Source organism: Heterocephalus glaber, unplaced genomic scaffold (assembly GCF_053883595.1).
Source record: "Heterocephalus glaber isolate CG9 unplaced genomic scaffold, H.glaber_assembly_v1.0 deba00001442, whole genome shotgun sequence".
NCBI lineage: Eukaryota > Metazoa > Chordata > Mammalia > Rodentia > Bathyergidae > Heterocephalus > Heterocephalus glaber.
In genome coordinates this window covers 21,539,901-21,611,734 of record NW_028258296.1, presented here as the reverse complement: position 1 = coordinate 21,611,734, position 71,834 = coordinate 21,539,901, and the positions used below count along the sequence as shown (strand labels likewise).

Sequence of the window (71,834 nt, the reverse complement as noted above, 5' to 3'; positions counted from 1 at the left end):
TGTCCCTCCTGGTATATCAAGACTGAGATTGCATAGGGTCTTAAAAGAAAAACCTATAGGCCAGTGCCAGAGAACTGATGGCTGGGCCAAGTAGGCAGAAACTTCTCATTCTCAGTAAATTGAAGAGGTAAGATCTTGCAACAGTCTCAAAACCCAAAAGCTAGCTACAACTGCAAGACACTTCTAAGAAGTAGTCATTTCCTAAGGGTTCTGAAGACTGGTAATAAATCTACTCACCATAAGCAATTTATAAGCATCAACCCAGGAATCAAACTTAAAAGAAATACAAAATGAGAAGACACTTAAATAAGATGCAACCCTCCCAGACTTTCAGCTCACCAAACCCAAACCCCAGGGGCAATGAGGTGGAACAATCTGAAAGCCATCCACCTAGACTCTCTGAAGTGGTAACAGCAGAAGTAACAAAGCAGATGAACAAGGCTCTAAAAAAATCAAAACAGAAATAATTTCCCAGATAACTACAAGATGGTGACCAGAATAAAGGACATGCTTAGTGATTCTAGAGCTGATACACATAAGAAATAGAGGAACTCAGGAAGATGATGGAAACCATGAATGCCCAGCATAGGAAAGAAATAGAAACCATGAACACCCAGCATAGGAAAGAAATGGAATTCATGAAACAGATTCAAATAGAAATCTAAGACCGGGCCGGGGATTTAGCTCAGTGGTTTCGTCACCTGCTGCGCAAGCGTAAGTATCTGAGTTCGATCCCCGGCACCACAAAAATAAATAAATAAATAGAAATCTAAGACTTTCAAAACTCCATTGAAAATACGTGCAGCAGAATGAGCCAGTGTGAGGACAGAATGTCAAATACAGAAAACAGCATTATGGTTAGTGATCATGAAAAGAGAGAATTCTTAAAAATAGCAAGGGATCATGAGAAATCAGTCCAGCAGCTGCTAGATAATGGAAAAAAGAATAACATAAGATTGATCAGAGTCAATGAAAAAGCAGGAGATACTACAAATGGCATTAAAAACAAACCTGTTCTCAGAAGTAAAGGCAGAAAACTTGCCAAACAGGGAAAAAGAATTTGACATAAAGATAAGTGAGGCATACAGGACTCCAATTAGCCATGATAAAACAAAAATCTTCCCTAAGGCATATAATACTCAACAGTCCAGAAATTCAATACAAGGACAGAATATTAAAAGCTGTTAGAGAAAAGAAATAAATCACCTGTAAAGGAAAGCCCATCAGAATCACAGCAGAGTTCTCAATACAAACTCTCACATCAAGGAGAGCTTGGGGTGACATATTTCAAGCCCTAAAGGAAAACAACCTCCAACCCAGATTGATGTACCCTGCAAAACTATTCTTCAAAATTGATGGAGAAATAAGATACCTCCAATGACCAAGAACACCAAAGAAATTCATGACTACCAAAGCAGCACTTCAAAGTATTCTGAAAGATATTCTAGAAAGAGACAACAAGTATTACAATTCCATGAATCCCAACAGAATGAATCCACCAGGCAAGGCAAGCAATTAAACAGAAAAGGAAAGAAAAAAGCCAACAGCAGGAAAATAACATGATAGAGATAAGACAATACATATCATTTATAACCATCAATGTTAATGGTCTCAATTCATCAATCAAAAGAAACAGATAGACAGAATGGATCAAGAAGCAAGATCCAACAATATGCTGTATACAAGAAACACATTTATTTCAAAAACAAATTCATAGACTAAAAGGCAAGGGATGGAAAACAATATTGCATGTGACAGGAATCTGGAGAAAAGCAGGGGCAGCTATTCTATTTGCAGACAAAGTGGATTTCAAGGCAAGACTGATTAAGAAAGACAAAGGAGGTCACTACATCCTTGTAAAGGGAACAATCCAAGAGGAAGAGATAACAATCATAAATATATATGCACCAAATAGCAGTGAACCCAACTATATAAAACAAATACTGACAGATATGAAAAATCATATAAGCACTAATATAGTTGTAATGGGAGACCTCAATACTCCACTGTCACAAATTGACAGATCAACTAGACAAAAAAGTCAACAATAAAATATTAGAACTGAACTAAGCTTTTGAACACATGGACCTAGTAGATGTCTACAGAATGTTCCACCCCACATCATAATACACATTATTTTCTGCTACATATGGGACATTCTCCAAAATAGACCATATACTAGCTCATAGAACATGATTAAGTAAATGCAAAGGAATTGAAATTATCCAATGCATATTATCAGACCATAGTGCAATGAAATTGGAAATCAATAGCAAAAGAGGCACATGGAAATTAAATAACACCCTCCCCTCCTGAACAACCAATGGGTCACAGATGAAATTAAAAAAGAAATGTTTCTGCAATTAAATGATAATGAAAATACAACATACCAGAACTTGTGGGACTCAATGAAAGCAGTCCTATGAGGGAAATTTATAGCAGTGAATACCCATATCAGGAAAACAGAATGGGCTCAAATAAACAACCTAATGTTGAACCTCAAGATTGTAGAAAAAGAAGAGCAAGTCAAGTCCAGAGCTTGTACAAGGGAGGAAATTATAAAAATAAGAGCAAAAATGAATGCAATGGAGATTTAAAAAAATACAAAGAATCAAAGAATCCAAGAGTGGGTTCTTTGAAAGATTAAATAAAATTGACAAACCCTTAGCCAATCTTATGAAAAAAGGAAAAGACTCAAATCCATGCCATTAGGAATGAAAAGGGTGAAATCACAACAGACCCTGCAGAAATACAAAAGATCATCAATACCTACTTTGAGAACCTGTATTCTAATAGGATGGAAAATACAGAAGAAATAAACAAATTTCTAGATTCATATGAATTACCAAAACCGAGTCAAGAAGATACAGAAATTCTTTTTTTTTTTTTTTGGTACTGGGGATCGAACTCTGGTCCTTGTGCTTTGGCGGCAGGCGGTGGAACCACTGAGCTAAATCCCAGGCCCCCCGCCTTTTTTTTGGTACTGGGGATCGAACTCGGGTCCTTGAAGATATAGAAATTCTAAATAAACCAATATCAGTCAATGAAATTGAATATGTAATTAAAAACCTACCAACAAAGAAAAGTCCTGGCCCTGATGGATTTACTACTCAATTATACAAGAAATTTAGAGAAAACCTAATGGGGCTACTTCTCAAACTCTTTAATGAAATTGAAAGGGAAGCAATACTCTCAAATTCATTTCTGGAAGCAAGCATTACCCTGTTTCCAAAATCAAGGATCCATCCAAGAAGGAGAATTACAGGCCAATCTCCTTAATGAACATAGATGCAAAAATCCTCAATAAAATACTGGCAAAGAGAATGCAGGAAATAATCAAGAAGGTTATACACCATGATCAAGTTGGATTCATCCCAGGGATGCAGAAATGGTTCAACATAGACAAATCAATAAATATAATACACTATATTAACAGAGCCAAGGACAAAAACTATATGATCCTCTCAATAGATGCAGAAAAAGCTTTTGACAAGGTCCCATACCCATTTGTGATTAAAAACTCTACAGAAAATTGGTATAGATGGTCTTTATCTCAATCTGATAAAAGCCATCTACTATAAACCAATAGCCAATATCATACTAAATGGAAAAAAACTGAAAAGCATTCACTCTAAAATCAGGAACAAGATAAGGATGTCCACTGACACCACTCTTTATTCAATACAGTTCTGGAAACACTAGCCAGAGCAATTAGACAAGAGAAAGAAATAAAAGGAATAAGGATAGGAAAGGAAGAAGTTAGAGTATCATTATTTGCAGATGACATGATACTCTACATAGAAGACCCCAAAAACTCCACCAGAAGACTTCAAGATTTGATAACAAATTCAGTGGCATAGCTGATACAAAGTCAACACTAAAAAATCAATTGTCTTCCTGTACACGAATAACAAACTCATGGAGAGAGAAATTAGAGAAACAATCCATTTCACAATAGCATCCCCCCAAAAATGAAATACTTAGGAATCAATCTAACTAAGGAAGTAAAAGATCTCTACATTGAAAACGATAGTACTCTAAAAAAGGAGATCAAAGAGGATATCAGAAAATTGAATGATATTCCTTGTTCTTGGATAGGAATAGCCAACATAGTGAAAATGGGCATATTTCTAAAATTGTTATCAAGATTTAATGCAATCCCAATCAAAATTCCAACAGCATATCTGACAGAATTGGAAAAAACCCTAAAACTTATTTGGAACCAGACGAGACCTAGAATATAGCAAAGGCAATTCTGAGCAACAAAGGCAAAGCAGGGGATACCAAAATCCCTGACTTTAAATTATACTTAACTGTGATAAAAAAAAAAACAGCATGATACTGGCAAAAGAACAGACATGAGGACCAACTGAACAAACTAGAAGATGCAAAAACAACTCCAGACACACTCAGCCACCTCATCTTTGACAAAGGAGCCAAACAACTTCACTGGAAGAAAGATAGCATCTTTAATAAATGGTGATTGAAAAACTGGCTTCCACATGTCAAACATTGAAACTAGACCCATATCTTTCTCCATGCACTAACCTAAAATTGAAATGGATCAAATATCTAAGAATTAAAACAGAAACACTAAATCTGCTGGAAGAGAATAGGTAGAATGCTTGAGGACATAGGAGTAGGCAATGACTTCATGAACAAAACCCAGACCTCACAGGAAATACTACAAAGAATCAACAACTGGGACCTCATCTTATTAAAAACTTTTGCACAGCAAGAGAAACCACCAACAGAATACAGAGACAAAAATTCTTTTTTTTTTTACCAGCTATTCATCAAATAAAGGACTATTATCTAGAATATAAAAATAACTCAAAAAATTAGACCCCCCCCAATTTAAAAATCCAATCCAAAAATGGGCATCAGAAAAGACACTTTTCAGATGAAGAATTAGAAACAGCAAATAAATATATGAAAAAATGTTCAACATCACTGGTCATTCATGAAATGCAAATTAAAACAATGCTGAAGTTCTATCTCACTCCAGAAAGAATAGCTGCTATCAAGAAATCAATAACAAACGTTGGAGGGGTTGTGGGGAAAAAAGAATCCTTCTCCACTGTTAGTAGGAGTGTAGACTGATGCAACCACTGTGGAAATCAGTGTGGACATTTCTCAAAAAACTAATACTGGAAGTTCCATTTGACCCAGATATTCCTCTACTTGGTATCTTCCCAAAAGAAAAGCACCATATTACAGCAATATATGGACAACTATGTTTATAGCGGCACAGTTTGTAATTGCTAAATCTTGGAAACCACCAAAATGCCTGTCAATCAATGAGTGGATAAAGATGTGGGTTTTTTATACAATGGTGTACTACTCTGCTATAAAGAAGGATGAACTTCAGACATTTATAGCTAAATGAATAGACCTTGAGACCATACTCTTAAGTGAAATAAATTGGACACACATGTTTAAATACCGCATTGTTTCTCTGGTATGAGAAACCAAAAGTGGAAATAAGGACTGAAATGTATAATAGATATAGGGGTATAGGAAATGTTCAAATGGGAAGGGGAACAGGGAGAAGGGAGGGGAAAAGGAAGGAAGGGAAAAGAAAAAAAAAAGTGAAAATAGAGGGAAAAAAATGGAACCAAAGCTTTTGTACATAGGGAGGGGAGAGGGCATAAGGGGAGGCAGAAAATGGGATAAAGTAAAATTTATTAAAATAAAAAAGACACTTCAGAAAATAGCACTGACATTTCAAAAAGTGCCAATGTTTGGAAACATGTACGTAACATGCTTTAATGTGTAAATTATACAATAATTTGAATAACAGATTCATATTACTGTATTGCAGCCCCTAGGCAAAATTTTGACCAAGTGGTTACCTCCTCCATACTAAAGAATCATGTTTAGCTTAATAAGCAAGGACAGGCAGAGTCCTATTCAAAGACATCTATCCAAAATAGCCAAGTCTATATTTAAAAAAGGAACAAGCAAAAAGAATCCTGTATGTTTTGAAAGCTTTTCTTAAAATGTATACAAGACCATAACTGTCCTATGATGGTTTCATATTTGTATCACTCAGTTCTTAAGGTTCTGTTTCCAAAGAACTACATTCTATCTTAACCTGAATATTTTTTCTTTGTATTTGACACCTGAGAGTCCATCATTTTCTAAGCGTTTTTTAAATAGGTCATTAAATCTTGAATTAGTTACTAATTATGTTATTGGATTTTCAAACAATTCAAGAATAATAAAATAGTGTCTATTCTCTTTACAGTCACATGACATAGAGATAATGTAAGACTAAACATACATTCTTACAGACTGTAATAGCTAAATGTGAGACAAATAAAAATATATTTTAAAGAGGAAATTTTATACTCATGCATCACTTTCCCTGGATAAGCCAATGAAATGCTAATGTCCCAGAGGATACAATATTGAGTTGAAATTTAAGGACAAGTGTTATTTTCTTCTTGGCACTAAAATAAACATAGAATTATGTAGTATATGAAATATTCCATACATGAGCTAATTTCCTTGACTGTAGACACTGAACAGATGCTACAATGTGGGCTAAATTTGACATTGTTTATTTAACTGGCAAAACATCCTTGATTTTTTCAGGTTCAGGAAAAGTAGATTAACATATGCTATTATGCATTTCTTTCTTTCTTTTTTTTTTTTTGGTACAGGGGAATTGAACTCAGGACCTTGCACTTGCAAGGCAAGCACAGTGCCACTGAGCTGAATCCTCATCCCTATTCATTTCTTTATAAAAGGTCATTCTGAAGACACTGACTCTAGAAAATGTCTGAATTAAAAGAGATAATTGTTCTTCTAGAATTGAACCAAGTTATTGAATAAATGAACTTAATAGATGTTTACAGAGTGTTCCACCCCACAAAATCAGAATACACATTCTTTTCAGTTGCACATGGGTAATTCTCTAAAATAGACCACATGCTAGCTCATAGGACATATGTAAGTAAATGTAAAAGAACTGAAGTTACTTTCTGTATATTATCAGATCATAGTGCAATAAAATTGGAGATCAATGACATAAGAAACTGAAAAACTCTCACAGACACATGGAAATTAAATAATACCCTCCTGAACAACTAATGGGTCACAGAGGAAATTAAAGAAGAAATTAGTCTCTACAACTAAATGATAATGCCAGTACAATGTACAGGAATCTATGGGACACAATGTAAGCAGTTCTATGCGAGAAATTCATAGCAGTCAATGCTCATATTAGGAAAACAGAGAGAACTCAAAATAAATAACCTAATGCAGAACCTCAAGCTCCTAGAAAAAGAAGAGCATAACAAACCCAAACCTCATATAAGAGAGGAAATTATAAAGATCAGAACAGAAATCAATGCAGTAGAGACTAAGAGAACGATACAAAAAATTAATGAATCAAAGAGTTGGTTTTTCGAAAGAATAAATAAAATCAATAAGCCCTTAGCCAACCTTATCAAAAAAGGAAAGAAAAGGCTCAAATCCATGCAATCAAGAATGAAAAAGGTGAAGTCACAACAGATCCAGGAGAAATCCAAAGCATCATCAATACCTACTTTGAGAACCTGTACTCTAATAAAATGGAAAACACAGAAGAAATGGACAGATTCCTAGATACATATGAATTACCAAAGTTAAATGAAGACGATATAGAAATTCTAAACACCCCAATTACAATAAGTGAAATTGAAAATGTAATAAAAATTTACCAACAAAGAAAAGCCCAGAAAAAAATGAGATAATTATTCTTGATTTTGTATCATTTACTTTGCACCTTAAAACAATCATTGTTTACTAATATCTTCCACTTGCTTACAGGACATTTAAGATGTCCAAAGATAAGACTCTGTTCTACAAAAATGACTTCAAATACCACAACAATCCTACTAGACACCTAAAATTATTCTTTAATTTTTTTTTAAAAAGAAACAAACCTCAATGAAATAATTTGCCTAAGACTTACTGCTAGAAAACGTGAGTGCAGGTTGATCTGATTTCAAAGCCTTTGCTGCTCACCAATGTTATGACAGCAACTCTTTTCAGTCCTAACCACACCCACACCCGGGGCAGGACCTCTGTTCAATAACTGGTAGAATGTGGCTCAATGCTATGGAGTGCATGTTTTAAAAGTTTGTATTTTGAACTTCTAACTCCAAGGGGTCGGAATTTGGAGATTGGATAATTAGGTCATGAGAGTGGAGCCCTAATGATTGGATTAGTGTCCTCGTAATAAGAGGCACTAGAGAGGTTTTTTTTTTTCTCTCTCTGCCATGTGAGGACACAATGAAGAAGACATCCACCTGCAAACATCAGGATAGGGTCCTCAGCAGGAACCAAACTGGCTGGCTCTTAACTTTGCCCCTTCCAGCCTCCATTCTGTAAGAGCACCATGCGCTCAGTGCCAGCCTGGGCTACATACTGGTTCAAGACCAACCCAAACTACATAGCAAGAGCCTCTCCCTCCAACAAACAAACAAATGAAAAACAACAAAAAGAAAAATAAGTAAAGATAAGTAATACAAAAATGAGCAAAAGATCTGAATAACATTTCATAAAAGATACACAAATGACCAATAATTATTAATAGGTGCTCAACGAAATTCCACCTCACAATCCTAGAACAGTGAAAATAAAAATGGTACTTCAATAAATGTTGTCAAAATGGTGAAGTGATTGGAACTCTCATACAATGCTGGCATAGCTCTTTGAAGACAGGTACCATATTTTCTTTAAAGTTAAAAATATGTATAGCTCATGACCAGTAATTCCATACTTAGGAAAGAAAAATAAAACCATATGTTTATAAAAGGCCTTTTATAAGAATGTCATGAGCAGCAGCCTTAATTGACAATAATTAAAGGCTGCAAGAAACCTAATTGTCTATCAACAAGAAATGACAATAAATTGTGTTATATTCATACAATGGAATACTATTCAGCAATAAAAAGGAACACACTACTAAAATATGCAATCTTATGCATCCTTAGTAGATCTTCAACTTCTTTTTCTGCATCTTGGGACATTCATTCTTGGTATGAAGTTGCCATGAGAAGCAGCTTATACTGGCCATGTGGATAGGATGAGTGAGGCCTTCAGCTACTGACTGAGCTCAAGAAGTTACAAGACATAGCCTCATGTGAAATTTTACTGCAATTTGATACCTTCCTAGCTATTACTATGAGAAGTTAAAAAAAATCTGGCCTATTTGTCATTCTTACATATTTATTGCTATGAGGGAGGCAATCACATTTTCCATCCAACAGGTTGTAGTGATGTATGTTTTATTCAAATGTATAACTAATGAGTTCATTGTTTACTAAGTACTTGATATTTGACATGCTTATAACAGGGATCTGTGCACAACATTCTGTGGGTCAAATCTAGCACGTTATGTATTTTCATGTAAAGTCTTACTGGAACACAGCCAAGAGCGTATGCTTATGTATTCTTCATGGCTTCTTTTGTGTAGGTGTTGTTAAATAGAATGGTCCCTGCCATACTATTTCAGCCTTACGAGTAACCATGCTGCTCCAAATTTTCATTATGTGGAAATCTTGAGTTTTTTAATAGGTAGTTAAGAGTCTTAAATAATTTAGGGTAGACACATGCCGAATCAGCCCGCTGCAGACAGGCAGGTCTGCAGACACCCTACTGAGGTCCCGAGTCTTGTGGAACATGTGGAATCACTGTTGCCCAGGCAACAATCCACTGCCCCCCCCCGACCCCCACCCCCCCCACCCCCGCTCTTCTGTACAGCCACCTGATTCCACACTACAAAGAGGCAGAGGACATCAGACCACCAGACCATGATACTGAGTCTCGCTGCTCCCGGCCCAGAGGTAGGGGCTTCTAGGCTGCCATCCCACTGCTCCTGGTCCAGAGGAAGAGGCTTCCTGGGCACCATCCCTCCCGCTGCTCCCAGCCCAGAGGAAAGGGCTTTTGGGCCACCTTCTGTCACGCCGCTCCTGGCCCAGAGGAAGGGGCTTCCGGGCCACCATCCCTCCCACTGCTCCCGGCCCAGAGGTAGGGGTTTCTGAGCCGCCATCCCACAGCTCCTGGACCAGAGGAAGGGGCTTTCCAGCCACCATCCCTCCTGCTGCTCCCAGCCCACAGGAAAGGGCTTTTGGGCCACCATCCCTACTGCTGCTCTTGGCCCCTGTCCCACCTCTCCCAGCTCAGAGGAAGTAATCCATGCAGGTGCCAACAGCTCCTCCCCCCAGTCAAAATGAGAAAACATGTAAATAAGTCTCAAAACCAGACTTCCAGATCACCTACAGCAACCCCAAAGGGAAATGAGATGGAACCCTCTGATACTCAACCACCTGGACCACTGAACTGGCAACAAAAGGGGATCTGGAAAAAATGAAATCAGAAATAATTTCTCATATAACAGGAGAAATTGTGCCCCTAGTGCAAGACATGATTAATAAATCTAGAGAGGAGCTGAGGAACATGATGGAATCCCAACATAGGAAACAAATGGAATCCATAAAACAGATGCAAATAGATTTCCTGGACATGAAAAACTCCACTGAAAGTCTACACAGCAGAATGAGCCAATGTGAGGACAGAATTTCAGATATAGAAGATAAGATTATAATTAGTGACCAGGAAAAGAAAAATTGCTTTAAAATTATAAGGGAACATGAGAAATCAATCCAGCAGCTGCTAGATGATGCAAAGAATAATAACATAAGACTGATTGAAGTCAATGAAGAAACAGGAGAGAGTGGAGATGACATAAAAAAATCTCTTCACAGAAATAATGGCAGAAAACTTCCCAAGAAGGGAACAAGAGCTTGACATACAGATAAGTGAGGCATATAGGACTCCAAATAGCCTTGATCAAAAAAAAATCTACACTCAGGCATATAATTGTTAAGATTCCAGAAACTCAACAGAAGAACAAAATTCTACAAGCAGTGAGAGAAAAGAAACAAATCACATACAAAGGAAAGCCCATCAGACTCACCGCAGACTTCTCAACACAAACCATCAAGGCAAGAAGAGCTTGGAGTGACATATTCCATGCCCTAAAAGAAAACAGCCTCCAACCCAGATTGATGTACCCTGCAAAACTATCTTTCAAAATGGATGGAGAAATAAGATACTTTCGTGACAAAGAGCACCTTAAGAACTTCGTGAATACCAAACCAGCACTTCAAAGAATTTTACACAATATCCTAGGAACAGACATTGAGGATCACAACCCCAGGAAGCAAAGCAGAATGAACCCATCTGGCATGACAAGAAATTAAATGTGAAGGGGGAGATCCCAACAAAAAGAAAAAGTCATGGCAATGAGAAGTCAATAGGTTTCAGGCATAACCATCAACATTAATGGTCTCAGTTCACCAATCAAAAGAAATAGACTGGCAGAATGGGTCAAGAAGCAAAAATCCAACAATATGCTGCATACAAGAAACACACTTAATTCAAAAGGAAACTCATAGACTGAAAGTTAAAGGGTGGAAAACAATACTCCATGAGACGGGAACCCAAAAAAAAGGCAGGAGTAGGTATCCTCTTTGCAGATCAAGTAGATTTCAAACCAACACTGATTAAGAGAGACAAAGAAGGACACTACATCCTTGTAAAGGGAAGAATCCAAGAGGAAGAGATGACAATCATAAATATCTATGCACCAAACACTAGTGCACCCAACTGTATAAAACAAATACTAACGGACATGAAAAGTCATATATGCACTAATACAATTGTAGTGGGGGACCTCAATGCCCCACTGTCACAAATAGATAGATCAACTAGACAAAAAATAGGTAATGAAATACTAGAACTCAATTGAACTCTTGAACAAATGAACTTAACAGATGTTTACAGAGTCTTCCACCCCACAAAATCAGAATTCACATTCTTCTCAGCTGCACATGGGTCATTCTCAAAAATAGACCTCATACTCACACATAGAACATGTTTAAGTAAGTGCAAAGGAATTGAAGTTATCCCCTGTATATTATCAGACCATAGTGCAATGAAATTGGAGATTCATAGCAAAAGAAACTCAAAAAATTTCATAAGCACATGGAAATTGAACAACACACTTCTGAATAACCAATGGGTCACAGAGGAAATTAAAGAAGAAATCAGACAGTTCCTTCAATTAAATGACAATGACAATACAACATATCAGAATCTATGGGACACAATGAAAGCAGTCTTACGAGGGAAATTCATAGCAGTGAATATGCATATTAGGAAAACAGAACAAGCCCAATTAAACAACCCGATGCTGAACCTCAAGCTTCTAGAAAAAGAAGAACAGGACAACCCCAGAGCTCATACAAGGGAGAAAATTATAAAGATCAGAGGAGAAATCAATGCAATGGAGACTAAGAGAACGATACAAAAAATCAAGGAAGCCAAGAGTTGGTTCTTCAAAAGAATCAACAGAATTGACAAACCCTTAGCCAACCTTGTCAGAAAAAGGAAACATAAGGCCCAAATCCATGCAATTAAGAATGAAAAGGGTGAAATTACAACAGACCCAGCAGAAATCCAGAGGATCATCAATACCTACTTCCAGAACCTATACGCCAATAAGATGGACAACATAGAATTAATGGACAGATTCCTAGATACATATGAATTACCAAAGTTGAATGAAGAAGACCTAAAAATTCTAAACAACCCAATATCAACCAATGAAATTGAAAATGTAATTAAAAACTTATCAACTAGGAAAAGCCTGGGCCCTGATGGCTTCACTGCTGAATTCTACAAGATATTTAGAGAGGAACCACTGCCACTACTGTTTAAACTCTTCAATGAAATTGAAAGGGAAGCAATACTCCCAAATTCATTCCTGGAAGCAAGCATCACCTTGATCCGCAAAGCAGAGAAAGACCCAATTGAAAAGGAGAACTATAGGCCAATCTCACTAATGAACATAGATGCAAAAATCCTTAATAAGATACTGGCAAATAGAATGCAGAAGATCATCAAGAAGATCATACACCCTGATCAAGTGGGATTCATTCCAGGGATGCAGGGATGGTTCAATATACGCAAATCAAACAATGTAATACACTATATCAATAGAGCCAAGGAAAAAAACCATATGATTATCTCCATAGATGCAGAAAAAGCATTTGACAAAATCCAACATGCATTTATGATAAAAACCCTACAAAAAATTGGAATAGATTGTCTCTACCTCAAACTGATAGACGCCATCTATGAAAAACCAACAGCCAATATCATACTAAATAGTCAAAAACTGAAATATTTCACACTAAAATCAGGAACAAGACTAGGATGTCCACTATCACCACTCTTGTTCAATATAGTTCTGGAAACATTAGCCATGGCAATTAGACAAGAGAATGGAATAAAGATAGGAAATGGAGAAGTCAAATTGTCATTATTTGCAGATGACATGATACTGTATATAGAAGACCCCAAGAACTCCACCAAAAGTCTTCTAGACTTAATAACCAAATTCAGTCAAGTAGCTGATTACAAAATCAACACACAAAAATCAATAGCTTTCTTCTACATAAATGACAGACTCATTGATAGAGAGAAATAGGGCAAACAACTCCTTTCACAATAGCATCCAAAAAACTGAAATACCTGGGAATCAACCTAACAAAAGAAATCAAAGACCTCTTCTCTGAAAACTATGGCACTCTGAAAAGAGAGATTGAAGATGATATCAGAAGATGGACAGACCTCCCCTGCTCCTGGGTAGGAAGGATTAATATAGTGAAAATGGCCATACTTCCAAAACTGCTATAGAGATTTAATGCAATTCCAATTGAGATCCCAGCAGCATACTTCATAGACCTTGAGAAAACAATCCAAAAATTCATTTGGAACAACAAGAGACCCAGAATAGCAAAAACAATTCTAGGTAACAGAGACATGGCAGGGGGTATCCCAATCCCCAACCTGCAACTCTACTACAAAGCTACTGTGATAAAAACAGCATGGTACTGGCAAAGAAACAGACCTGAGGACCAGTGGAACAGATTAGAAGATGCAGAAACTATGCCAGACATGCTAAGCCATCTCATTTTTGATAAAGGAGCCAAACACCCTCACTGGAGGAAAGATAGCCTCTTTAATAAATGGTGCTGGAAAAATTGGGCTTCAACTTGCCAAAGATTAAAACTAGACCTATATCTCTCACCATGCACTAAACTAAAATCAAAATAGATTAAAGATCTAAATATTAAAATAGAAACTCTGAACCAGTTGGAACAGAGGTTAGGTAGAACTCTTGAAGACATCGGTGTAGGAAAAGATTTTATGGACAAAACCTCAGTTGCCCATGAACTAGCACAAACAATCAACAAGTGAGATCTCTTGTTATTAAAAAGCTTCTGCACGGCAAGGGAAACCACCAGCAGTGTGAAGACACAACCCACAATGTGGGGAAAAATCTTCACCTGCTTTTCCTCAGACAAAGGTCTACTATCTCGAATCTATACAGAACTTAAAAAGATCAGACCTCTCAAATTTAAAGACCCAATCCAAAAACGGGCATCTGAAATGAACAGACATTTCTCACACAAAGAAGTAGAAATAGCAAATAAATACATGAAAAAATGTTCAACATCATTGGTCATTCGAGAGATGCAAATGAAAACAATGCTGAGATTCCACTTCACTCCAGAAAGAATGGCTGCTATCATGAAATCAACCAATAACAAATGCTGGTGGGGCTGTGGGGAAAGAGGAACCCTGCTCCACTGCTGGTGGGAGTGTAGACTGGTGCAAGCACTGTGGAAATCAGTATAGAGATGCCTCAAAGAACTAGGAGTGGAAGTCCCATTTGACCTTGCTATTCCACTGCTGAGGATCTTCCCCAAAGAATTAAAAGAATCATACCACAGAGATATATGTGCGCCCATGTTCATAGCAGCACAGTTTGATAGCTAAAACTTGGAAACAGCCCAAATGCCCATCACCTGGAGACTGGATAAAGAAAATGTGTTTTTTTTTTTTTTTTTAATAAAATGGAGTACTACTGAGCCATAAAAGAAACCGAGAAACTAGAGACATTTATAGCTAAGTGGATGCACACTGAGGTGATACTCTTAAGTGAAATAAATAGGACACACATGTGTAAATACCGAATAGTTTCTCTGATGTGAGAAACTAAAAGTGTAAATAAGGACTAAATGTATAATAGGTAATGTAAAATAGGAAGAAAAGGGGCAAAGGGGAAGGAAGTGAGAGGGCTAGGGGAAAGGATAGAAGGGAATGGGATTAATATGAGAAAATGGAAAAATGCGAACAAAATCTTTGTAAATGGGGAGGACTGGAGGGGTTGAAGGGAGGGCTGGGCAAGGGTGAAAAATAAGAACCAAGAGAGACTATGTAAAGGTGCAAATTTCCAATGATGAATGTCATTATATTGTATACCTAAAATGTCCCAATGATTAGAATGAATAATCGATAATGTAAAATAGGAAGAAAAGGTCCAAAGGGGTAGGGATAGTGGGAGGGGCAGGAGAAAGGAAAGAAGGGAAAGGAAAAATGATGAGAAATCGAAAAAATGGAAATAAAGTCTTTGTAAATAGGGAAGGGTGGAGGGGGTGGAGGGCTAGGAATGGGGAATAAATAAGAACCAAGATGCATTATATAAAGGTACAATTCCCAATGAGAAATGTAATTGTGTTGTATACCTACAATGCACCAATAAAAGAATTTAATAAAGTGCATAAAAAAATAAAAAAATAAAAATTTAGAGTAAAATTACAGTTATGGGATACTCTAGAATGAACTCTTTTCCAATTTGAATAATAATAGAGCAAGGAATATTTCCATCTGAAAATTCACAGATTTCCTAAACAGATTTTCTGAACAGATTAGATCTAGATGACTTTACTTGGACAATCCAGTTAATGGAGTCAATTTGAGACACTTACTCATTTACAAGTCTGACTATAGATTTTGTGAATGTTTTTCTTTGCATGTAATAGTTGGTTATATCTAATGCCAGTGCAATTAAAACATTTTAAAAAATGGAGTCTAACCACTTTTAAGTTATTTTCTTTTACTTAGGACAAGTTAGCTAGAATCCTAGTTAGCACTGACTAGGCTAGCATTGTTCATGTTCTCTACCCAAACTCTGCTGGCCCCCTCTCCTCTTTTTTTTTTCCTGAGAAAATTGTCCAGATAAGTTAGTTTTCACTTGCCAAAGGTCATACATAGTCCATAGGTGATAGTTAAATCACAATCCCCAGCACCTTTTACCATTTGCATAAAAGGAACAATTATGTGTTATGAATTTTTTTGTTTTTAAATCTCATGAATTTTCTACTGGACCATCACAGTGCTGGGGAAAAAGAAGGCATTGCTGGAGTCACTGATAGAAAATAACAGTAAAAATAATAGGTAAAATCAGGCATTGTTAAAATGCTCAGTTGACTGTTTCTCTATATATGAACTAAATACTGTATATTATTAGCCTAAGAGGGACAAGAGGTAGAGGCATCGAATGACTTTTCCAAATAAAATCTTGTTTTACTTCTTCAAAAGTTTATACATTTTATAGCTGGCCATAGCGCAGATACAAAGAATGTGAGGTTTTAGACAGCACCAACCGGCTCCTTCATTTAATAGAAAAAACTCTAGGGCCCTAAGGAGATCTCAGATAAAACAAAACAAAACAAAACCCATACATTTAAAACGAGGTTCCTTTCCATTGCAGTTACCTTGGCTTTTTCAAATCTCCGCTTAGAAAAACCAAAAGCAGGGCTCTTCCAGACTTAGCCTAAGAAAATTCGAAATTGGTCTTATTTCCCTTTTCAGTTAAGCACAGTTAAGATTTTTCAATAGCTATGCACAAGTGCTGCCCTTTTCATAAAACAAAAGCTTTAAGAAAGTTCACCAAGGAGACGGAGGCGGGGCGGAAACAAGGCGCCCCTTCTGCACCGCCCCTTCTGCACCGCCCCTTCACTCCGGCCAATAGCAGTAGAGGAGGCGCTTGCTCGCCAGAACTCGGGCCAATCGGCTGCGCCAGCTGCCGACAGCGGAAGGGGCGGACGGCCGTTGCCACAGAAGCCACTTGCAGGTTACCAGCTCCTCTTTTGTGCCAATGCACCTTGGTGGGCACTCTTCCATCGCTAGCTGTTCAAGGCATTCGCCTGCTTCTCACCTGGCGTCCCTTGCCTCTCTCTCTAGCCTTCCTCCCAACTCTACAAACCCCGGCGTTCTGCTCCTTCCTAGCCGACCCAGGGCCGAAGAGCACAGGTACGCTGGCTGAGCCGCCCATTACTACAGCCGAGCGCCGGCCGTGGACCCTCAGGTACACTGAGCATCGAGGCGGCGGGCTGACGCCACGATGACGCGCTGACATCACGGCGACGCGCTGACGCAGCTGGGGAGGCGGAGGTGCGACTTTGGGCCCAGGAGCTCTAAGAGGGGAAGCTTGTCTGCTGCGGGGCTGTTCTGAGTGCGGCTCTTGAAAAGTATAGGGCGGGGCGGATCCCGGAACTGCAGATCCTGGCTTCCACCCTGGCTGGTCCCAGCTCCTTTCTGCTCCTCCCTCCTCTTTCCCCAGGGGCAGAACTTTCACTCCTAAGTAGTGTGGTCCTTGAGAATTTAAGGCAAATCTTATCGCTAGATGGGCCTGTCCAGAACAGGTGTCTAGGTATTCGCTGTTTTTTTCGGAAATTTTGCTTTAACTGTTCTGGTTTTTAAACGCTCACCAAACTGCTCGATTGCTCTGTGAGGTGTATTCTGGGTAGCCTCTGGCTTCTTCAGCATTCTCCTTAGGGGTGGCGAACCTCTGGCACGCGTGCCGCAGCAGGCACGGGGTCCTCTAGGCTCAGCCACGTCGCCCCAGCATCTCTCCAGCAGCCCAGCATCGCGTAACCGCGCCTACGTTGGCACTTTGCCGTAAATAAGCGGATTTTAGGTTGGACTTTGGGCACACGGTCTCTAGAAGATTAGCCATCCCTGCTCCAGGTGCTTTTTACCAGCGTTTGGCACAGTATCTTGGAAAGCCCTACAGGCTGGCTTGCTTTCACTTCCAGCTCTGTCACTGAACTGTTGGTGTGATATTAGGTCACTTAACCTTCCTGGTTTTGGTTTCCTTTTCTATAAAATGGGGACACTAATGATCACATAAAAGAGATTAAACGCAGCATCACAGAGGTGACACTGAATTTGTACAAGGTGGTTAGTGTGTGGTGCTTGTTATTTATTGAGAATAACCATGACCAGATTGGCTGTGTTCATAAAGTCTAATTTCAAAGACTGTTCCATGTCATCTGTTGCCTTGTAATGTTTCAAGTGTTGTGTGAGGGTCTTGGAGTAGTTTTTTTGTTAGTTATGGTTAAAGAAACAACTACAGAAAGCTCCCTCCCCCTTGGTTCTGGGGATTGAGTTCAGCCCACCATTCCTTTCCTCCCTCCCTCCTTTCCTCCTCCTTCCTTCTTTCTTCCTACCTTCTCTCCCTCTCTCTCTCTCTCTCCCCCTCCTTTCTCCCCCCCCCCCCATGTTGAGACAAGGTAAATTGCCCCAGCTGGTCTCCATCCTCCTACCTGGGGATCCCAGAGTGCCACCACACCCAACCTGTCTGCTTATACATAAAATTAGTTTGATACTGTTCTGCTTGCAGTAAGAATATGATTATGTTTATAATTTTTAACAGTTATCAATATTTTGCTTGTCTTTTTCTTCTATTTCCACAGTTGATGTGTACTTATAGTTGAGGTTTTGTATCTCAAACATCCCAAGAGATGAGAAAATAGCTTTGTTTATATTATTTATTATGCTTGCCAATAAGAATGAATGAGAATCAAAATGATAAGCATAGTAATATGGTTGAAATAACATCTACTGGGCGGGATTCTGTTGGAAATCAATGATTGTTTTCTCCTTGGCTCTGTGTTAATAGTTCTCAATTTATGGTCACCTTAATAGTGATTTGCAAAAATTCTGCAAATAATTAGGTCCTGAACAGTTCATAGCATGTAAAAGCATGATAAAAGCAGTAAATAAAGGAAAGAACATAGGCTCAAAACCCTTAATAGATACGATGAATATACTGTGTTATTTTTTACCTATTCATCCCTTGATTCATCTTGGGGATTATTAAAAGAAAAATGATTTCTATTTTAGAATAAAAGCAAGGCTGGTATGTGCTGAGGATTTGACTGTAGATCAAACATTCTTTCTTGAGATTCCAGTCTACAGAGACATATGTATTTAAACAAATGAATGGATGAAAGGTAAATACTGTACCAGGACCTGTCTCAGGGGCAGTAGCTGTTGCAACTGAACAAATCCATGACGATGGCTTTCTTGATTTCTGTGACTTACCCAGAGCATATTTTTCTACCCTTTAAGTTTGGCTTTTTATTTGATTTTGTGTATCTGCTTATTTTTAATTCTTCTAGACTATAAATAGCTGAAAATACTGGTATGCCCTAGTAGTAGATATTTTCAGCATTCAAAAGGATCATCTTAGGTTCTATTTAGCTGTTCATTTTGGATTTCAGTTGCTGATATTTAAAAAGCATGAGCAAATATTCATTGGCCTGTGCATTAAATACTTGTCTCTGCGAGGTATCGGACCATCAGACAAAAATAAATGCATTTTTACAGATAGTTTGGATCTGAATTGCTAATTAAATATTGTGAATAATTTTCAACCTATAATTTCACATGTAACTAATACTGAAAACTCTTAAACCTTTGCATTTTTAATACAGAAATACAAAATAAATCATAACTGTATAAAAATATAAAACACTTTAAACACAACCTTTGATTTTGTATAAACATAAAATGAAGTCGAGACACATTTCCATAAATTATTAGAATTGTGGAAACACAGCCTTAATAGTTACTAAAGGTCTAACTTATCATTTATTGCAGAACAATTTTAAAGAAATTCATAAACATTTGTATTTTAAGAGTATCATCTCCAAGTTTGAATGAAAACAATTAGGTCAGTAAAGTTTAGAGGTACTGTCATCTGTCTATTCCTTACCACCACAGATTATCCTACATCCATGGTTTATATGTCTGTTTTCTAGTCCTAGCTTTATTGTTTGTTTGTTTTTGGTACCAGGGATCAAACTCAGGACCTTGTGCTTGCAAGTTGCAAGGCAAGCACCAGAACCACTGAGCTAAATCCCTGGCCCTTGACAATTTTATTGTAATACTCTAAGAAATAGACTAATAAAGAGTTTTACCTACTTATAATTATGTAGAAAATAGCGGGCCTTTTGGAAACTTTAGAAATTGGCCATCAGTGAGTGATTTTACTATGCAATTTTGATACTGTTTTGAGTTAGTGTAACAATGAGAATTTGTAATTTTGATTTTGTCTTTGAAATATTTTTTATATGTCATTAGGATCTTTATCTTATAAAGTAAGGACAGGAAACAAGAATCTCCTGAAATAAGTTTAATAACTGAAATGTTTCTTAGGTTTCAGCTTATGTGGAGTTGTTGCAGCCACCTATAAACCTATTTACTGAATTTATGGAGAAGCCTGCAAATCATGGCAGTCAGTCAGAGGAACTCTTTGCCCATCTTAAAACTACATCAGAGAAAGAACATTTACCACGAAGTGCCAGTGAAAACCATCTCAGCTGGTATTCTCATCATTATCCGGGAAAATCTAATCATCTGATTTGGGGGATTTATATTTCATCCATAATGTACATTATGAATAAAATGTAATATTCTTTCAAGACTATCTTTTCAAATTTAGAATTCATTAAAATATTTGCTCTGATACAAAAACTGTACTAAGCAGACTTTCCCTAGGTTTTTCAATCTTAACGAAACCAATTAAAAATACTGACTTTCTGCCTGTGGTTTTTAATGAGGGACAGATATCATTCATCTCCATAATCTTCTTTGGCCCTTTAAGCCAGTGATACTTACTAACAAAAGTTTTGTTATGTACTTTTTGACGTAGCTTGTAAGATGCCAGTATATTATGTTCTGTATGGAAAGAGAAAAGCTGCCAATTAAAGAAAGCTACAATGCTTTCACGTCACTTGAAATTTTATTCATATTGGGAAAGTTCCTTTAAATATACTTATGCACTACACAGATTTTTAATTCAAATAACTTGCAATTTGAATAAAAGCAAAATGTAAGTGAAACAAAGTATTTTCAAAACTGGACTCAAAAGTCAAACTCTTTTGAGCCCTCCCCTATTTATTTTTTTCAGTGCTGGAGGTTGAACCTTAATGTTGCCAAACATTCCTGCTTCATTAACTCCCCTGACTTTTCTCTACAATCATTTGTTCCCAGGAGTTAAAAGTGTAGTTGTACCCCTATCTCTCTGAGCTACTCTTCAAAGTTTTGAACACCCCATTCTATAAATTCTGGGTGTGTACAGATAGGTCAAGGTGCCTTGTGGCTGAGGGCTCTCGGAGACTCACCCTGAATCAGTACACCCCTCCGCCAAGTGGGGGAGAGGCCAGGTAAGCATAACCAAGAGTACTGATATTAGCAGTTTTGTTTTGAGTTGCAAGGCATGTATTCCAAAGCCACTTGTGAAGGATTTTGAGACATCTGGAAAGCTTTAGTTTTTGTGTTCCATTTGTTTAGCTCATTCATTCTTTTGGAGGAAGTTTTTGTGAAGGACAGTAGGTTTCATGCAAAGCTTTGAGAATAAGATCTACAAAGACATATTTTGTTGAATTTGGAGTAAGGGAAAAACAGGAGAAGAAAAAAAAATTTCAAATACTTAGTCCTATAAACTAGAGAGTAGACATTGAATAATTACCAAACAGCATAGTTAAGCATTGCTAATTGCAGCTTTTGTGTTTTACATATCTTTACATTTAAAAAAATTATCTTTCCATGTATAGAAAGTGTAGAAAAATTATGGAAGTATAGGAAAAAGTTTGCACATTTTCTGTGACAATTCTTTATCACATTTTATAGAGCAATTTATAGAACTGTAATATTTAGACTATGCTGTATTAACATAAAAAGTGTAACCAGTATGTGATAGACTTAATTTAAATTTTATTTGTGCATATATAATTAGCCTGAAGCAGGACATCCTAAATGATGAAAAGACTGAATTGGAGGCAACACTTAATGAAGCTGAGTTGGCAACATGTTCTATAGAATCACTTTTGCCATTATTTAAGAACACCATTGAAGAGATTAATTTTGCAAGTGTGAGTATTTGATTTATGACATCTAATAAAAAGCTAGAATAATGCACAGAATACATTAACTAAGGTCTCGTATCATAAGTAGGTATGCCTACATGTGGGTATTTGATACTAACAATGGGAATTTATCAGTGTCCTTTATTCTTATGTCATTAATTACAATTCTTTCTCTAAAAGATACAGTAATCTCAGACCTGCATCAGATGAGAAGCTAAGCTGGAAACTGTATATTTGGGTTCTTGATTTCCCTAGCCTTGAATTAAAGACTATCAGCTCTTCCCAACAGTGAATTTAAAGATAAAATTTTCTAAGAGCTAAGACATTTTTGGTTTCTATAGTGCTATTTGAAAATAAAATATTTAAAATTTTAACATACTAAAGTTCGAGTTAGGGGCAAAAAATAAACTGTGTCCTATAACTTTTATTAGAATAAATACTGTAATACTTTTGGAGTTTAAGCCCTTATTTTTATTTTAATTTAATGCACTGTGTAACAGATCCTATCTACTATTAATAAGTTTGCCACAGTTTATTATTGCTATAGACAAAAGAATGGTTTTCTTGATGGGAAAAGTTATTCTTTAACGGTGATATTTTAGAGTGTTTTACCTAATACTGTGTCTTATGGGTATCTGGTTTTTATATTTTGCAGGCCAATGTTTCTGCATCCAATTTGAAGAAGATTTCTGAACAGAAGGAAATATTAACAAAAGAATTAAATACCTTTAAACATGTAAAACTAGCTTTAGAACATCTTCTTAGAAAGACAGACTACAGACAAGTAAGGCATCAACACTAAGCACTCAATTATCGATGTTTTTCACTTGGAGAATACATTATTTCTGTAGCTGTAAAAATTAAGATACTGATATATTTGAAATAGAAATAATTCTTTGAATTTTTGTTTGAAATGGTAATCATTAAACTGACCTCTGCTTTTAATGTTTCATAAATAGTTCTTGAAAACATCACACATTTTTATAGAAAACAGATTTTTACTTCCACTCCAAAAGACTTTCATTATTTATTATACTTCATTTAGTTACTTGTAATAAAATACACATTCTTAGAGTTTATGCTCCTGTATACATTTTATACATGTACAAGCTTTTTCAAAATTAAAAAATTTGATGCTAAAACAAAAATTTTATGTATTGATAGAATAATACATAATGTTTTGGATACATGTATACATCATGTGATGTTCAAACATAACTCCTCAAACATCTATCTTTTTTGTGGTGGAAATCCAAAATCTTTTCTTCTAGTGTTTTGAAATACATAGTACACAATCATCAGTAGCTATCGTCACCCTACTGTGCCATAGCACATTTAGAATTTATTACTCCAATCTAACTAATTTAGTAGCCATTGACCAACCTTTTTTCATTTCTCTCCACTGCTCTCCCTGGCTACTGGTAACTACCATTCTACACTCAACTTCTATGAATGCAACTCTTACATTCCATGAGTGAGATTATGCAGCGCCTCTGTTTCTGTTCCCTGCTTATTTCACTTATCATCATCATCTCTCTACTTGTATCAGGCTTTCATTGTTGTATGGCTAAGTAGCATTCCATCATGTATATGTTCCTTTTCTTTATCCATTCATCACTTGATGGACCCAGAAAGTTTGTTTCCTTTTCTTTTGAATAGTGCTGCAATAATCACAGGAGTGCAGAGTTCTCTTCAACATACTGATTTAATTTTCTTGGAATATATACTTGACATGTGATTGCTGAGATTACATGGTTGTTCTATTTTTTAAATTTTGAGGGACCTCCACAATGGCCATAAAATTCATGTTCCTATCAACAGTGTACAAGGTTTCCCTTTTTTCTACATCCTTGGCAGTACTTATCTTTTATCTTTTTGATCATAGCCATTTTTACCAGGGTGAAGTGATATTGATTGTGGTTTTGATTTGCATTTCCCTAATGAGTAGTGATATTGAGCATTTTTTCATGTACCAGTTGGCCATTTGTATATCTTCTTTAGCTCTATTGCCCATTTTGGGGTGTGCGTGTGTTTATTTGCTTTTTGTTTTTTGAGACAGGGTCTTGCTATGTAGCTCAGGCTGACCTTGAACTCACTATATAGTCCAGGCTGGACTCGAACTCATGGCAGTCCACCTTCCTCAGCCTTCCAAGTGCTGGGATAACAGGTATGCACCATGCTCAGCTACCTATTGCCCATTTTTAAATGTTTATTCTTTTTTTTCCCTGAATATAAACCTCTTGCCAGAACTACAATTTGAAAATATTTTCTCTCATTCTGTACTTTGTCTCTGTAATCTTGATTATTTCCTTCATCATGTAGAAGCATTTTATTTTGATGTAATCGCATTCGTCTATTTTTGTTTTTGTCTCCTGTACTTTTGGGATCTTGTCTAAAAAAATCCTTGCTCATCGCAGTGTCCTGAACTGTTTCTCCTACATGCATGTATTCCTTTTTTTTTCTTTTTGGGTAAAGGCTTTATCAAGCTGAAATTCACATACTATATACTTCTCTCATTTAAAATATTAAATTTATTGTATTTTAGTATATCACAGAGTTGTACAGCCATCACTACAATCAATTTTAGAGTACTTTCATCACTTTAAAGTGAAATTCTGTGTACTTCATATCCACACCCGCCTCTAAAGGAGCCCTGGGCAGCTACCGTCTACTTTTGTCTTTATGCATTCTTCTGGATATTTCATATGAGTGGAATCATGATATTTGGTTGTTCATGACTGCTTTCTTTCAGTTACAGTAATATTTTGAAGGTTCTTCCATGTTGCAGCCCTTACAGTACTTTATTCCTCATTATTGCTGATTAATTTTCTATTTATGGGCATACATACCCATATCTATCCACTCATCAGTTGATGGATATTGGGGTTATTGATGATAGAGTATTAAATGCAAAAGTAATTTATTTAATATTTCTTCAGTACATAGGAATCAGTCTTTTGGCTATTACAAATATAGCTGCTCAGCACATTCATTTACAATGTTGTGGTGTGAACATATGTTTTCTTTTTTTGTGTATATACCTAGCAATGGAATTGCTTGGCACACATATTCTTCAGACACACTCATCTATGCACACACTTATATACACACAATTTCCCCTTAATCTAAGGAAGGGTTTCCTTGGGTCTGGAGCAGTGCTTCTCCACTTTGCCCTGGCTCTGCACAGTGCAAATGCAGAGTAAAATCTCAACCCACCTTATCAAGCATAGCAGTAGCAAAAGTGGGATGAAAGGATGGTGCCTCGCCACTGGGAGAAGCTGTTGCAGAGCCTCTCCTCAAAAGTATAGAAAAAACTAAAGCCTAACTTTTAGAGACGCATGGATCGAATATGGCAATGATGGCAAACCTATGGCACGGGCGTTATTGTATTTCTCTTTTAAGACAAAAGGTGTTAATGTAAGGTTGTTTTTTAACTAAACCTCAGTGTGCAGGTTGGCACTTTGCAATAAATAATTGGGTTTTGGGTTGCAGTTTGGTCCTCGGTCTCTAAAAGGTTCACCATCCCTGGAATATGGTATAGCCAGGTAAAAATATTAAAAGGAATGAATTAGTCCTGTTTTTCTTTACTACTTTTCCTCGTTTGTCAAATAAAGAAATTACACAAGATCAAGAATTTTAAACTGAAAGTCTTAATTTGAGGTCTATGAAACTTCTGAAATTTTATGCAAAATATTATGTGGTGACTAGAGATAAGATCCGCACATCAATAATTTTTACTTCTTTGTGATTATTACATCTTTTGAGTCTTAGTACAAATAAAATTGACAAGATTAAGCTCTGCAATAAGCTGAAAAATATTGAGTGACAAAATCACCTAATTATTCTTGATTCCTTTTTGCCTCTTTATTATGATGGCATTTTCTCAGAATTGAAAAAAATGTAAAATATTAGATAACAGATTTTTAATTAAAAAGTTTTATGCTCATCAGAAATCTATTCTGTTGATGTTAATAGTGAAAAGTCAGTATTATGCTCTATTAAATTTATGTTGTATATACTTGTAGTCTTTTGTTCCATTACTGTATATGTATTATTTGTGCATATATGTGTATCATTTTAGAATAATGAAGTCATATTATTTGCACTGTTTTATGACTTCACTTTTGTATTTAACACTGTATCATAAATATTTTCTTAACTATTAAATATTTCTTCAATAGAAAGGAATCTTAAGCTCTGTGTGGGCCCTTTGAAATTGTGTGTACAATTGTGGATTATATGCACATGTCTGTATTTTGGGTTAAAGAAAATTTATAGCTTGATATTCTTAAGTAGGAACCTGACCCACGAAAATGAATAAACATTCTCTGTGGTCTCATTTAAAATGGCTACATAGAATTCTGTTGCTAATTTGCTGTTATTCTTTATAAAATTTTTATTGCTGGAATTTAGAATGTTTATAATTTTTACCTATTTATAAAGAATAGTATGTCACAGTTCTTTTGTAACAGGGTTTTTGTGATATTTAAATATCATTGGCCTAAATTTTTAGTGTATTCTCTTGGGATTAATTTAATAAATTAAATAACTTCATAAATCATGGCCAAAAGAAGGATTTGGAACACTTAGACAAAAATGTTTCTGATGGCTCCCTTAGGAATCTGAACTGTACATAGTGGTTGTCTATATTAATTTTTTGAGTGGTGCTTATTCTTTCTACTTTTTTATATACAGAAGTACAATTTGTGGACACTGATATCTAACTTCCTTTCTTCACAGACAGGAGACAATTTACCGAGCATGTTGTTAAAGAATCTAACTGATAATGAAAGTGAAAACATTGTAAGTGATTCTTCACTTTGCATCCATCCTTCTGACTTTTTTTTTGCTTATATAAAATTAGTCAGTATTGTCTGAGTTGTGAAATTTCTTTTACATTTTTTTTAAAGAGTCTTAAGAAGAAGGTCCTTGAAAAGGAGAACTATATTCAAAAACTTTCTTGTTTGTTTCAGAATGAAAAGGTAAGCAAATTCTGAGCTTTTGAGGATAATTCGCCATTATTCTTAATATGGACTCCCTCTTCCCTTCTCTCCATCATGGTCCTATATCTTTAGAAGTAAGAAAGAAAGGAATACAGGAAAGGCTTTTTGACAATTTAGATTGTTTGGAATATTTTACAAGTAGCAACTTAATTTTTCTCAGTTAAAAAATTTTTTTTTTTTTCTTTTTAGGCTTTTGTAGCGTTTTAGTGAGTCCACTTGGTATAAATCAGCACAACTTAAGAACTCTGTATAAAATTGTATTGTATTTCAATTTGGGAACAAATTAAGGAATTTTGGTGTTTGTAGGAGTATTTTAGACATACCTATAATTTTACTGAAGAGTAGAGATTGGAATTTTTTAATAAAAGATAATTATCAGGAAACATTAAATAAAATATGGGGAGAAAACTCCTGCCTCATTTTACATGAAATATATTTGTGGTGAGGCATCAGTTTGTGTGAAGTATTTTGCTTTTATCATCCTTTGAGATTGTGTCTGAATTGTGGAAAAATTAAAAGTGTTGGTGGGAAATAGCAAGTAACCTTTTTTTCTTTTTTTTCTTTTCTATTACAGGCAAATACATTGAAAGCAAACCGTTTTTTTCAATCAGTAAAAGTAGTACATGAACGACTACAGCTCCAAATTAATAAAAAGGAAGCAGAGAATGATAAATTAAAAGAAGACATAAAGGTTATAAATTCTTATCTATTTTATAGTTTAACTTAAAATTCATGAAAAACTAGAAAGCTATTCCTTAATGGGGGAATAATTATTTTATAATGATAAAATAATTCAGTTTGAGAAATGCCATGGAAATCCACTTACGGGAATTCTAGTCCTTCTAAAAATTGGGATCCTGCCAGGGATTTACCTCAGTGGTTCCGCTGCCTGCCTTGCAAGCTCAAGGACCCGAGTTCAATGCCTGATACCAAAACAAAACAAAAAATTTGGATCCAAATCCCAATATAAAAATGCTATCTCTTTTTAGTGCCATTCTAGGAGGGATTTGTAAATATTGAATTACTTTAAACATCTCTCTCATGATGCAGTTAATTTATGTTTACTGCAGAAATTTTATAAAAAACAAAATACTGAATAAAGGAGTAAATAAAAAATAAACCATTAAACATTCCAAAACCATTGTTAGCATTTTGGTATACATGATTCCAGTCTTTTTTCTACATCTATACATGCATACATATGTACATAACACATTTAATAAGCAGTGAATACATTTTTCTTATTAATCATAAAAATTTCAAAATCAGTTAACCAAGCTTTGATATTAGATAATTGAGTAATTCTTATGTTTTACATCTTTGTAAATTAATGAGATTATATACAATTATATGTACAATTAAAGGAACAATGTACAATTAAAGTATAACTATAGGGAGGTTTTGGTTTATTATTCTGTTGGTGGGACTGTCACCGTAACATAATTTGAAGTTGCTATCATATGTAACAACTTACCTGGATCTACCATTATTATCTTTGCCAAAGGAAAAGAAGTAGTGTTCCCATCTTCAGAGAAGTGTACAGACTCACTCCAGGGAGTATAAGGAATTCTACTGAGACTTTTGTTTGCTTTTACACTCCTGAATTATAGCATATGTCTGCAACCTGTAGCATGTGTTTCAAAGTCGTGCTTGGGTTTATATATTTCTTCTTTCAGTGACAGAAAGCTTTTGCTCTTTACAAGGACACTAAGCAGGCTTATGGAGGGTGTAAATTTTGTTGTTTATTCCCCCTGCATATTCTTTTTCACTATCTTCCCCTATAGATTCCCTGTGTCCTTTACATTGATGTCATAGGACACTGCAGATAAAATAGATACATTGTTATAGTGCTCTGTACGGTAAATACAAGAGATGATGATAATTGTGATCTAACACATCAAATGGTTATCTACCCCAATTTATCTTTTACAACTTTTTATTTTTTTGGTACCATGGATGAAACTCAGGACCTTGTGCTTGTGAGGCAGGCGTGGTGCCACTGAGCTAAATCCCCGGCCCCCTTGCAACTTTTAATTATTTCCTGAAACAGCAGTTGGGAAGGTTTTGAAAATACTCTCTTAAATTTAAAAATGAAATATTAAATAATTTTTAAAAAATAAGTTTAATAATTTTTTTTTCCCATATCCGTGATAATTTGGAGAAAGAATATCAGGCCAAAATCCAAAGATATTTCCATAACATTTTTTTGTCTGATTTCTTTTTAAAAATGCCAATGTTAAGAAATGATTAAAAGAAGTTGCTGCCTTAGGTTGCTGACTTTTCTACTTTCTTCCTGTTCACATACTTTTATTTATTTATTTATTTTTATTTTTTGGTACCGAGGATCGAACTCTTGTCTGTGGCGCTTGCACAGCAGGAGGCGAAACCACTGAGCTAAAACCCCGGCCTGTTCACATATTTTTAAAACACTAAGTAATTGGGTTAGAATTTAGTTCTTTGATTTTAGGTATAAGAACTTCGATTTTTTTTTTTTAAAGAATAAAATCAGTGAACGTAGTTTGGCAATATAAATCTCAGATTTTTACTGTGGGAAGTGTACTGTATGTAGATGGTCTTTTAAAAATGTACTCTAATTCTCTGACAACTTTGAACAAATTTGTCTTTTTAAATCTTTATAATGTAGCAATTAGAGTTAAAATATTTTTTAATTTTAGAAAAGATAAGGAATAATTATCTGCAAGTATATACAGCAAGTATATAGTTCTTTGGAAGTAGGAAAAGGCAAATCGTTGACTTTAAATATGTCTATTTATTTGGCAAATTACTGAGGATTACTCTGAAACTAAGAAAATATTTTCAGTATACTTCTCGATAGTTTGCTTAAGTTGGGGATTTGATAAAAACTAATGAGAAAATCCAGTTGTAAGCTTGTTTAAAAAAATCTTTTTACTTAAACTATCAAATGTAAAGATTTGTTTACATCTGTATAACGATTACTCTTTTCATAGTGTGATGGTGACACCCTGTGGCTGTTTAGAGGAATGACAACTGTATTTCCTTTGGAGTGGCTTTTTCTCTTCCATAGACTTGCTGCCCTGTTATTTTTTTCCCCCTCAGCTATTCAGTGCAATCTTTCCTAGGACTTTTTTTTTTAAGTTTAAGATTTTTTTCCAGTATTGGGGATTGAATCCACGCTTAACAAGCCTTCTACCACTTTATAAATTTTTATTTTGAGACAGGTCTCACTAAGTTGCCCAGGCTGGCCTGGAGCATGCAGTTCCCCTACCTCAGCCTCCTCGGTAGCTGGAATTATAGGCATGTGACACATTTAAAGACAGTTTAAGAATGTGTTTCTCTTCTATTAGTTTACCCAATCACTCTTTAAAGAGATCAAATATAAATCCAAAAATGTACTTCTTAATCGTTAAAGTTAAGAACCATGCTTTTTGTTGATACAAAGTTGAAAAGCCACGTCTTTTCTGTCACTCCTTTGAAATGTTTTTTATTAAAATGACTAACTTGGGAATAAGAGACTAGAACCCAAATCCTGTAATAATTTTACATTCTTTTCAATATTACCTATTCTCCAAGTGTAAAAGCATTAAAATCTTGTCTTTACATTTTTAGAAATTTAATACTCAAATATTTTCAATACAAAATCTTAAAATAATTTGAAATAAAAACGTGAAAGGTGTCACACTAAACTAGATCCATTATCCACCTAGAGTGATATTCTTTCATTATGTTACCAAGAGATATGTCAAAGATATGGTCATGCCAATTAACGTAATCACACTCAACCCATAGGAGCCTGAGCTCAATGATCTTTTTATCTTTACTGATATTATAGATCCATTGGTCATTAATATATCTAAACATGTGTTTAGTGTTAGAATCAATCATTACTTCCAAAAATTTACCACTTGTTGGATAAAATAGTACTTTTATTGTCCTTAATGTAACTGCATTCTAGTGTCAGGGCATGCCTCTTAATTCTAGTAAATTAAAATTTGATGAGTAAGTCTGTGTTCATTTCGTCTTTTACCCTGCATGATTTTGATCATATCTTCCTTAAGCTTTTATCTTCCTGACTAAAGAACACTAATGTATTTGGGGATTAAGCTTTTTTCTCTGAAACTAAAGAGTACTAATGTATTTCAAGAGCTACCAATTCCTTTTGAACTCTGCATACCTCTTATTTGGATAATTTCCAGATCGATTTTTTTAAAACTAGTTTTTAAAACTAGTTCTATGTGTCATATTCCAGATATGAAGTTAAAAATGCCCTAATTAATCACAGAAGTTTTAAGGAAGTTGGTGTTTTATACCATAATCACCAATATTAGTCTGTTTAATAATGGTAGTATTAGTTTTATGTAAACTTAAATATTTTAAATTTACAATTTTTAATTGGTTACAAAGAAGCATTGGTGAAATTATCTTCATATTTTTGCTTATTCATCTTAAGATTAGCTGTTTTGATAAAAGCTGTGCAGAAGATGATATACATGTTTTTATAATGTTTATATAAACACTGGAGTTCTGAAATAATTTAATTGTTGTTAATATATTTTTAGAGCTTAGAAACCAAAATAGCCAAATGGAACTTGCAGTTGAGAACAAATAAGCATGAGGCTGTAGCCATGAAAGAAGCAAGTAAGCAAAAGGCTATAGCTCTAAAAAAGGCGTCTAAAATCTACAAACATAGGCTTGAACATTTTACAGGAGACGTTGAACACCTCATGTCCCAAATTAGGGATCAGGTAAGTATGTATATATGTTCTTTTTCAAAGATATATTTTATGTACTTAGTTTATGTTGTTAGTGCCATGATGCTTAATAGAATAATTTTATTCTTCTCAATGTTGTTGATGCTAGAAAAACTACTCATATAATTTGCTTCAGTCTTTTATTTTGCAAGCTTATATAAAATGTAAAATTTGTATATTGAATTATATCATTTCCTTGAGTGCTTTAGTGAAAGGAAATGTTAATTATACTACACACACACACACACACACACACACACAAAGTTGTAAGGCTTCATAAAGTTTTTAAGGCTTTATAGTACATTAGCATATTAAAGTTTCTTGAGAGGCTTTTAGAAACAGTGTAATGAGGGTATGGAACTAAGAGTTTCCCACACTTACTTAACCACAGAACTCTTCTTTTCCCCACAAAGCAGCTCTTGGAACCGGTTCTGAGAAATATCAGTTTGGGAAATGCTGATTTATGTTATTAGGCCATATGACTTTATTCAGTAGTTCATTTCATTTAATCTCTGTAATGCATTTAAAACCATCTGCTGACGTAAACACACCATGTGAAAGATATCTTTGAGTGTAGTACACAGTTGAAAAATGGACTTAGTGCTTTGTTGTGTTTGACAGATTATTATATTTATTCAACTACTAACTAATGAAATATTTATTCTTTTTAATGTCTCACTAGTATCCCATCTCTTAAGAACTTATGTTAAGGCTTATAGAATTGGAGGCTCTTAGAAAGGAAAACAGATTTGCATAAAAGCTTGTGTAAACAAAACAACTTAATATTTTGTAACCTCAAGTGTTAACATTTTAAAGACCTAATATTTAACCTACATTCTTAAGAATTGAAGACTAGATTCAAAGGCTAGAAAGTTGTTGACGTAGTTGAATTCCTGAAAATATTCTGGAGCGGTAAAAACAAATTTGAGCTCCTTCACATTCTTGAGGGTTTCCTGTTGAAATAGCATCATCCCCCAAGTCATATTGTGGAAAGGCTCCTTCATTTAATCCTGTGACTGTATAGATAAAGAATTAACCTCTGTAAGCTTCAACTTTCTTTTCTATGAAATAGGGAATAATAAATCTGCTTGTCTTATACGATTGTGGGTGGGATGCATGAGAAAATATATGTCAAAATATAGTGCATGCCTGTAATACATTTTTGCTAAGCTGTATTCCTTTTTCTTCCTCTAATGCATGAAGTTTGTTTTGTTTGTTTGCTGCTGCCTCTCTTTAATGTTCTTACTCAGTTCAGCATAGGTGGTTCTTTTTAAAAATCATTCAAGTACTTTTTCATCTGCCATCTTTTCAGAGGCTTCCCTGACTACTCTTTAAGAATTAGTTCTATAATAATTAATTATATTAATACTTGAATTTTAATCATAACATTTATTACAGTCCAAAGCTCTTATTTATTTGTATTTATTTATTCATTTATTTTGGTACCAGGGATCGTATTCAGGACCTTGGCCTTGCCAGGCAGGCACCAGAACCACTGAGCTAAATCCCAGGCCCTCATTTATTCTTAGTTATTGTTGTCCTCTTCTTCAATTATTTTTTTAATTTGTTATTTTCCTCTTCTAGAATATAAATTCTAAGTGACAGGAGCTTGTTTATCCCATTCACCCGAGAGTACCATTATTTAAACTGTATCTTAAGTCCAAATTTTGAAGAGTTCAACAAGAACTAAATATCCATTCAAGAAAATGTCATCATGCATTTATTTATACAATGCCTAAAATTTACCATGTACTTCAGAGTTCAAAGAGAATGAGGATTTGAAAGCATGTATGCATGGTCTTTGGTCATTAGAAGGTCACTAGTTACTAGTTCATCAGCAATTTCAGTGCAGTGGAAGGAAGGGTAAAATGAACTTTTGTTTTCTGTCTGTGTGTTTTAAGAATGGATAAAAGAAGAAAAGAGGATTTTTAAAGTACTGGGGTGAACTGATCCTCACATTTAGTTCCTAGGGTTCAAGTTGTTAAATGCCCTATAATTGTGCACACTAAAGATTTATCCCATATTCTTCTTTGAAAATTGGACAGATCCTTATTTTTTATTTTTTTTTCTCATTAAGTTTATTGGTACATTTTAGGTATAAAATACAGTTACATTCATCATTGGGATCTTGTACCTTTACATGATGTATCTTGGCTTTTATTTTTTTTCCCCTTCCCCTGCCCTCCCTTCACCCCCTCCACCCTTCCCTATTTGCAAAGACCTTGTTTCCATTTTTTTCCTTTTCTCATATTTTTTTCTTTTCCCTTTTTTCCTTTCCCCTACCCTTCCCACTTCCCCTGCTCCTTTAGACCTTTTCTTCCTGTTACACAATATCAATTATACATTTTTTAAATGACAATATCAAGATCTAGGAGACATTAACACAGATTTTACAGAATTTAAAAGGATATAGAAAGCATATTTCAAAAATCTGTTTTGAAATAAATTTGACAACTTCTAAGAAGTACCTTGGAAGACAAATTAATGAAACTAGCTCTGGAGGAAATATAAAATTTGAATAGCACCTATTAAAGAAAGTATATTCCTAGCTTGAAAACCTACCTATATGACAACAGCAGGCTCATATACATTTTAACTGATAAATTATATCAAACAATTAAAGCAGAAAAAAGAAGGAACACTTCTCCCCTCATTTTAGGAACTCAACATTGTGCTAATCCTAAAACTGGATAAAGATCATAGAAGAAAAAAGTATGAATATAGAAATTTGTTTAACAAAAGAAACTGTTAGAAGTCAGATCTGGCAGGATGTAGAAAGTGGTTTTGTTATAGGGATGGCAGTGTTGGTTCAGCATTGGAAGATCCACCCTCAAAAGTCATCATTTTAACAGAGGAAAGGAAAAAGCCATATGATCCTGTCAGTAGTTGGAGAAAAAGTATTGGACTAAATTCTACAGCTGTTCATGGTAAAAGCTATCAGGAGACTAGAAGTAGAACAGAACCTTCTCAACAGATTAAAGACATGTACTCCATACTTCTAGCAAGAACACCTTATATGAATGGAGAAGATACAATGCTTTCTCCTTAAGGTGGGGAACAAGGGCAGATATGCTTACTGTTTATCAAGGACAGATCCTTATTTGTATCTAGTCATTTAGATGTGAGATATCTTTAAAGCAAAGATAAGTTACCTCAAAAAGTCTCTTCTAGGAAGATGGTATAGCATTGATTAGTTTCTGCATTCTAGGAATGTCACAACTAATAACTATACTCCATATAAATTTTAGGTAATGATTGCATAGCTAATGTATAAATTCCTTTTTATAGGTAAAACATCCACATATCTTAATTTATATTGTAATGTAAATTCACACCTTATGATATATATTATACCGAACTCATACTGCATAATTTATATTAAATTTTATCTTACTGTAAAAATACTACCCCTTTTGTAACAAAAATATTACTAGGAAAAAATGTAAACAAATACTATCTTGGACATTGCAGTTGCTCAGTAATCCTTGTTTGCTGAAAGAAAGGATAGAATCACTCAATAAGTATTAACTGTTGATGTCATTATTTCTGGGTTTTCTGATTTGTAATTCATTACTACCACTGTTATATCCCATTCAGTTCGCTGTTTAGTTTGTTTTTCTCTGGAATGTAGTCAGGATCACATTGGCTACAGTTTTTTAGGTGAATCTTCAGAGACCTGGTTGAATAATTGAATGTGTGCTGTATTCCAGATACTAAGGCCCTAGAAATAAAATGCTGAATAAAATAGACAAAATTCTCTAACTCTTGGAGTTTACATTCAAAATAGATTAGACACTACTACCACTTCCATCTCTGTCTCTTTGCTGACAGTAGCAGTTCTTCCTATACTTTTTTTTTTTTTTGGTACCAGGGATTGAACTCGGGACCTTGCACTTTCCAGACAGGTGCTGGAACCACTGAGCTAAATCCCCGGCCCTACAGTAGCAGTTCTTAGTAGCTGGTGTGGATGATCCCTACAGAACAGAGCTTGCATCATCATAACAAAGATAATAAGGCTACACTATTGAATTCTCTGAAGTTGTGAAATTAGAAATAGCTTCTGTTTATACTATACATATTTATGGACTTGTTAGCGTCTTCTGCACATAAAATGTGAAATGAAAAATTGAATAAATGGGAAATTATCTTAATTATAAAATATTGTTTAAAAATTAGGTACACTGACATACTTTAAAATCTTAAGTTGGAAGTGCCATTGGGTTACATATAAAATAATAGCAATATAGATATTTTTTAAACTTTAAAACTTTCCTGTATTCAAACTTAAATACTTTTCTATAATAAAAGTTCCATGCTTTATTGGAAGACTGTTTCCTTGTTGTAATGAATTTGGGTTTAGGACCCTGAAGAAAGCAAAATGTTTTAAAATTATGAGTACTTTATATTTTTTAGGAAGCCAAGTTGTCTGAAACAGTTTCGGCTTCCAATGCCTGGAAAAGCTATTATGAGAAAATAGTAATAGAAAAAACTGAGTTGGAAGTTCAGATCGAAACAATGAAAAAGTAAGAAAACAATTTAGATTTTTGTTTAGTAAGAAGTATTTATAGTTCTTTCCTCCTGGAGTGGTTGGTATTTTGGTTCTTCTGGATTTCATATGGTAAAGGTACTGGTACCTACATAATTTATTTTTGCCATTTATAATTCTATAAACTTTTGTTACTATATTATAAAAATAATAAAAAATAATTACTCCTTAAAACTGCATTGGTGTTCCCATTTTAAAAGTTGAGCTTGTAAAACCTAGTATTTTACAATCGAATTATGTCATTTATACTTAAAATATGTCATTTATTATGTCATTGAATTATTGAATTATGTCATTTATTTAGTTAAAATAAATGTTAATACTAACTTTGTCTTAAATTGAAGTGGCATTTCTCAAACAAGAATGTGTAATACTACATAAGAAAGTTTATAATCTATCAAATAAATGCTTTGAAAGTCCTAAAAATATTTCTTAAAATGAGTTAAATGCATAACAAAGTCTGAGTAAAAGTACATCTTTTATGAAATTTATTACTAATAATTTAACAATTATAAACCCTTAATATTTTTATATTGTATTGTTTTTATATTCTGTTCAGTTTTGTCATTGAAAATGACATATAATTTGCTTCTAAAGATTAGTTCTCATTGCTTGATTGTTTTTTTCTTTAAACTTGTCCCCCAAATTGTGTGTAAATTATGAGCATGGATACAAATGAGAGAGACAGATGTGCATATCTGGGGATGATGGTTTTGGCAATTTACTGAATAGCAGAGAGATTGTTGTGTAATTTTTATCAGCATCATCAGTGGATAATTGTTATCAAGGCCACTCTGTTGGTAATCCTATAGATTAGTTCTCCTGCTTCCTTTTCTCTATTAAAATTTTTGTGAGCTCCCTATGTGAAACAATGCACCCAACTGAAATGATTTTACAAATGCTCTTAAAATGTGTAATTTGAATGATAATTTCAGTACCTTTTAAAAAAATGTGTATTTTATAAAGGCAAATTGATAACCTTTTGGAAGATCTGAAGAAAGTGGAAGCCCATGGAAAAAATTCATGTGAAGAAATTCTTAGAGAACTTCACTCAATTGAATATGAAAATGAAACTCTGAATCTTGAGAATACAAAACTAAAGGTACTGTGTGTTTGAGTGTATGTGGTTATGTATTGTGTAATGACAGTTTAATGTAGTTAGCAAAAGTAGTTTAAAGAAACAGTGGAAATAATAGGTTCGGTGCATGTTCTCCCTTTTTTTTTTTTTTTCGGTACCAGGGCTAGAACTCAGGACCTTGTGCTTGCGAAGCACGCGTGGTACCACTGAGCTACATCCCCAGCCCTGGTTAGTGTTCTTGTATCACATTGTCCTTTTTGTTTCTCAGGATATTATAGTTTCATTAGAATAGGTAATTTCTAAATCTACCTAAGTTATCTATATATGCCTATGTCCATGCACATATATATATTATATATACATATAAAATAATATGTCTATATGTAAATGTTTATAGTTGTATAGACAGATACATGTTTCAATTGCATTTACCAGCACAAAGTAAGCCTTGTGAAGTTGAATAACTATCTCCTTGTGTTAACTTTAAAAAATTTATTTACTCTTTAATTTTAGCATTTAAGTAAATTCTCCAAAATTACATTAACTCTAATGCGTAAGACTATTTCTAGGTGTCATGGTTACGATAGGATATAACTCCAGGCCTGGTCTGTTTGAAACCAGAAAGTATGTTCTTGGCTGCTTTATAACCAGAAAGAATTTTCCAACTGAGTCAAATCCAAGGGGTGATTGGTTTGTATGTGTACCACAGAAGAAACAGGAAAGCTTTTATACTTTGTGAGAAAAAAAGATATTTCTCAGTCAGCTAGAAATGCACATAACCAGACGAGACTGACTGAAGATAGCACCATTCTGTTCTGTAGTGTTACTTTTGGAGGAGAGAAAATGGAAGACAGAATAATCATTTTTAACAATTCAATAAGGTTTATGTGCACAGGATAAGTAATACATTGGTATATCTGTAACAGATTATATTTTAGAAAAACTTGTAAAATAAACATCTAACTTTATTTTTCCTTGTTTATAATGGTTTAATTTATCATTTCCTTAGAATTGTGTTTAATTTGGATGGTACTTGAGAGAAAAGATCTGTAATGATAAAAAGAAAAGTGCCAAGACCTTCATATACTTTTAAAGAGTTAAGTGGTTTTGGTTTATTTGTTTGGGATGTTTTTGCATTAGATATATATTTCTTTTTATTGGAAAAAATATAATTATCAACTGTTTTGAATTATGTAGACATTACATAAAAATTGGGCTAGACTTGTTATGAATTTGTTTACAGGGAAAATATAGAAGGTTTAAAGACATAATGGTTATTAAAAACAGATTACTTCTGAGATGGAAATTGCAGATACACCTAAATACCTTTGACCTTTCTAGACCTTTCTTTCTCTGTATTTCTAAAACATCACGGTCCAGATAATTTTATCCGTTGTAGATTTTGACATATATTTGCAGCAGTACCTGTTTTCTGGGGACTGATATGTTTTTGTAGAAGATACACAGTGTTACACAGTACAGTATATAATAATTGAAAGTTGCTTACTATATATGACAGAAAGTAAGCAGATGGCCCTCGATGAAGAGAGAGAGAGAGAGCGAGAGAGCACATGCACGAGAGAGCCATTCCTTCTGTTGGTTTACAGAGTTGGTAACTTTTCCCACTTTGGTTTTCAGTTTCAGTGTTCTTTAGATCAGGGAGTGAGGCCAAGCTCATTAAAACTCAAGCCTACTTCATCCCATACAGACAGACTTGATTAGTTTTAAGTGGAGGACTTAAAATTGAGTCCTATTGCTGCTGATGAGCAAAGAATGAGTACAGGAGGGCTATGAGTGTGGCTCAGTGAGAGCCTAGCGCTTGCCTAGTGTGTGGGAGAACCTGGGTTCAATCCCAGCAATGAGCACAGAAAAAGGTAGAGGAAACAGAAATGGTGAGAAATGAGAGGTCCACGTGACAAGTAGTAGCAGGGTCCTACTTTTCTCACCTATCACTTATTTAGTATACTCTATTTTGGCTACTTCTTGTTGGGAAAGATTTTTTTTTTTTTTGGTACTGGCGATTGAACTCAGGTCCTTGTGCTTGTAAGGCAGGCGGCAGAACCACTGAGCTAAATCCCCAGCCCTGGGAAAGATTTTTTAAAAATCAAAGTCACAGCTAGCATTAAGTTACTTTTTTTGTTAAAGCAGTAACATTCAGAATTAACTTTTCTTCTTTCAGGAAATTCCGTAAGTGTATTCTCCTTCAAGTAATATGAATTTCTTGTGTTTTCTTTATAAGTGAAATACAATCATTCAGTGTAACAGTTCCTCCAGCTTCTGACTAGTATTATCATTTGAGGGAAGAATATATACTCATTGCAGTAAACTTGAAAACTACAGAAACCCTGAAGGAAAAGAAAAAAAGAATCCCACTTCCCTGGGGGATGACCACATTTTGTAACATTTCTGTATTTATTTCATAGTTGTTATTAAAATGTCTTACTTTGTTCACTTTAAAATGGAAAAAATATTACAGTATATGTTAGATAAACTCATCATAAGCATCCTTTATAATTACTCTGTAATATATAGTCCCTTTAGAAATATTAATTGATTTAATTATTCTCTTTTTGTTCCACATGCAGATTGGGCCGTTTTTTTAGAAACATTTACAAATCACACTTTGGTGGACTTTTTTGTACATAACATTTTATCTGTTGTATTTTCTTTACCTTAGATTCTTATACATATTTTGGAATTACAGGGTCAAAGAATGTGAACTTCTTTAAATTCTTCATGTTCTTTGTCCCATTTTTTTCTCAAAAAATATTAAATCAATCAGTATTTCTAACTCTTCTCAAGTTGCTCTTCTTAGATATACTGCTGATAGTACTATTTGTTGGCTTGCCTAAATCAATAATCTATCTTCAGTTTCTGGCTTTTGTTCAACTTTTGCAAGATTCTTTAGTTTTTATCTTAGAATTCTTCCTTCAAAATTTTTAATTTTCAAAAATTTTTTAATAAGGTCTGACTACATTGTCAAATCTGTCCTTGAATTTCTTGGCTCAAGTGAATCTTCTGCCTCAGCTCCCAGCAGCTGGGATACAAGGCACTGTGTGTCCCAATCAGTTTTTTAAAAAGTGTTTTCTGAGTGCTCCTATCATCAAATATCTGAGGATGCCCATTAGGATTGTTTTATCAGTTTTCTTTTTCAATTTCCCAATTTGTTCTTTCCTGGTTCACTTTGGGTTTTTTTTGGTTTTTTTAACTGAAAAAATCTAGGGAACTTACTTTTGCAAGTTGCTTGCTTTACCCAAATGTCTGGCGACAACATTTAAGAATTTACAAAAGAGATGAAAGAACTAGTGAGAAAATAGAAACTGAAAACTAATTTTCATATTAGATAGTCCTTATAGTTGTCACTTGACTTTCTTCAGCTGTTGAGGAACCAGAAATTTCCCTGGTGGCCTCTAAAAAGTGCCACAACCATAGGTATCTTTGCTCTAGTCACCAACACCATCCCTCTCTTCTAGTTCTCCCCTGACAGGTAATTCAGTTTCTTTAGAGAGGAACCTTCACTGTTTTTATTTCTTGAGCGGTAAACACCAGTTTACATCATTGCTCAGTGTGCACTGTGTACACGCAAAGATAAAGGCCAGTTCCAGGCCTCAAGTGCCACAGGGGCACTGGAAATAGTGTTGCTCAGCTCTTCTGGTCCTGGACTCTGAAGTAACCTTTTTACTCCAGTCTCAGCCTGCCCTCACCCCTGTGTCTGTCCAGATCTGTACATGCAGGAACTTCCTCCTTAGCTGAATCTGTTCTTGCTTCACTCATCAGTCATCAGTTTTCCAGAAGCATCCAAAATATTTCCTTCTTTGTTGGCCAGTGGTCTGTTCTCTTTAATAAGTGGACTTGGTAAGGAAGGGAGATAAGGAAATGTGGGATTGGTCCTCCAACAGAAGACTCTTTAATTCTATTTGCTGCAAGGACATAGGCTTTGATAGTGCACGTAACTAACTTCTTCCTCTTTTTATGCTCACTTTTCTCTGTATATGCTACATGGAGAACTTCACTGGACTTGCTTGTGTGCATAATTTGTCTCCTCCTACTGACTGTGTTTTCCTCTATCCTCCACATCCCAGGGTCAGGGAGCAGAGATTAAGTTTTATTGTCTGTTTATTTCTAGTGCCTAGTGCTGTGCCTGGAACATTTAATAAATGACCATAAGTAACAAAAAAGGCCACTATTTATCAGTCTTCCTTAGCATAGGAGGTGATTTGGTAAGTGCTTTACATTCTTTATTGTTGATTCTTATATCAGTCCTGTATTTTTCTCAGTTATAGATTAATATACTGAGGTTCAGAAAGATTAAATATCTTGTGCAAGTTCACACTATAATGTAGTGGAATAAACAAGAATCATATATTTAGATGAAGGAAGGAAAAAATACTGGACACAATCTTGTTTACATTTTATAATTACAAACTTGGTTTCCTTCACCTTTTAAATTATGTAAACTTTGCTAGGGTATATTGAAAACTTACAAAAAACAAAATACACTAACAGTCTGGGGAACTATTTTTTATATTTCTTCAAGTCTTATATCAGTTAAGATTTAGCTTCACTATGTGTACTAGAAAATCAATTTAAGTGGCTTAAAGAAGATAGAAGCATATGTTTATTACATAAAAGAAGTACAGCCTTTGCAGTTTAGAGTTGATGTATCAGCTGAGAACAGCTTATTTTTAGCTCTCTGTGCTTTCATCCTTAGATTATGACCCTTATCATAATCCAAAAGACAATAAATGGAAAGGAAAAAAAGGAAACATTCATTCATATTCTCATTCTCTCTCTCCCTCTCTCCCTCTCCTTCTCCCTCCCTCTCCTTGTCCCTCCCTCTTTCTCTCCCTCTCTTTCTCGCCTTAAAGGGACTTCCTGAAGTCTCTTTAACTTGAATGTTTTACTTATTTAGACCCATGACTCCGTCTAGTTGCAGGAAAGACTTCAAGGTTATCCTAAGCTCTAGCCAAATATGAATACTGATTATTTCCTGGAGTTGTTCACTGTTTTCCTGTTTCTATCCCTATAGTTTCCCAGCTTTTACACTTTAGAATGCTATCTTTCTCAGTGTCTCTATCCTTCCTATCCTGTAAAGTGGAGTTCAAATGCTGCTTCCTCCCTGGGCCTTTTCAAGGAGGATGAAGCACTCCTTATAAGCCAACAACTTTGAGGGCACACAGTGTCCAGCAACAGTGTGACATAGCTTAGTGCTCAATCAGTATTGTTGAATGAATGCGTAAATTGACTTGTCTGAAAAGAGGGAGCAATTTTATTTATGTTTATTTTTGTAATTTCCTTTATATCTTTCCAAGAGAAAAGACTAGAAGTGTATTTTATTAATTATAAATCTAGGTTTTAATCACATGATAATGGAATTATTTAAAATTAATAGTGCTCAAAGGTTATTGAGTTGAAGTTTGTTTCTTAGCATATATATATAATCCAGAAACATATATTTTAATACATTATTCTCTGGAGTTTAGTTTAAAGAAAATAATTATGTTAGACATATGTTATTTATAGTGGAAAATTTCCTAGATGTCTATATTTTGTTACTTTTAATTACTTTAGAATAGTTTTAGATTTCAAAATTTTAAATGAAAAATAGTTTACTGATAATTTCTTCTAAGGCCTTCCATTAAAAATATCAAAAGTTTATTTGGAGGCTTATAAAATTTTATTTGGAAACTTAGAAAAATAGAATTGCACAAGAGGAAAGATTTTTGAAACAATCTCACAAGTGAAAGATAAATAAAGTTAATATTTCAATGTATGTAATTTCTGATATTATTAATATGCAACTTCCAATAATTACTTACAGTTTGTTTTTGCTACTATAAATAAAAATTTAGGTAGTTTCTTTGAGTCTTTTTTGCACACTTCTTTTCTTAGAATAAAGTTTGAGAAATGAAATAGTTTAAAAGTGAAATGAATGTTTAAGTTTTAAAAATTTATAATGGTAAGAAACACACTTCCATTAATCTCCCCCCTCAAAATACTCTCCCTTGCTTCAAACACACTTATCCCATCGTTCTTATACTTTCTGAAGCAGTTCTGGAAGTCATTTCTCATGTCTTCAGTTGCACTGCTATGGTTGCTTTAATATGTTCTGAATCCATTCAAAACATTTTCCTTCATGGTCATTTTGCCCGCAGGGAAGAGCCAAAAGTCTCATAGAGTCAGATGAGGTGAATAAGGTGGATGAAAACGTATTGTAATGCTTTTATCAGCCTTCCTTCCTGTTGGATGCCAGTTGGCAGTGGCATTCGGCATATTGTTTATCACATTTCATAAAAACACTCGTGAAAGAAGTGGGAAAGGATGAAATGAAGAAAGGATTAAGACTGTAGGGTAAACTGTTTGGGGAACTATCAACTTTGTCAACAAATCTGGCTCAACTAAATCCAGAATCTGACCCCTTCTCACCAGCACATTGCTCTTACTTTGGGTCAAACCATCATCCTCCTTCACTGTTGCCATGACCTCCTCTCCATTCTCCTTGCTTCTGCCCTCACTTCTGCAGGAAGCGTTCAGTGTAGCAGCAGGGAAGCGTCTATAAAAATGTAGCTCAGGTCATGCTACTGTTCAGCTCCTATCTTGCTCAATAAAGCAAACATCTACAAGGCATTACCATCTGCTTTCCACTACCTCCCTGACCCCACCTCCTTCCACTTTCCCTTTTGCTTTCTCTATCTTTGCCATACTGCTCGTCTTGCTGGTTTTCCTCAAGGCCTCCTTTCATCATTGCCTTTTTTCCACAGGAATATTCTTCCCTCAAAGGCCACACTGCTTTTCTATTCCTACTCAAAAATCTCCTTTTTCAGGAGACCTTTCCTGGCCCACTTCTAGCATGTCATTCCCATCCTACTTTTGTATGATGTCTTCCACCTCTTACTCTTGGATTTTTTATCTGTCTCCTCCTCTACTGTATAAGCTCTATGATGGAAGGAATTTTTTTTGTTTTGTTCACCTCTAGAAACTCTAGTGCTTGGAGCATTTTTTTGATGACTAGTGAACATACTTAGTCCTGTATTCACTGGTCATTATATCTACCTTTTTGGATTACTTAGTTGTTATTCTTTATATTATTCTGTTATTCTTTTGTCATAAAATAGTCCAACTTTTATCATATACAGTGGTACCTAAGTTTATGAATGCTTTTGTTTGCAATAATTTGGTTTGCAAGCTGAAGGATTTGGCAAATTCCTTTTTTGTTTGCATCAGGTGACAAACGTGACCTTGGTCCTTTTTTTTGCTCAATCACGAACGTGACCATCTTTTCCAGAATTGTGGAACAAATTAAATTTGTGAACTGAAGTATCACTGTACTAAATATAATTTTTGTATATTCTTTTTCTTTTCTACCATTCTCTATATTCATGTTATCATCTTAATATTTTGAATTTTCTACTTTTTAATATCTAGTAAGCACTTACATTGTTTATCTAGTATTCTTTTCAAAATTATTTTTTTTTCTACTTATTTTTCCATGAGTTTTAAATTATGTCATATACCCCCAACTCTTTATACTTTTGGTTGACACTGTTAAATGTTGAGTTGATTTTGGAATAACCAGTGGGCAACAATTATTAATTCTTCCTATCCAGGAATATAGGCTAATTTTTAGTCCTTTTTGATCAGTGAGTTCAAAGTTTTAAAAAGTATGTCCTGTATAGATCCTATTAAATTTGTTCAAAAGTGTTACTTCCTAACTTTTCAAAATTTCTGAATTTTAGATAGCAATTGTATGTAATAAAAATAATTGTTTTATTTTGTTGATAAATGGGTTATGTTTTTATAATTCTATTAACACTTGAGTATAATATATTCTAATGACTTATAAAATCTATTATATATTTCTTCCTAGACCACACTTACTGCTTTGAAGGACGAAGTTGTTTCTGTTGAAAAGGAACTCTTAGAACTACAAGAAGTAGAAAAACGACAGAAAGGCCTTATTGAAATGTATAAAAATCAGGTGACCACTATGTATTTTAATGTTAAAATTGGTAGATAATTTAAGACATTGTATTTGTTTATGATCTAAATAAATAGAACTGGGAAAGGTGGACTATCATTTTGTGATATAATATACTATATCCCAAACATTTTTTATTTTTATTTTTTTGTAGTGCCAGGGATCAAAGCCAGGGCCTTGCACATGGTAAGCAAGTGCTTTACCACTGATCTACATCCCTAGCCCCCCAAATACATCTTAAGTTCCCAAATACCTTTATAAAAAAGTGATTCTGTGGATTCCTGATTCAAACCTTCCTGTGTAAATGGGAACTTCCTAACTAGATTTAGTATTAATTACATAGGTATAATGAAATTTTTAGGTGAAATCTTAGTGTAGAATCTTATAAATATTAGTTATACTTTCTGTCATCCTTTGTGCTTAGTTGTATTGATTTAGACTAATGACTCCCTCTAGGGTCATTAAATCCCAGTATATTTCCCTTCTCAAAAAAGTATAGTTCAGATTTACATGAAAAACCTACAAAGAAAACATGACAGCATATAAAATAGCACATGGGTTCAACGACAATTTATACAAAAGCTGCATGTTTTGGAAATGTAGTGTTCAAGAAAAATTTAATTTAAAAAAACGACTTATGCAGATATTCATATGATGAAAAACTAACTGGTCATTAAAGATCTTGATTTTATTGGAAGAGAGTTTGAATTAAAGAATAATGATGTGTTGGTGGTATAGATTGGTAGTAGAGCTATGCCTGGCATGCACAAGGCCCTGGGGTTCAATCCCCAGACTGCCAAAAATCAAAAAGGAATAATGAACTAAGGGTAAAAGCTTAAGGTGGGGGCAAAATCTAGGCAAATAGGAAAGGGGTATCTCTTGATGGATTGATAGCAAAATGGGATTGAGACATCCAATTAGATAATACCAGGTGAGAAGTAAGAATGGAGGCCTTGGAAGACTTTGGACCTGTTACTGAGAAGGTGATCGGAGTCTTTCACCTGATTGTTCAGGCATAATCCCATGGCAAGGATACGATAGCTGAGTTACCATATTCTAACTGCTGGGAATTATAGAAAGTACTCAGATGTTTTTGGAGAAGCTTTGGAAATGGTCGGAAAAATTACCAGAATGAGAGCTGTTTGGGATCAGAGACAAATTCTTTAAAGTGGATTTTGCCTGCAAGTGAAGATCTCCATAGTCCAGAGCTTAAGTGAAGAATCTAGAAGTATTGATGGCAGAAGACAGGTAAATCATTAAAGGATTATAGATAACAACATTCGAGTAGAGCATTGAGTGATTCTGTATTTAAAGAAAGAATAACATTAGATAAACATGATAGGGTATTGGTAGGGAAATATGATTTATTTAAAATAAAAATTTAAATTTTTAAACTTTTATTTCATGCTGTAGTCCTGATAATAAAATAATACACAGCACTAGCAGTATATTTTACTTTCAGGTACAAAAGTTGCAAGAAGCAGCTGAAATGGTGAAAACCAGATATGAAAATTTGCTACATGAAAATAACCTAATAACAGAAAACAAAAGTAAAAAATTAGAGATGGTAAGTTTGAAACTTCAAACAATAAAATAAATTTTCTTATTTTATAAATACTGTAAAATTCTTTCATTTTGGTCATTTTCTATGGTTCATGCCTAGGAATGGTCCATTCTCAATCTCTGTAGGAGTGTCCCCCCCGCCCCAGGAAATAATGTTTATTCCAGGCTTGAAATGTTGTTTGTGTGGATGCTTTTTCACTTTTTTCTTAATATTTGAGAAATGATATAACTGTTTAATTTTCTGACATAAGAACAGATTTAAGCTAAAACTACCTGATTGTCGCTACGGTTCATTAGCCGTAAAACAAACTAAATGCATCTTTTTTCTGGTTATAAATCTTTGGTGTTTAAAAAATTACAAAATAAATATTCTCTGCTACATGCATTTTTAGAAGAAAAATAATATCGTAAAAAAAGCCATCATTTCCTTTTATTCACCCCGATTAACAGAATGAAGGAAAGGCCAATACTGGCAAGTGATGATGTTTTTGTGAGTATTTCTAAGTTTTTAACTGAAACCACATCCCTTTTTGTAATGTCATGTTATGGTAAGGAAGCAGTAAAAGTTGTTGGAAGCTGACCCCTGGCTGGAGAGGTCATGGAATGTTAGTGGTCAGTTCCAGCTTTGTCTAGGAAGGTTATTATCACTGGGATGCTCCCATACTTTGGGATTGAAAAGTCTGAGTCAGGCATCACTGTGAAGGAGAGGTCAGAGCAGTCATACAGCCAGAGACTCAGAGGGACGCCCATCGAATGTGCAACAAATTGCTTCCTTAGGATTGGCTTTGACCTCATTTTAGTTTAGCAGACCAGAATAGACACCAGTTCACGTCTTCTGGTCTCCTTTTCTTCTCGGACATTTCAAGCACCTTTCCTCCTCTAGGCAGCACCATAAGAAGCCCATTACCTGCTCAAAAGGCAGGAAGGGTTCCAGCCTCTGTGAGGTCACAATTTTTACTTATTGGTCTATAACCAGAAAAGTAATTTTTAAATGAAATTCTACTTTTTCCTTTTCCATTGTTTAAGTCTACTGGTTTTCTCATGGGTTGTTAAACACCAAGGCATGCTTTCTCCTGGTTTTATATTTTATGATCAAGATTGGCAGACATTGCACAGAAACTGTAGGTGTTCCCTGTCTCAGGGAAAGAATCTCACTCTTGTTTTTTCTCCTTAGGAACATCATAAAAGTCACATGGCTTATTTCTTTTTTAATTAGCAACACAACTGTTTCTTAAGTTTGCTTCATGTCACAAAAGTGCCACAGTGAGGAACTACAGCAGGCAGGGGGATTAATATAGATAACATTAGAAAATTTATTCATCATAAAAATGATGAACTACTATCCAGTGAGAACTGATGATATTTGCTGTCTTGACAAAGTAAATAGTAAACTCCACCAATTTAGGCCAGCATGTATAGAGCAGAGTGGTTCCAATTTAGGTCAGTATCTGAGTTATAATATTAAGTGACAGAAGGTGATAGGTTAGAGCTGAGGCTTAGCAGTGAAAAACTAGTATACCAATTTTATTAATAATAACAGCTATGCCTGCATATAATAACAAACTTCAAAAAGTATGCTTTCCTAAGTAGGTTTAATACCGCCCCACAAGCTAAAGTTACCATATTTATTTGCTGAACAAACTTTTTGAAAACTAAGGGCCAACCCACTTTTTAGTTACTTGTTCTAATGTAGCAAAATCTAAATTAATATCCATTCGTATTTGATTAAATATTATTGTTTAATGTCCTTGAACCTAAAATACTTGTTATGTAACAAGCATATATAGTATTTAAGATAGTAAGAATATACATGCTGAATATGTGATTTTGCACTCATTTCCCCTAATGCCACAACTCAGATGAGAGGCCAGATGGAGTCTCATCTGCAGAAGGTAGAGCGAGATCGAGATTCCTTGACAGCGGTTGAACAGAAGCTTCGGGAGAGTCAGGAGAGCTTGCAGCGCTGCAAGGCCAAGTGTGCAGAGCAGACCCACACCGTTAGGGAGCTGCAGGGCCAGGTGTGCAGCGGTCACTCTTGAGTTCTGCCCGATGTGTTGAAAGAATGCCTGGAATGACTTCACCAGTTGAGGATGCTCACATCAGGGGTTAATGCTTTGGTTTGCATCTGCATCAGTTGATATAGTATCATTTCCATGCAGATAGTGTAATAGCATTTTGCAGGCTACTCTTGCAGTATTTGACGGTGACAAATTAGAAGTTAAAATGGCTCTTTTAGGTTATCCTTGCTGATCTATATTTAGACACCAGCGGGTTGGTAACAGCATTAGAGAAGGAGCAAAGCTATGGTTACATGTTTTTTGATGTCAGGATGAGGTGAATTATTGTAATTTACCTTATAACCATCAGGATGTATTTTAAGTAGAATTGTGCATCGAGTCTATTAGGATTATTTTCAAACCATTTTTTCAGGATATACTTTTCTAACCCATCAGAATAGAGATCAGTTATGTCCTATTAATCATCACATAGCCTTCTCCTACCTCAATGCCTAGCACATAGGAAGCACTTAATAAATATTTTTGAATTAATTTTTTTCTCAAAGGATAGTAGCAAGTATTTTTCTATTCATTTTCTGTCTTCCAAATATAATCTGCATTTTTATTTTGAAGTGCTTCTTGTTTTTAAAAACATGCAGGCAACCTTTTGATTAATTTCCTGAGCAGAGATTTTTCTAGAAAAATGTCAAATTACATACATTTAACTTAAATTACTAGTTGAACTTATAAGAAAAGAATTATTATTATTATTATTATTACTACAAGTTTCTTTAGCTATTTACATCTGCTTTTGAAGCAATAGGAAGAATATTCTGTCTTGGCATGGGCAAGTGTCTTTAGTTGATTAATTTTATTTTGCTTCTTACAAGAATATGGTTTTACTTATAGTTACGTCACAGATATACAATAACAATCAGTGTTTTTAAGTGAAAGAAAATTCTAAGAAACCCTAAATATTCAATAATAGGTTAATATTTTGCATTTTTCATGTTTTAACTTAATAAAATAACCTTTTTCAATAAAGAATTGCTTGGAATATTTTAATTGCCATTACCCAGAAATAAATTTGTTTATTTTTCCAATGTAGACAGTATAGTTTTAAAAAATCTTAACCAAGGATTTAAGAAACTATATTTTAACAATGTAACATTTCTTTGTGTCTGTGTATAAGTAATATTTACATATTAAATATAATATATTATATATTATATTTAATATATATTAAATATATGTTCCTTGTGGATCTGATGATAAAATATATGGGTTTCTTTGGAGTTGATTATAAAGAAAATAATGAAAAAACATTTTTCTTTAGGTTGATGGAAATCATAGTCTTCTGACAAAGCTTTCTCTTGAGGAGGAAAATTATCTTATTCAGTTGAAGTGTGAAAACCTTAAACAGTAAGTATTAAATCGACTTAAAATTGGTGTTACATTTTTTTCCCTATACATTATAATTTTTAAATATATATTTTCTGTAAAAAGAAAATTAGAACAGATGGATGCAGAGAATAAAGAACTTGAGAAGAAGCTAGCAAACCAAGAAGAATGTCTTAAGCTCAGCAATCTGAAGCTTAAAGAGAAATCTGCAGAATATTCAGCATTGGCCAGGCAACTAGAGGCTGCTTTAGAAGAAGGAAGACAGAAGGTACAGATGACCTTTATTTAGAAACGTTTTAATCAGTTTGCCAGTCATCTTTTTAAACAGCTAGCGTTTCATGTTGCCAGACCTACAGTTATTGTTTTTATCTTGATGACAGGGTAAAGGGAACAGTTCCTTTTTTATTTGTTACCTACTTTTTTTTAGAGAAAAACAGATACGTTACTGGGCTAGAGTTACTCCACCAGATAAGTGGTGATGTGGCAGGGTAAAGGCAGAGATGGAAAATACTTTGAAGATGTAACCTCTTCCCTGACCCTTTTTTTAAAAAAATATAAAACTAAGTTGAATGTGCACGTAACTAAAAATTTTGGCTTTGATCATGATCTAGTGAGTTGTAAAGCTCAAGTTCTTTTTCACAAATTTTTTGCACAAATAAATACATGCAAGAATTAAATTCCAGTTAAGTCCATTAGGTTAGTTTTCAGCATAACCAAATGGCTCCCTGTGTGTCAGGCACTCTCCTAGTGTTTGAAAGGCAAAGATGGGAAGTCCTCAGTTTTACAACACTACCTGTGCAGTAGGGAGTACCATGGGAACAAGCAAATGTCATCCCATGGGTAAAAGCTATAATAGAAGGTGTGTTCCTACACATGCCTCAAAAGGAGTAGTTATCTCAAGTTGGAGGTGAAGAGAAATGATTCAGAAAGACCTCCAAGAAGGAGTGAATTCATCAAACAATTTGAAAATCTAATCTCGAAAGGATTTAAAGTGGGCTTTGGAGTCCAACAGGAACTAGCTTTGAATTGTGGCTCTGACCCATTGTACCCTGCCTCAGGGCAGATTACTCCTCCAAAAGAACTTTAAGTTTCTCAATCAATAAAAGCAGATGATAAGTTTCCTCATAGAACAAGTGACACTAAAAAATGATCATTTCTACTCTGATGACCCAGATGTATATCTCTGCCCTGACTGAAATCCAGGCTCGTATTCTACTACTTATTTGGCATCTCTACTTAAAATAGACATCTCAAACTTAACATGTCTAAAACCAAACTCCGAATCTTTCTCTCCAAGCTCTCTTCTTTGGGGTTCCTCAGGCCCGTTAATGCTAATTCCATGAAAGGTAAAATCTGATATCCTTGAAAAGTGAGACTTACATCACAAGTGTCACATATATATTTTTGATTTTTTTTAAACTCTTGGAAACTAATATATATTGATGTTTGGAGATACATCATTAAATGAAAGTTAATTAAGTGTATTGCCAATGGTAGGAATGAAATACAGATTTTTTGGCCCTACCAATTTTGGGGAGAAGAAAAAGGTGATTTTTACCTTAAATTGAGCCTAAGTGGACTTTGAAAATACAATGGGTACTCAGATTCCTTCCCCAAGGAATCTAGAGGTTCCTGAGGCATGTCTGCCCTGCTGTTTGCTCCTGCAGTGGAACATGGGCCTTTGTCTAGTTTCTTCCCACCTAAGGAGTGCCATGACTTCTCCATCACTGATGCCACATGGGGGCAGTGCCAAGGGCATGGATGATTGTCCTGGGGTCCCTTTCCCCCAAAGCTTTAAATCCAGTCACACTCACCTTTGACATATATACACAGAAGAAATCTTTATAAGTCACTTTATAATAACTTAGAACTGAGTCCACAGAGTTAGGGTAGACAGTGGTCTTTCCCACTAGCTTCTTGCTCCTGGATCAGTCCCTGTCTCCACTCTTATTCGTGTGGCCTCAACCCAACAATCTTACAAATGAACTCCCACGTGCCCAAATCCTTGAAGAACGTAGCTAAGCAAGACTCTATTAAAATAAAATGACAAATATGAAAATTCAAATTCAGGCCACTTTGGAAATGAATGAATGAAAAGCCAGTGTGTGTGTGTGCGTGTGTGTGTGTGTGTGTGTGTGTGGTGTGTAGTATGTGTAGTATGTACATCATGCTTTCTATCCAAATGTATAATCAATGTTTAATGACAACTTTTAGTGTTCTACTTTAGACACTATGGTAAATATAAATACTATTAAAAAGGGCAGTTGGTCTTAGTGTGTTCCAATATATATTGTTGGGGAAAATACTTAACTCATAAAGCAATGAAAGTGCATTTCACCTCTTTCATCCTAAGCTACTGCAGGTACTTATACTATAAAGACAATATACATATTTATACTATTTGTCCTTCCTCAAGATAGAATATTTTTAAACATTTCCCAATTGTCTAACATCTAATTAATATCTATTTGGAAAAAAAAAGTATAGTATAACTATGCCAAGGCTTTAAACTGTATTTTGAAGAATGTACATTTAGTTATTTTACTCTCTTAATAAAAATTACAGGTTTCTGAAGAAATAGAGAAAATGTCATCTAGAGAGAGGGCTTTACAACTTAAAATATTAGACCTGGAAACTGAGCTTAGAAAGAAAAATGAAGAACAAAACCAACTTGTTTGCAAAATAAACTGTGTAAGTATTAGTATGGCTTAATATATAATCCTAAAAAGGAACAACATTTAACGTTCATACCATGTAGTTTAGTTAATAGTTAAAAGTACAGATTGAGGAGAATCAAGCCTATCACTTTACTGAATGTACAAAAGTGAAGACTATAAAACATAGAAATATGAATGCTGGGATCCTGCCGAAGAATTCAGTACCCCACCCTCCTGCAACATCTACCACATTGCCCCAAGTCTCTGCAGCCACTTCCCTGCATGCTTTTTTCATGACAGTTGCTTAATGAAGTTATGGCTATAATCTACTTATTTTCTTCATGGTATGAATTTTTCATTTTTTAAAGATAAACATAATTTAGATTATATATGAGTTAGATTTTATATCTGTCTTGAATAATGAATATTATATCTTAGACATAATTTGATGTTAAGTAAATATTCAGTATTATTAAATCTGCATATGAGATGAATGCTTTGATCCTCTCAACCATGAAATGAGAATAACAAATTGGCTGTGTTTAATTAGTCTTAATGTTTTTTCCTGAATATTCATGAAATAGTCAGCATAATATACTCTTGAAGCTAGCATTAGTTGTGATTAAATTACTTAATAGCTATCTACTTGAATGACATGGAGAATAATGATACTTTATTTTTCTAAGAGCTGGAGACTTCATGAAAACTCTTTTTTTATTCCCAACTGTCTAAGTTGAAAACCTAAAAGGCTCGACTGTTAAATGATTTTGGCATGCACTGTTTAATTTTATTGTCATCAAAAATTTTATGATGACTCGCCAGGACATGGTGGTGCATGCTTGTAATCCCAGCACACTGGAAGACTGAGGCAGGAGAATCACATTTCACGCACAGCCTAGGCAACTTAGTGACTTAGGGAGACCCTTTCTGAAAAATAAAAAAATTAAAGAGGTGAGGACGTAGCTCAGTGCAAAAGCCCCAGCACTAGAAAGTAAAATATACATATATATGTATATAACTTAATCAGAAAGCATTTATCACATTGTTAGGTCTTCCCTTTATTTCTAAATTTCTTTTAAAGCACAGTATCAGAGCTTCTGATATTGTCGGATGTTAAACTTGATAATTTTGATAATTTGTGCTCCAGTAAAAATCTAGAATTCTAAGCATAGATTTAGAAACAGCAGAGAAATAAGTTTGTGTTCTGTGCCTTTCAGGGACAGTTTGGTACTGTTAAGTACTGTATTTATTTCGTATAACAGTGCATGCCTTAGCACTAACTGAGTTACAAGCACCCGGAGAGCCTGCCTCGCAGTCATTCCTGGTGTCTTCCACGGTGCTCTGCTCCCCGTCTGCGTACTGTACTTGATGTGGAGTGGGTGCACAGACTCATGGGGTGACTTTACTAGCTTAACCCAGGGCAACACTTCTGAAACCCAAAATGTCTGTGAAGCCTTATGTTTCATCCTAAAATCCATTCACATGTTACCTCCTACCCTACTTTCTGTGTTACTTTCTCTCCAAATGGTTGCATAAGATGAGTCTCCATAGGGATTCACTGTATTGAGTCTCCATAGGGATTCTGTGACTGTTTGCAGCCCCGGCTGGCACATTGTCTCACCCCACCCGCTTCTCCTGGGAGGCTTCCTTAGTTTCACAAAGTAGCAGGAATTGTTGAACACCCGCTGTGAAGGACATGAAAGACCCTGCTTCTCAAGATGACTGCATTTTAGTTGGAAGCTAGATGATATTAGCAACCTTTCTCTAAAGCATTTTCAGTGAACTGATCTACTTAGAAATTTATATGCAACTAAAGTTAAAGTATAGGTTTTTAAATTGTTTTTTCCCAAAGAACATCTAAAATATTGAGTCCTTTTTAAAGGATTCTAAAAGTAAAATGTTTATGTTATCAAAACTAGAATTCTATCAGTTTTTAAGATAAAGCTCAGCCTTATGGGATAAAATATGAATTTTTTTGGTAGAGAAAAGTGCAAAAATTAGTATGAAAATATGGAATATTAATAGTAGTGGAAACTAATTAGGATAGTTAAATAAAACCTGCTTATTAAATTAATATGTTAACTATGTAATGATTTGGGGCTCAGTAAATGTGTATTACAACAGACTAAATCGCAGAGATCAACCATGTGCATTCTTTAATCATTAGTTTTAAAGAAAAGTGAGATTTAAGGTAAGTTAATAATGGACAGGTCAGACAGGTCAGTAAAGATACTTTAAGACATTTTTAAAAAATGTATTCATTTGTTACCTATATATAATTTTTATATTATGACTCTTATTCTTTGATATGATACCATTATTGACTGTATTTCTCTTTTTTTTAATACAGAAAGCACAACATCAGGAAGTGTGTTTGAAAGAAATACAACATAGTCTTGAGAAGTCAGAGAATCAAAATGAGAGTATTAAGAATTATTTACAGTTTCTTAAAACGTCCTATGTAACAATGTTTGGATAAATTGCTGAATTTATTTTCTATAAGCAGTAGGTTTTTACTAAGTCTAAAATGTGATTAGGTAAAAAAAAACAACGCTACTGGTTGTTACATTTCATGATTTATGGGTAGTAGTATTAGATTTTTTATGTAAAGACATTTGAAACATAATTTATTGTGTAATTGAAACTTTAAAACATGACAGCTGTTAATATTCCTTTTTGCTGGATAATTCTCATTTAGCTCTTGAAAAATATATTGGCTTTTTACAGTTTTTTTCCCACACATATGCAAAAGTCAGAATCATTCTTTGTGATGTCTATAGCCACCATTCAAGTGAATTTTTAATAATTCAGGCCAATTATGAGTCAAATACATGATTTTAAAATATATATAATCATTTTATTTTGTGGTGCTATATAAATGTAATAAAAGAAAACATTTTGAATTTTAATTTTTAATAATGATACAATCACGTACTTCCCAAAGATACCAAATGTGTGAATGTACTTAGTATTACTTCACATATACGCTGAGTTGCCTTTATAATTTGTTAGATTCTAAATACAAAGTTTTAAGTTAATAGCTATTAAATGCCAACTGATGGTGACAGATGAAAATATGTTGGCATGCATTGTTTCTATATAAAGAATAGACATTCGGGCTGTCCTGTGAACTCAGCCTCTTTGTTCATTATGTGCAAGGGATCATCTGATGTTGTTGTAGATATCGTAAAGCCTCTGAGTTAACTAGCATATCAAAGGAGAACAACTTGTCCTACCCTTCTCATGGTGACTCACTGGGATAGTCAAAATAAGCACTCTTAATACCAGCAAGCTTTAGGGTAAGATCTTTATTGGGATGAAGTAGAAGAGAAACCAAGAACTTGTTCCCCATAATCTCCCACACTGCGTGCCAAGGCTGCTCTATAAAGGGACAGATGTGGCTCACAAGGGATCGAGTGATAGTGACTCCTCTTGGACAATGACTTCAGAGCTGTTTCTTCAGAGGCACGTTGAGTTTTGAAAGGTCACTCTGAGGGATTAGATTATGTACTACACAGTTCCAGCCCATGAACAGAGAAGCAGCCTCTCCAAGGTGTTCTATCTTCTCTGATCCAAAATTGGATCCGGCTCTCCACTCATCCTTCACTCCGAAGACTGCCACTTCATGCACAGAGGCTGGCTTCCTAGTGACCCAATTGCTTTATAGTATTTTTTTTCTTAAAATAGCAAAATACAGAATATCAGAAACTGGTCACTTTTTGCATAACAATTGCTGGCAACATTAAATGTTGCCCCGTTTTAAAAAACCATAGTACTTGTGGGCCTAAAAATATACCTTACCCTTGAGGCCCTTCCTTAATTCCAAAGCAGAGGGAGCCTTAAGATATGCCCACATGATGGTTTATGTACTTTCTACTAGACTGTGATCTGCAATTCGAAGGCAGAACTGTGTCTTACTCACATTTATGTCTCAATCCTACATAATACTTGATAGAAAGTGGTGTCCAGTTGATGTTTATGGATAGATAAATGGATGGATGTTGAGAGACAGGTATTCAGATTCTTTTCAAAATGGAAAAAAAGAATGTAAGCACAGAGGAATTAACTACCATGACCGCAGTATAAAACTTAAGTTTTAAAGCTGGCATTTGAACTCAAGTCTTCTGGCTCCAAAATTAAACTTCTGTATACAGTGCTGTCTTCCTGGTGTGACAGTGGCTATGGAATCTTCCCAGCAGCACTGCAGTTGTTTATTGAACACTTGTGAAATGTGATACATATATCAACTCACTTGTTAGGAAACTAAGACACTTAACACATTCCCTCTTGCTTGTACCACTGGTGGTATATGCATGAAAGTCCCATTAGTAGCTTGAACCACCCAATGGGACTGTCCCATACCGCCTGATGGGACAGTCATGCGTGTAACACCAGTGGTTCAGAGCCTCTTAGCAGCAAGACATGAATTACGACCTGGTTGTGAATGTGTTGAAGGTAAAATACCTTGATCCTGGTTCTACATCTAGAATCTCTGCCCTTAACTATGACCATATTACCTTTGTGTTCAGTTCATAGGGTAGTAATTTCCTTTAACAGTAATGGACTTATTTATTGAGGCTTTTTTAAAATAGTTTTTAAGGTTTTATTTTCATTAATGTAATTTGTATCTGTCGCATTTTAAAAATCGACACCTGCAGTGTTTTAGATAGACTTACTACAAAGTCCTTAAGGTCGGTACTTAGCTACCAGTGACACAACATGACAAAGAAAGAAGTTTAGTAACTTCTGTGCCTAATGTTCTCGTGTAAAGGCTTCAGTGCCTGCAGGGCCCCAGAGTCGGTGCCCTAGTGTCCCTGAACACTAGGTATTTCTATTCCCAGCTTTCTGCTATTCCGGGAAACTACTTTCCCACACTTCTAATAGGTTTGCCAAATTTTCTCTTGATGCTTGATAGGGCGTCAAGATATTATTAAGTCGTAAAAGATTTCTTTCATTATCTATGTTATTATTTCTTCTTTCCATGTTCCTTTCTTCCTCCTAGATCTGGTCTCCATGCAACTTGGCCTTTTTCAACAGGAGACCTGTCACTGAGTTTCTTGTGAGATTTCTTCCACCTGATTTTTCTGACCACTAGTGTGGTTTTTAAGGTCAGTCATTCTCTTTTTCTGCTGGAATGTTGAATTTTTAATTAAAATCTCGTATGCTTTTTGGTTCCTGAAAGTCTTTTTTTTTTTTTTTTGAGTTCTGTAATTCCATTATATTTTCATTAAAATTCTCTTCTGTCTCTTCCATTGGTTCTACTTCAGTAAGCATCTTTGATTTCTATTCTGCTGGCCATCTTTCCTTCCAAGTTCCATTAATGAGTTTCAACTTTCCTTGCCTACTCATAGCTGTGGTTCCCTCAGCACCTGCCAACAGCCTGTTGTGCACATCTGCTGAGCAGTAGCAAACTAAGTGGTAAAAGTTGTGATGACTTCTGTTCTCATGGGCCCAGGAGACCTGAGTTTCCAGTGAGGAACTATTTTGCCCTCTGACTTTTTCAGTCACAAGCAGTAGTTCTTTCCCCACCATCAGCATTGAAAGCACTTTAATGGAGAGGCCCCCACAAGTTTTCTCAGGTCAGCAAGTCGGGTGCAGCAAATAGCAAATGAAGTCCTCCTTGGAGGTGAGCCACAAGTATGGTCTGCAGTTGGAAAAATGGGTAGCACTTTAAAGAATGAGTTTGATCTATCTGCAGACTTATTATTTATTCATGGCTTTTATTCTAAGGTCAAAAACAGTCATAAAATTATGTGTTCAGTGTGATTCATTTTTGTAATTCAAAACATCTCTCTGTGTGTATAAGCCCGCGTATGTTAGTATGTGCCTGAAAGAAGGTATAGATAGATACCTACATGACTTTGTGAGAGTGGGGGGAAGAGTAATAAATTCTGCGATATGTGCTTTTATTTTACTTCACTTTTTCTGATGAAATTTTACTCCTTTTGTAGCAATTTTTTTCTAATCAGATAAACATTTTAAAGATCAAAAGATAGGTGTGATAGGTGTTAGGGAATAGAGGAGGAGTAGGATTGGTGAGAAGTATAGTCCAAGAATGAAATATTGAAATTTGATTTTCAGAGGTGGAGGAGTTTGGGACAGGAAAAAAATGAAGAAAAACCACTAGCAATGGAAGTGAAGGTCAGTGGAGGCCAAGATATTGAGTAATTGAGAAGCTTTGGATAGCAAAGCTCTCTAGAACGTGCCGGAAATTAGAGTGAAAAAGAAGAAAAAGCATCTTAGTTAAATGTGAGCAGATGAATAGATGGCTTTGATAGGGAATGAACTTTTAAAATTCTATCCAAGGTTCTGATTGCTCTTTGAATAAAATCCAAAGTTCTCATCATGGACCTCAAGGCCTGCATGATCTGGGACTGCCCACCCTCCATTGCTGTCCTCCCCACTGCTTCCCTTGATTCTCTGAAAACTCAGCTCATTCCTTCTTTCCTGTTCTCATGTTAGGATATTCTTTGTCTCACTCATGGCTTGACTAAGTCCTGGTCATTCTCTCATGTGTATTCCTATGCTTTTCCTTCATATTTGGCAGTTACTAGTTTTGGTGATTGTTTCCTGTTATCTCATTAGATTTTGACCTCTAGAAGGATTTACTGGTTTTGGCTTTTATCTAACACACTGCATGTTACATAGCAGACACAATGTGGATGGATGGTGATACTGCTGTTAGTTTTGAGCTTCAAAGAGGGGAAAAAGGATTTACCTGAGAAAGCTGGGAAAACTGGAATCTGGGAGAAAGGTAGACTTTCCTTCCTTAAGGCTGCAAGTATCCTTAATGAGCGGTGGGCTTTCCTTTTTGGCAGAAGTAGAGATTCGGTGTACAGGAGACCTTGTTTATAATCAGATGTGTGCTTCAGAAGCCACAGTGGAAAATGGTGACAGACTTGGCAGGGGGACCATTGGGAAGGTGGAATGGGTTCTCTTACATCTGGTTGCTTCCAATAGTTCAAGAGAAAGATCCTCCCTGCCTTCCTTCCTCCCTTGTCTAAGAATAGAAATCCATGTGTTACCTTCTTTTCTTTTGAAAATACTGAATTGAGAAAGTACCTAAATCCCATCTTCAAGTGTATCATATCAAATACCTAGGACTAGCGAAACACATGCAAGACATTTACACTGAAAACTACAAATCAATCCTAAGAAAAACTAAAAAATCTAAATAAGTGGAAGAATATATTATATATTTATGAATTATAAAGATACTAGCCATTTTTTCAAGTTGATGTAGATGTATAAATTCAGTACACTCTTAATCAAAAGGGAATTTTTTTTGGTAGACATTGACTTCTAAAATTTACATTCAAATAAAAACCAAGAATGACTAGAACAATCCTGAAAAAAAAACAAAAACAGAGTACAAGATGTTAAAAGTTACTATAGTAAGCTACAATGATTAAGACAGAGTACTACTGGTGCAAAGATAAGACAAATAGAACACTGGAACATAATAGAGAATTCAAAAGAAAACCCACCACCTACTTCACAACATGGATTTATCTTATGACAAAGATGACATTAGTACACTGGGAATGAATTGTATTTTTAATAAACAGTTCCAAGTCAATTAGATATCTATGTGAAAAAAAATCTGAGCTTCTGGTTGAAACCATACACGAAATCTATTGAACATGGGTTGCAGAATATAACATGAACAGTAAAACAATAAAGCTATTGTAAGAAAATGCAGGAGACCATTTTCAATGACTTGGAGTAGGAAGAGATTTCTTAAACAGGATATGAAAAGTGCTAACCACAAAGGAATGGATAAATTGGGTTATATTAAAAGTGACAGTTTTAGATCATTGTATATCATAAGTGAAGTAACCCACAGAGGGGTAAAATAAATGAATTTTAAATAATATATATCAAATATATTCATATTATATATAAAAGACTGATAACCAGAATTCATTTATATTAATTAGAGCCTAATTTTTGAGTTTTAACAATGTAAAATAACTTTAATACAAATGGCCAATCAGGGTGGGCATAGTGGCTCATGCCTGTAATACCAGCACTTGGGAGGCTGAGGCAGGAGGATTGCTGCGAGTTTGAGGCCAGTTTAGGCGACATAGTGAGTTCAAGGCCAGTCTGAAGTACAAGGTGAGACCCTGTCTTAAAAAACAAACAATATTCAAATGGCTAATTAAGTAAGTAGATATATAGAGAAATAAATATTAGCTTCAAGTATAACCTAAACTGCTACCAACTGAACATTAAGTAAAAATATTTAATAATATTAAGTAATATTAAGTAAAAATAAAGGTCTTCTAAAATTATTTACAAAATATTGATATGAACAGAATATTATAAATTCATGTCAGAACTGTTTATAGCATTCCAAGCATGTTCATATTCCTAATATGAAACCAAAACTAAAATTGAGAGATTATGACTTTAGTTGAAATTCCCTTGAATGTTTAACGACAAGATTTGATTGTTCTTACTAGTTGCCAGTCATTGTCTAAGCAGAGTAGTTTCTGCCAAGATCTAATTATTTCTTTAAAATTAATGTTTTAAGTTGTAAATTATCCTAACAAATGATATGAATAATTCTGGGTTTCGAGAAGCCTCAAATTATTTGTGGTATTTTGACTTGTAGGCATTTGTTCTGGATAGTAATTAAATGCAGACAAGAATTTGTGTGGCTATTGACTACAGAAAGATTTATACCACTTTCATGATATTAAAACCTTAGACTGGTGTAATTTCATTTCCTCTGCGTCTTTTTTGATACTGTTATAACATTTTATTTCTGAATTTTATAATAGGCCTCAGATACATTGTTATTGATTTCATAATTATATTTCAAAGTGATTATAAATAAGAAAAAAATGTACATTTACTCTATTCTTACCATTTCCAGCACTCTATTTAGATCCGTATTTATATTTGGTCTTATATTCCTTTTACCTGAAAAATTCCCTTTAATAATGCTTGTACTGTAAGTCTCCTAGAAATAAGTACCCTAAGCTTTTTACCAACAGCAAAACTATTTTGTATTTACTTTTGAAATATTTTTATCTAGCAAGGAATTCTGGACTGACAGGATTTTTTCCTATACTTTAAATTACTCTTTTCTTTGGAATTTTATAGGCTCAGACAAGGAATATGATGTAAATCCATCTTTTTTCTTCTGTATGTTCCTCTGTATTATATAGCTTCTTTTTTTCCTTCACTCTTCACTACTTTCAATATTTTCTCTTTAGTTTTGGTTTTTAGCAATTTGATTGATATATCTAGGGTTTTGCTTCTTATATTTACAGTTTTCTGAGTTTTGAGTTGCGGCTTTTTCTTTTGGACTTATTAATTTCAGAAAAACTTAGCTGTTGTCTCTTCAAAGGTTTTTCCTGGTGCATTCTTTGTCTCTCCTCCTTGTGGGACTCTAATTCATTTTGATATTGTCCCATGGTTCTTAGGTTCTCTGCTTTCTCTTTTTTGCCTTTTCTCTCCCATTCTATTTCTCTCTTCCATTTTCCTTCTTCTTCCTCTCTTTGTGTTTCAGTCTGGATAATTTCTGTTGACATATCTTCAGGTTCACTGATTCTCTCCTCAGCTGTATCTATACTGATAAAATCATTGAAAGGCTTATTTATTTCTGATATGATGAGTACTATTTTTTTTTGTATTTTTTCCATTACATTTATCGGTACATTTTAGGTGTACAGTACAGTTACATTCATCATTGGGATCTTGTAACTTTACATGATGTATCTTGGTTCTTATTTTTTCCCCATTCCCCTGCCCTTCCTTCACCCCCTCCACCCTTCCCTATTTACAAAGAATTTGTTTCCATTTTTTCCTTATCTCATATTTTTCCTTTTCCCTTCTTTCCCTTCCTCTACCCCTCCCACTTCTCCTATTCCTTTAGACCTTTTCTTCCTATTACATAATATCAATTATACCTTTTGATCCTTATTTACACTTTCAGTTTTTCACACCAGAGAAACTTTGGTATTTACACAGGTGTGTCGTATTTATATGAGTTCTGTTTTTAACATTTCTGTTTTTTTTTTCTTAAACTCTTTTATTGGTACATTTTAGGTATACAACACATTTACATTTCTCATTGGGAACTTGTACCTTTACATAATGCATCTTGGTTCTTATTTTTTCCCCATTCCTAGCCCTCCCTTCACCCCCTCCACCCTTCCCTATTTACAAAGACTTTATTTCCATTTCTCATCATTTTTTCTTTCCCTTCTTTCCTTTCCCCTGCCCCTCCCACTACCCCTACCCCTTTGGACCTTTTCTTCCTATTTTGCATTATCGATTATTCATTCTAATCATTGGTACATTTTAGGTGTACAATATAATGACATTCATCATTGGAAATTTGCACCTTTACATAACCTCTTTTGGTTCTTATTTTTCACCCTTGCCCAGCCCTCCAACCCTTCCATTCCTCCCTATTTACAAAGATTTTGTACCTATTTTTCCATTTTCTCATATTAATCCCATTCCCTTCTTTCCTTTCCCCTACCCCTCCCACTTCCTTCCCCTTTGCCCCTTTTCTTCCTATTTCACATGACCTATTATACATTTTAGTCCTTATTTACACTTTCAATTTCTCACAGCAGAGAAACTATTCAGTATTTATACCTGTGTGTCCTATTTATTTCACTTAGGAGTATCACCTCAATGTGCATCCACTTGGCTATAAATGTCTGTAATTTCTCATTTTTTATGGCTGAGTAGTACTCCATTTTATATAAAGAAAAACACATTTTCTTGATCCAGTCTCCAGTTGATGGGCATTTCAGCTGTTTCCAAGTTTTAGCTATCACAAACTGTGCTGCTATGAACATGGGTGCACATATATCACTGTGGTGTAATTCTTTGGGGAAGATCCCCAGCAGTGGAATAGTGGGGTCAAATGGGACTTCCAGTCCTATTTCTTGGAAGTATCTCCATACTGATTTTCACAGTGGTTGCACCAGCTGACACTCCCACCAGCAGTGGAGCAGGGTTCCTCTTTCCTCACAGCCCTGCCAGCATTTGTTATTGGTTGATTTCTTGATAGCAGCCATTCTTTCTGGTGTGAGGTGGAATCTCAGTGTTGTTTTCATTTGCATCTCTCGAATGACCAGTGATGCTGAACATTTTTTCATGTATTTATTTGCTATTTCTACTTCCTTGTCTGAGAAGTCTGTTCATTTCAGATGCCCATTTTCAGCTTGGATCTTTAAATTTGGGAGGTCTGATCATTTTAAGTTCTTTATAGATTCGAGATAGTAGACCTTTGTCTGAGGAAAAGCAAGTGAAGATTTTTTCCCACATTGTGAGTTGTCTCTTCACACTGCTGGTGGTTTCTCTTGCTGTGCAGAAGCCTTTTAATAAGAAGAGATCCCACTTGTTGATTGTTTGTGCTAGTTCACAGGCAACTGAGGTTTTGTTCATAAAATCTTTTCCTACCCCAATGTCTTCAAGAGTTCTACCTAACTTCTGTTCCAACTGGTTCAGCGTTTCTATTTTAATATTTAGATCTTTAATCCATTTTGATTTTAGTTTAGCGCATGGTGAGAGATATAGGTCTAGTTTTAATCTTTGGCAAGTTGAAACCCAATTTTTCCAGCACCATTTATTAAAGAGGCTATCTTTCCTCCAACAAAAGTCTTCTAGACTTAATAACCAAATTCAGTAAAGTAGATGGTTACAAGGTCAACACACAAAAATCAATAGCTTTCCTCTACACGAATGACAGACTCACTGAGAGAGAAATAGGGCAAATAATTCCTTTCACAATAGCATCCAAAAAACTGAAATACCTAGGAATCAACCTAACAAAAGAAATCAAAGACCTCTTCTCTGAAAACTATAGCACTCTGAAAAGAGAAATTGAAGATGATATCAGAAAATGGACAGACATGCCCTGTTCCTGGGTAGGAAGAATTAATATAGTGAAAATGGCCATACTTCCAAAACTGCTATATAGATTCAATGCAATTCCAGTTGAGATCTCAGCAGCATACTTCACGGACCTTGAGAAAACAATCCACAAATTCATTTGGAACAAGAAGAGACCCAGAATAGCAAAAGCAATTCTAGGTAACAGAGACATGGCAGGGGGTATCACAGTCCCCAACCTGCAACTATACTACAAAGCCACTGTGATAAAAACAGCATGGTACTGGCAAAGAAACAGACCTGAGGACCAGTGGAACAGATTAGAAGATGCAGAAACATCAGACACCCTCAGCCATCTCATCTTTGATAAAGGAGCCAAACATTTTTTTTTATAGTTTCTATTAGTTTGCTTAAATTCCCATTTGTATGCATATTGTATACATTTTCACTAGTTCTTTGAACATATTAATTATAGTTATTTTTATGCCCCTATCTGATAAAATAACATCTGAGTCATCTTTGAGTGCTTTTATTGCTTTCTCTTGCGAATAGGTTATTTTAAATTTTACTTTGTTGTACATCTTATCATTTTCATTAAATTATGCACATTATGGATAGAAGACTAGAGGTCACACATCATAGGATATCTGCCTGGAACTGGGTACACATCTTCTGTCTGGCTATTGGTATGGAGGAGTGAGTCAATGTCATCGAGAGCTAAGCTTGCTTTGGGTTTCAGTGTTTCTACTATTACCTGCAGAGCCTACAAATTTCATATCTCTCTGGTAGATGCCTTTTTTTTTTCTTGCTTGTGGGCTTTGGACATGTCAAAGAGCTTTCCTTAGTATTCCATCTCCACTCTTCACTTTCAGGAGTCCCTGCAAACCTGAACCACAGAGCAATTCTTTCCCCACTGTCTTGTAGTAGGGGCAACAAGCTGTCTCAGTTTGGCTGGCCCAGCCTTAGTCTTCAGCAGTCTTTTTAGTTTGTGCCTCATGGATGGAGGTTTCTCAGGGTTCACTTTCTTCCCTCCCCATGGTAACCAAATCCAACCTTGTTTCTGTGTGTGCATGGTTGGGAGACTAAAATGGTAGAGTAGGTACTGAAAAGCACTTCCCCAAGTGACAGCAAATTTCTAAATTGTGGATGTAAAAATATCCCACTATATTTTTGCTACTTTCTTATTTTAATTCTATCAACTGTTTCTGTATCTATTTGGATCCATGTTGTTGTGTGCATAGAGACTTAGAATTGTAATGCTTTCTTGGATTGACTGGGATGGATTGATTCCTCCCTTATCATTATATCATTATCAAAGCTTTTGAATTTTTTTTTTTGTACCGGTGATTGAACTCAGGACGTTGCGTTTGCAAGGCAGGTGCAGTGCCACTGAGCTAACTCCCTGGCCCAAAGTTTGTTTAATAATTCTTTTTGCTTTAAAATCTGTTGTCTGATAGTAATATAGTCAATTTAGGTTTTATTTAGTGTTTTCATGGCATAACTTTCTCCATCTTTTTACTTTTATCCTCTCTGTGGATCTATATTTTTTAGATATATCTCTTACAAGCCACATATAACTGCTTTTGTTGGTTGGTTTGGGTTTTCTGTTTCTTTGTGTACTTTTTCAGTTTGACAATCCTTATATTTTAATTAGAATATTTAGCCTATTTGTATTTAATTAAAAGTTTGATACAGTTGGATTTATATCTGTTATCTTAGCTAGGTTTTTTCTTTATGCCCCACATATTTGTATTCCTTTTCTTCCCTTTGGATTCCAGTTCTGATTCAGTCAAATGTTTTATACTCCACTTTCCCTTTCACTGAAAAGTTCACAGACGCTCCAGATGATATATGTCTTTAGAGCATGGTATACTTTTCACCAGAGCAGGTCTTCCTGTTAAGCAGATTTGTGAGGAGAGGCTGGTCACTTTGTCCCAATAATATGGACTGAGTTGTGTCACTCCAAAATTTATTTATTGAAGCCCTAACCTTGGATGTCTCAGAATGTGACTGTATTTGGAGATACAGGGCCATCAAAATACATCATAATCCAATCTGATTGGCATCCATAAAAGAAAAGGGATACTACGGTAACACTGAAAGAGAACACAGAGAAGAGACCATATGAGGGCACAGAAAAAAGACACCCATCTCTAAGGCAAGGAGGAACACTTTGGGGGAAACCAAACCTGCCACTATTGTCATCTTGGACTTTTGGTTTCTAGAACTGGAAAAAATTTTTCTGTTGTTTAAACCACATAGTCTGTGATATTTTACTACAATAGCTCTACCAAACTAATACTTCAAGTCAGCTAGTTTGAAACTGAATTATTATTTGTATTAACTTAGTAAGACACAGGTCATCTTAATCACCTCTGTTCCAATGTCATGTTCTTTTGGGCTTAGAGCTGAAAGCCTGATGAGTTCTTTCCTCTTTGGTTTTGACAGACCACAGGTTCTGTTCTACTCTTCACAGATTTTCAGGTTAAGATTTTAGCCAGCTGCCCCTGGCTTTCTAAAAGTCTTTAGAAATCAGGAAATGGCATTTTAAGGAAACAAGCTCTGTGTTTGAGACCACTCTCTGATTTTTTTGTCCATTTCCCATCTAGCCACTAAACCTATGCCAGTTTCTCTGACCCCTCCCCTGCCCCTGGAGTTGTGTTCTACCAAGGGCTGTGCCTAGATTCTCAACTTCTAGTAATATCTGGAACTGGCAATGGCTCTTTTGGAAAAAGTGGCCGCAGATCATCACTACCCCTTCCTGAGCTTTCAGCTCTTGCCTCCTATTTGTTCAAGGGCTTCTTTCCTTGGTAGCTCTTTGACTCTCATCACTATATTGAGTCTGCATAAAATTGTCATTGTTTTTGAGAAGCTTTTTGCTTAGATCTTCAGTCTTCCACCCTGCATAACTTCAGAATTTGACAAATATGTTGAAGAATAAACCAGCCATGCATTTAATCCTCTGCCTCCAAATTTGTCACTCTGGCCATATGAGGTCTCCAAACCTCTGCCAACACACTGAGCCTCAGCTGTAGCCCTATGCCAGGCCGAGCCAAGATTCTTAGCCTCTAAATTCTTCAGGAAAGTGCAGCTGAAAATCCTTAGCTCACCTCAGAATTCAGTTCCTTTAGTCTTTGTTGCTTTTATAGTGCTCTTCTTCCTTTTATAAAAGATTTTTGTATTTTATCTGAGCTTTCTTGTTATTATAGAGTGACCAACAACCCAAGTTTACTTCAGGAATTTCCTGGACTTTGAGTGCTAAAACTGGAATGATCTTGGGGAAATCAGCATGCTTATTGTCTTGGTTACTTTCTCATTGCTGAGACAAAATTCACAACACCCACAAGTTAAAGAAGGAAAGGTTTATTTTTGGGTCACAGTTTATGGAGGTTTCAATCCATAGTCAGCTGTGTCCAAGGCAGCATAGCATGGCAGAGGAGAAATAGTCCATGGCAGGGCAGGCAGGAAGCAGCAAGCAAGCAAGCAGCAGCAGCCTACCTTCCATCTTTTGAGGTTTATTCTATCCAGTCCTCAAGGCTATTGATTGGTGCCACTCACCCCTAGTGTGGGCCTTCCCATTAGCCACACCCAGAACAATGATAAGCCAATTAGTAGACTAATCCATTTACCATATCCTTAGTCCACATTCACACACCGTAGATCCAGCCACCTCCCAAAAGTTCCACCTATGAGCACATGATCCTTTGGGAGGACATCTAGATACAAGCCATAAAAATTGGTGAACCTAAAAATCTGCCAGAAGGCTGGACTGCTGCAACACTTTTTATTCCTACTCAGAATTGGAAGTTTATTTAGTATGAAATAAATGTTCCTCACAGTATTATAAAGAGTTACTCATACTACAGCACACTTTTAAGCAATGGGAAGGAATGACAATTCTTAATCCCTATCAATTGATGTGTAGTTAAAACTGTTCTAATGAGAATGATTAATGACACAAAATAAGGTATTTTATGTCTATATTCATATCTATTGAAATTATCATGGTAATTGTGTTGAAAAAATAGGGGAAATGAAGGTAAAGTGGGAGAGGTGCTGTCTTAAATCACACTTTTAAGTCATAATTGTACACTATAAACCACAGTAAGAAATTGTAATTTCTTTCTTTTCTATATCATTATTTTAAGTTGAATAAGGAATTAAGAAGATTCATGTAATGCATTTATAAGGATTCATTATGTACCAGATGCCATACCTGATACTGGTTAAGGCCTGTTTTCATTTCTTACAATAGTACATCCTAATTTCTCTTTTATTTTTAAAGTTAAGTATATTAGTCAGTGCTTATTAAAGTAACAGGTCAATGCAATTGATACAAATATATAAGAATTTACAAGGTTGGCTTACAGTGGCTCCCCACAGAGTCAGGTGTACAAAAGTGCAAAAGGGCTGTCTGTGCACTGGAGATCTGAAGGATCCAGTTGGAGGCCTGGAGCCCAGTGTAGTGTCCAGTGTGAGTCCATATAAGGAGGCCAAAGGATCTGCAATGGAAGGCTGAAGGGTCTGTGCTGGAAGCCAGGAGATGACAACCGAGGTGAAGTCAAAGAATGCAGTTCTGCTGAAGAAACAAAAGCAAACCTTCCTTCTTCAATTTGCTTTTATTCTATTCAGGCCACAAGCCTGTTGGTTGGTGTCACTCACACCCAGTGTGGATCATCTGTCTTCAGTAAATCCCTTCAACTACACCCAGAAAGATGCTGATCCAATTTGGTTGGGCATTTCTTACTCAAGTTAACACTGTCAGTTAACTATCACATTAAATCAAATTTTAGTTTTAATTTAAAATTTGACATTAATTTAAAAAAATTGTTATTAGGACATGTTTGCAGTACATAATGATTACATTCATTGTAGGGAATTGGTACATGTTCACAACACATTTTTTTTTTTTTTTGGTACCAGGGATCGAGCTCGGGACCTTGCACTTGTGAGGCAGGTGGTGGAACCACTGAGCTAAATCCCTGGCCCATTCACAACATATTTTAATTCTTTTTTTTTTCCCCTTCCCCTCTACCTTTGATTTTTTAAAAATTATTTTTATTTTTACATCCTAATTTGTTGAAAGTCATGATGCATGAAAACATAATAATGTTTATGTAAAACTATTATAAAAAGAGGTGCCAGAAATTTCTGTCATAGGGCTCTAGTCAACATAGTTTTTGTTCAAGCTGCTCCACTTTATGAATTTGATCAGTATCTTTCTATCCATTTGTGCTCTAAAAAACTAATTGCTAGCTTTTTCTCTCATGTTCTAGGCCTTCTTTTGCAAAAGTCCCTGTGGACATTTTTTCATGCCCACAGAGGGGGAACTGGTATCATCAGTCCATCCAGATGCCTTTGGATCTGAGATGATATGTACATGATAGGTTCCTTATATCCTTTCCCACATGAAAATTCGATTGACTTGATGTGATACCATTTTATGGTAAGATGAATATGTACAAAGAACAATGGGTTATGATTAAAGAATTCTCACTAGGACTAAATTATAACTGGATGATATAATCATGTAAATACTCAAATTGGGGCAACTAGAATGATCAGGATAATAAGATTCCTGAGGCTGGTGGTGGGAATCTGGTACACGAGGGACTGGTGTAGGCATGTTAGCCTTACTCAAACAGATTGGTGTTTACTGAATCAAGGCCGTAAGAAATGGTAAAGGCTGTGCCCCTATCATAAAACCTGATGAGGCTACAGTGACTTCCTAATACTAAATAGTCACAAATGAATTAGAAATCCCAAATCATTAAAGGCAAAATATTCCAATTATGATTCTCCAACATTTTATAATGAGGTGATTCTGCAGCCAGAAATTTTAGTATTTGATATTGGGATTCCTAAGAGATTTTTACCAAAACAAATAATCAAATTGACTATATTATTAACAGATTGATAACAAAGTAAGGAAGTAAGTGTATTGTCAAATAAGTAAAAGTGCATTTAATGTTTAATGATTTAAGGTAATTGGAGGAGACAGTATAAAAATTTACTTATGTATTTATATCTCTCAGTATACATTCTATAATTTTCTTCCAAATTCTTAGACATATTAGTAAAGTTATTTCTGAGTGTTGTGGTTTTTGTATACCTATTGACAACTGTAAACTTCTAACTAGTAGTTAATAGTATATATGAGAGCTATAATTTTTATCTTGTATTTGGGTATGTTAATTTGTCAGTTTTCCAATTGATTTTTTTGCCTTTTCTAAATAAGCAGTCTAAGGTTATAATTAACAATACCATTAATATTGTTCTGTTACTAAGTATCAATCACATTTAAAATGTATTACAAATAATTTGTTCAGATCACGGTCTAAACAAAAGCCACACATTGCATTTGGTGAACATGTACCTTGTAACTCTATAGTAGTCCTCATCCTTTATTTTCAGGACACTGATTGAACCATTTTCCCTACAGAATGTCCCACAGTCTGAATTTGGTTTATAGTGTCCTCATGGATTTATTTAATATGTTTCTTCATGTCTATTTCCTGTAAACCAGTAGTTAAGTCCAAAATCTTGATTGAATTCAGGTTTAATTTTTTTTTTGGCAAAATACTTCATATGTGGAGCTCTATACTTTCAATTGCATCACATTCAAAACAACATAATATTTGGGTATCATGCTTTTCAAAATGGATCAGGAGTTTCAGGTGATTTCAGACTGCCTCAAAATTACATCAACTTATTTACCTAATGCTTTCAAGGAGCCATTGCCAAAACCCATTATTTCATTAAAGGATCTTAAAATGGTGATTTTTCTAATTCTATCCTTACTCTATAAATAACTTATCTTCATCAACTGCTTGTTTTTTCTGACATACAAACTATAAAGAAAAAGTAAGATAAATACTTCATTCAGTTTGCA

At 35.0% G+C, this 71,834-nt stretch overlaps 1 protein-coding gene across 8 annotated transcripts; it reads left to right on the top strand.

Moving 5' to 3' along the window:
* The first annotated feature begins 16,991 nt into the window (after positions 1 to 16,991).
* Positions 16,992 to 64,676, top strand: Odf2l (outer dense fiber of sperm tails 2 like). 8 transcript variants are annotated; one of them, XM_021255431.2, is made up of 17 exons: positions 16,992 to 17,364; positions 20,416 to 20,582; positions 21,998 to 22,133; positions 22,783 to 22,911; positions 26,868 to 26,930; positions 27,038 to 27,109; positions 27,705 to 27,821; positions 31,669 to 31,854; positions 36,274 to 36,383; positions 37,373 to 37,508; positions 45,352 to 45,462; positions 46,925 to 47,029; positions 48,885 to 49,043; positions 50,359 to 50,444; positions 50,529 to 50,691; positions 52,989 to 53,114; positions 55,431 to 64,676. In XM_021255431.2, the coding sequence occupies exons 2-17, from the start codon at positions 20,470 to 20,472 to the stop codon at positions 55,557 to 55,559; spliced, it is 1,941 nt and encodes a 646-aa protein (XP_021111090.1). In that variant the 5' UTR covers positions 16,992 to 17,364; positions 20,416 to 20,469; the 3' UTR covers positions 55,560 to 64,676. The 8 variants fall into 8 exon arrangements, with proteins under 8 accessions (XP_021111090.1, XP_087069146.1, XP_087069147.1 ...); XM_087213020.1 differs by lacking the exon at positions 48,885 to 49,043 and having other exon boundaries at positions 16,992 to 17,223; positions 20,416 to 20,666; XM_087213021.1 differs by lacking the exon at positions 48,885 to 49,043 and having other exon boundaries at positions 16,992 to 17,278; positions 20,416 to 20,666.
* Positions 64,677 to 71,834: the final 7,158 nt, after the last annotated feature.

Excerpts from the sequence above, each read along its gene's own strand:
- Odf2l (XM_021255431.2), top strand. The coding sequence starts at position 20,470 with ATGGAGAAGCCTGCAAATCATGGCAGTCAGTCAGAGGAACTCTTTGCC. Across the intron at positions 27,822-31,668 it reads AATTAAAAGAAGACATAAAG|AGCTTAGAAACCAAAATAGC; the intron begins GTTATAAATTCT and ends ATATATTTTTAG. Across the intron at positions 49,044-50,358 it reads TTAGGGAGCTGCAGGGCCAG|GTTGATGGAAATCATAGTCT; the intron begins GTGTGCAGCGGT and ends ATTTTTCTTTAG.